General features: G+C 43.5%; 1 protein-coding gene across 1 annotated transcript; it reads left to right on the plus strand.

Moving 5' to 3' along the window:
- Window positions 1–8587: 8587 nt before the first annotated feature.
- On the plus strand, window positions 8588–55185 carry TERF1 (telomeric repeat binding factor 1). The gene is made up of 11 exons (XM_082257290.1): window positions 8588–8989; window positions 15826–15921; window positions 19751–19881; window positions 21746–21832; window positions 24948–25097; window positions 28543–28628; window positions 36217–36294; window positions 39080–39145; window positions 39253–39347; window positions 41507–41592; window positions 54808–55185. Exons 1-11 carry the CDS (start codon window positions 8818–8820, stop codon window positions 54973–54975), a joined length of 1215 nt encoding a protein of 404 aa, XP_082113416.1. The 5' UTR covers window positions 8588–8817; the 3' UTR covers window positions 54976–55185.
- Window positions 55186–72089: the final 16904 nt, after the last annotated feature.

Below are 72089 nucleotides of genomic sequence, written 5' to 3' on the forward strand. Positions count from 1 at the left end.
TTATAGGAAATAATATAGCTATAGGCATAAATGTACAGAAATGAAATAAAACTAAAATAAAAATAAAAAATATATGTATGAAGACCATAAGGAGATATATTCAATTTTAAATGGAAAATATTAATTAGTAAGGAACTAATCTCCCATTCTCAGTTGAAGCCCTATTGGAGGAAACGCGTCAGAAGGGAGGCGTGCCGTCATTACGTCACTCGGAGTCCACGCTGCAGCCGGACACGAGTCGCAATAGAAATCCTCTGTCTTAAACATACGATTATTCCTGCTTGAATCGTCTGCCTAAATGTAAGTGCAATCTTTTTAATAAAACCATATTATCAAAGGTAATGTACTATTAGTCTTCCATATTTTTTATGCACTTTGCCGAATCACCGTGTGAGCCATCCATCCTAAGTTAAAGAGACAGGACGAGTGCCTGTAGTTTCCATCTGCTGATCGAAAGGCTGTTTTTTCCTTATCCATTTGGTAAGAGGCTCACATTGCTTTTAGCACCTGGGGGATTGTGCATGTTTGAAGGTGTTTATATGGATATACACATGTCACCATCACAGGAATTTATTTAAGGCACTTACTTTATTTTCCGCCGGGTAAGGAGGCATTTCCCCAGGTGGAAGGATCATTCCACTACTCATCACTTTATTGACTTGTTACTGGACTTTTCACCATTTTTTGTTTTTTTATCACACAATTTTGAAGGACTATATTCCTATTTTTATATGTGGATTTTTCACACATTTGCATTGTTGATTATCTAATTCAACACCGAGATATTTCATTTTTGATTTCACACATCATCCTAAGAGTTTATTACACCATACTATATATTTTTATGATCATTGCGTCCAGAGAATGTAGTTTGTATGTATTTACTTTTTATGTTTCATATTGAAAAGCGCACCATTCACACTTAAACACCATAGGTACTCGGGTACTCTGATGGGCTACAAAGAGGTACTCAGGCACTATGATGGGCTGCAGAGAGGTATCCGGATACTTTGATGGGCTGGAGAGAGGTACTCAGGTATTCTGATGGGCTGCAGATAGGTACTCTGAAGGGCTGGAGACAGGTACTCGGGTACTCTGATGACAGGTACATGGGTACTCTGAGGGGCTGCAGAGAGATAATTGGGTTCTCTGATGGGCTGGAGACAGGTACTCGGGTACTCTGTTGACAGGTACTCAAAGTACCCAAGTACCTGTCAACAGAGAACCAGAGTACCTGTCACCAGCCCATCAGAGTACCCAAGTACCTGATGGACTGGTGACAGGTACTTTGATGGGCTAGTGACAGGTCCTCTTTATTGGGGGGCAGTCAGTGTGTTTTAGGGTGCACTATAATCGGTAACCAGCTGTAACCACACTATAATTGGTAACCAGCTGAGGAGGAGAACACAGTGACAGCAGCTAGTTACCGTGTTCTCTGTTGACATTCTGTGACCGGCTGTGATTGGACACAGCCGTTCCCGTGGTAAAGAGCCAATTTCATCCCCGATCGCCATGTGATTGGACACACCCAGTCACATTATTTATTTATTTTCAGGTTCTTATATAGCGCTGTCAATTTACGCAGCGCTTTTACATATACATTGTACATTCACAATGTTAGGTCCCTAACTCACATACATACATACACAGTAGAGACATTTTTTCTTTTTTTTTACAGGATCCAATTAACCAACCAGCATGACTTTGGAGTGTGGGAGGAAACCGGAGTACCCGGAGGAAACCCACGCAGGCACAGGGAGAACATGCAAACTCCAGGCAGGTAATGTCGTGGTTGGGATTTGAACCAGCGACCCTCTTGCTGCTAGGTGAAAGTGCTAACCACTACACCACTGTGCCGCCCACATGGTAAAGAGACATTTTTTTAATGGCTCTTTACACCGTTCGGGGATGGGCTGTGTCCCGACGGACACGCCGCACCCTCCGATTGCCGCGATGCGCGCCCCCGGGGTGGGCTGGAGAGCAGTGGGAACGGGGACGCCCACCCGGATCGACAGAGTGTTCCTGCCGGTGTCATTTTACAATGCGCTGGTAGGGAACTGGTTAATTGAGCTGCAGTGTGCCCTAAATGTACCAGAGAGCTTCTGCAATGAGCCTCAGGTGTTTTTTGAAACGTGATTTTTAATGTGTGACAAAACCTGCACCTCCTATCTGCGTTTACTATTAACACTGCCACTACATTTAAGTATTGGTAAGCTGCAATATAATAAATGTCTACTTCTGGGGTCAATACTGCTTAGGGAAATATTGGTGCCACAAACATGATGTGCGTTTTCAACAATATGCTTGGAAATGTGTATTTCTCCGTTAGTTCCCAGAAGGCGAAGGTGTGATGCAGCCTACACTCCACCCCTCCCAATGTTCAGACAAAGAGGGACATTGTGTAGTATGTTGTTAATGCAAATCATAAAGAATACACAGAAAATGATTGATGCAACCCACAGGCAGGGGCGAATCTACCCTAAGGCAAACAAGGCATTTACCTTGGGCGACATTTTTCAGGGTTCTGCTGTCGCCCCCAGGTGTCCGAGCTTTGGCCAAATGATGGCTACAGTGCAGTCATCCAGTACTGGGAGGGGGGCGATTAACGTCCTTCCAGAACCATGCCCACTGCAGTGCGCTCTGTGATCAGGGTAAAAACCAATCACAGTGGCTCTTTACCACGTGATCAGCTGTGTCTAACCGCAGTCGATCAGGAGGTAAACACACTTGCCACAGGCCTTTCCTCAAGCTGGAGGAGAGAGCCAGTAAGCGGCCAGTGTAAAATGAGAACATCTACACTGACAAACTGGGCACTGATCACCAGTGCAGCCCCAACAGTGCCTCCTCATCAGTGCCCTTCTGTGCCGCCTATCAGTACACATCAGTGTAGCTTCAGCAATGCCTCCTCATCAGTGCCCTTCTGTGTCGCCTATCAGAGCACACCAGTGCCCTTCCGTGTCGCTTATCAGTGCACATCAGTGCTTCCTCATCAGTGCACTTCTGTGTCACCTATGAGAGCACATCAGTGCCCTTCCGTGCCGTCTATCAGTGCACATCATGGCAGCTTCATCAGTGCCTTCTCATCAGTGCCCTTCTGTGCCGCCTATCAGTACACATCAGTGTAGCTTAAGCAATGGCTCCTCATCAGTGCCCTTCTGTGTCGCCTATCAGAGCACACCAGTGCCCTTCCGTGTCGCTTATCAGTGCACATCAGTGCTTCCTCATCAGTGCACTTCTGTGTCACCTATGAGAGCACATCAGTGCCCTTCCGTGCCGTCTATCAGTGCACATCATGGCAGCTTCATCAGTGCCTTCTCATCAGTGCCCTTCTGTGCCGCCTATCAGTACACATCAGTGTAGCTTCAGCAATGGCTCCTCATCAGTGCCCTTCTGTGTCGCCTATCAGAGCACACCAGTGCCCTTCCGTGTCGCTTATCAGTGCACATCAGTGCTTCCTCATCAGTGCACTTCTGTGTCACCTATCAGAGCACATCAGTGCCCTTCCATGCCGTCTATCAGTGCACATCATGGCAGCTTCATCAGTACCTTCTCATCAGTGCCCTTCCACGCCACCTATCAGAGCAGCTTTGTCAGTGCCTCATCAGTGAAAAAAGGTATAGTGTGCTCAACACAATCATAAATATTAAACATATGACATCTGAGATGACTCAAATATTATGGTGATCTTTATACAGTGTGAAAAACCATATGTGAAAATTCTTTATGCAAAAACATATAATTTATAACAATCGTGAAAAAAAAATATATATAAATATAAAGTTCTCCAATTGATCCAGATAATCTCAAAAAGCCAAAGACCAAGCTTCCATCAATAGTAGATTTTCAATCTTGCTAATCTTAGACCGATATGTGAGGGTGAAATAGAAGAAATAGGCTCTTACCAGATAACACTAAAAAGTGAGCCTTATTGGTGAATAGGCATTTTCCACACGTGAACAAATGAAATCAAGTGAGGTGACACCTCAGTGGTAGTGCAAACGTCTTACCAGAAGTATGTAGAGGGTAGGCATGAACCACTGTTGTTTATACGGATGCACCAGATAGAAGGTATCCAATGGTCGCTTCAATGCGTGGGCTGAATGTTTCTCCACTCCACCATATCCAACTCACCGATGTGGCTGGCGGTACTGTACTCTAATGTAACTCCCCCATAACAAAAGATATTAACCACTTGCCGACTGCCGTCAGTATATTTACTGCGGCGGTCAGCCTCTCACAAGCAAAGCGACGTAGTACTACGTCGCTAGCCTGTGAGGCTCGGCTCTAGGGGGCGAGCGTGCGCCGCCGGAGGCGCGCTCCCGCCCCTTCACGGACCCCCCCGCGCGTGTGACCGGCGGACCCGATGTCCGCCGGCCACCCCCTAACGTCCGCTGCAGAGGGAGAAAGGCAGGCGGCTAATGTAAACAAAGCTGCCTGTCATTCTCCTTGGTGTAACTGCAGAGATCATACGGTCCTGCTATGCAGGATCGTATATCTCTGTAGTTACACAACAAGCCACGCCCCTTTACAGTTAGAAGCACGCCCCTAAGGACACACTTAACCCCTCCTTCTCCAATAAAGTTAACCCCTTCACAGCCAGTGTCATTTTTACAGTAACAGTGTATAGCACTGATTACTGTAGTAATGTCACTGGTAACCCTAAAAGTGTTAAAAATGTCAGTCAAGGGTCCGATCTGTCCGCCCCAATGTTGCAGTCCCGCAAAAAAATCGCGGATCCCCGCTATTACATGTTAAAAGAAAAAAAACAAAAAAAATGACAAAAATCTTTCCCTTAGGTAGTAAACGCAATAACTTTTGCGCAAACCAATCAAAATACGCTTTTTGCGAATTTTCTTACCAAACATATGTAGCAGAAAACAAATTGGCCTAAAATGTTAAAAAATTTTGATTTTTACTTTTTTTTGGGGGGAATTTCATATAAAAAAATGTGAAAAATATTGTTATTTTTGCAAAATTTACGCTTTTGTTTATAGCGCATGATCAAAAAATCGCACAGGTGATCAAATACCACCAAATGAAAGCTCTGTTTGTGGGAAAAAAAGGACATTAATTTCCTTTAGGTACAGCGTCGCACGACCGCGCAATTGTCCGTTAAAGTCATGCAGTGCCGAATCGCAAAATAGGGCCTGGTCAGGAAGGGGGTAAAATCTTCCGGGGCTTAAGTGGTTAAGTGCCAATAGTGCATTATCCTTTTAAAAAAACTTTATTAAAAAAGAAACACACTTACATGGCAAATGGAATGAACGGGGCATAAACAATGGTTCCAAGTGTACCGAACGTGAGTGCGGAACACGTGGTATGGCGTGACGGCGTGGCTGCTCCCCCAACGCGTTTCTCCTTATCAGGCTTTAGCTGGGACCGGAGCTCCGGTGAATTGGAGGACTTTATATATATATATTTTTTTTTTTTCACGATTGTTATAAATTATATGTTTTTGCATAAAGAATTTTCACATATGGTTTTTCACACTGTATGAAGATCACCATAATATTTGGGTCATCTCAGATGTCATATGTTTAATATTTATGATTGTGTTGAGCACACTATACCTTTTTTCACTTAATTTTCCCCATTTCAGTGCTGCTGCATAATTGTATGGTTAGCGCACCTTATCTTCTTTAACAGTGCCTCATCAGTGCCCTTCTGTGTCGCCTACCAGTGCCTCCTCATCAGTGCCCTTCTGTGTCGCCTATCCGTGCCTCCTCATCAGTGCCCTTCTGTATTGCCTATCCGTGCCTCCTGATCAGTGCCCTTCTGTGTCGCCTATCCGTGCCTCCTCATCAGTGCCCTTCTGTGTCGCCTATCAGTGCCCTTCTGTGTCGCCTATCCATGCCTCCTGATCAGTGCCCTTCTGTGTTGCCTATCAGTGCCTCCTCATCAGTGCCCTTCTGTGTTGCCTATCAGTGCCTCCTCATCAGTGCCCTTCTGTGTCGTCCATCAGTGCCCTTCTGTGCCGCCTATCCGTGCCTCCTCATCAGTGCCCTTCTGTGTCGCCTATCAGTGCCCTTCTGTATCGCCTATCCGTGCCTCCTCATCAGTGCCCTTCTGTGTCACCTATCAGTGCCTCCTCATCAGTGCCCTTCTGTGTTGTCTATCAGTGCCTCCTCATCAGTGCCCTTCTGTGTCGCCCATCAGTGCCCTTCTGTGTCGCCTATCCGTGCCTCCTCATCAGTGCCCTTCTGTGTCGCCTATCCGTGCATCCTCATCAGTGCCCTTCTGTGTTGCCTATCAGTGCCTCTTCATCAGTGCCCTTCTGTGTCGCCCATCAGTGCCGCCTATCCGTGCCTCCTCATCAGTGCCCTTCTGTGTCGCCTATCACTGCCCTTCTGTGAAACCTATCCGTGCCTCCTCATCAGTGCCCTTCTGTGTCACCTATCAGTGCCTCCTCATCAGTGCCCTTCTATGTTGCCTATCCGTGCCTCCTCATCAGTGCCCTTCTGTGTTGCCTATCCGTGCCTCCTCATCAGTGCCCTTCTGTGTCGTCCATCAGTGCCCTTCTGTGCCGCCTATCCGTGCCTCCTCATCAGTGCCCTTCTGTGTCGCCTATCAGTGCCCTTCTGTGTCGCCTATCCGTGCCTCCTCATCAGTGCCCTTCTGTGTCACCTATCAGTGCCTCCTCATCAGTGCCCTTCTGTGTTGTCTATCAGTGCCTCCTCATCAGTGCCCTTCTGTGTCGCCCATCAGTGCCCTTCTGTGTCGCCTATCCGTGCCTCCTCATCAGTGCCCTTCTGTGTCGCCTATCCGTGCATCCTCATCAGTGCCCTTCTGTGTTGCCTATCAGTGCCTCTTCATCAGTGCCCTTCTGTGTCGCCCATCAGTGCCGCCTATCCGTGCCTCCTCATCAGTGCCCTTCTGTGTCGCCTATCACTGCCCTTCTGTGAAACCTATCCGTGCCTCCTCATCAGTGCCCTTCTGTGTCACCTATCAGTGCCTCCTCATCAGTGCCCTTCTATGTTGCCTATCCGTGCCTCCTCATCAGTGCCCTTCTGTGTTGCCTATCCGTGCCTCCTCATCAGTGCCCTTCTGTGTTGCCTATCAGTGCCTCTTCATCAGTGCCCTTCTGTGTCGCCCATCAGTGCCGCCTATCCGTGCCTCCTCATCAGTGCCCTTCTGTGTCGCCTATCACTGCCCTTCTGTGAAACCTATCCGTGCCTCCTCATCAGTGCCCTTCTGTGTCACCTATCAGTGCCTCCTCATCAGTGCCCTTCTATGTTGCCTATCCGTGCCTCCTCATCAGTGCCCTTCTGTGTTGCCTATCCGTGCCTCCTCATCAGTGCCCTTCTGTGTCGTCCATCAGTGCCCTTCTGTGCCGCCTATCCGTGCCTCCTCATCAGTGCCCTTCTGTGTCGCCTATCAGTGCCCTTCTGTGTCGCCTATCCGTGCCTCCTCATCAGTGCCCTTCTGTGTCACCTATCAGTGCCTCCTCATCAGTGCCCTTCTGTGTTGTCTATCAGTGCCTCCTCATCAGTGCCCTTCTGTGTCGCCCATCAGTGCCCTTCTGTGTCGCCTATCCGTGCCTCCTCATCAGTGCCCTTCTGTGTCGCCTATCCGTGCATCCTCATCAGTGCCCTTCTGTGTTGCCTATCAGTGCCTCTTCATCAGTGCCCTTCTGTGTCGCCCATCAGTGCCGCCTATCCGTGCCTCCTCATCAGTGCCCTTCTGTGTCGCCTATCACTGCCCTTCTGTGAAACCTATCCGTGCCTCCTCATCAGTGCCCTTCTGTGTCACCTATCAGTGCCTCCTCATCAGTGCCCTTCTATGTTGCCTATCCGTGCCTCCTCATCAGTGCCCTTCTGTGTTGCCTATCCGTGCCTCCTCATCAGTGCCCTTCTGTGTTGCCTATCAGTGCCTCTTCATCAGTGCCCTTCTGTGTCGCCCATCAGTGCCGCCTATCCGTGCCTCCTCATCAGTGCCCTTCTGTGTCGCCTATCACTGCCCTTCTGTGAAACCTATCCGTGCCTCCTCATCAGTGCCCTTCTGTGTCACCTATCAGTGCCTCCTCATCAGTGCCCTTCTATGTTGCCTATCCGTGCCTCCTCATCAGTGCCCTTCTGTGTTGCCTATCCGTGCCTCCTCATCAGTGCCCTTCTGTGTCGCCTATCAGTGCCCTTCTGTGTCGTTTATCAGCGCAGCCTCATCAGTGCCCTTCTGTGTCACCTATCAGTGCCTCCTTATCAGTGCCCTTCTGTGTCGTCTATCAGCGCAGCCTCATCAGTGCCTATTAGTGTTGCCTCCTCCTCTGCCCTGCTGTCTCAGTCCCATGTCCCGATGACCCCATCCTCTGCCCCAATGACCAGAAATGTGACACTTGGATGAATCATGTCCCAAGGCCTGATGAGGAGGCAGCAGCTGTTCAGTTTGCAGCTTCCGCATCAGACCCTGACAAGAACGACATACCACAACTTCAGTAGCACAAATTTAAATGGAAGGGGGGTGCCCAATTTTAGTTTTACCTAGGGCAGCACAAAACCAAAATACACCACTGCCCACGGGGGCTTTATTTGACCATTACTTCACCTTATGTGAAGACACAATTATTTAGGTCAGGTGTAAGTTTTGTGACAGTGGGTCGTGGTTGTACATGTAGGTTGTGTTATACTCGGTGTGCTGTAGGTGTCGCTGTGCTCGCTGACAGACATTGTGATCACTCCAAACTGATCTCCTCGAGTGGATTTGAATGTTTCTGGCGGGAAAGCGCTCGGGCTCCGCGCATGCGTACTAACATTTTCCTCAACTCTCTTATCAGCACGGAACAGCAGCTCGCCGTTCCCGCCGCTTTACACTTAGATCGGAGACATGGAGCAGAGTGGCTGCACGGAGGAGAATGTTGCGGGGGAGCCTCCTTTTCATGAGGTGGCGGAAGTAGCCACGGGCTGGATATTCGACTACATGTTCTCCTGCTTGTGTCATTACTTCATGGCGGGGGACCGGGAGGAGGAGTTCCAGAGGACATGTAAAGCGATGGAAGGTAGAGTGTAAGCGTCGCTGTATGGAGCTGGAGCCAAAGTGTTTATTTCTTCTTCCGGTCTATGGAGATGAGGGGCGGGGCGTGTTGATCAGTGTAGCGAGGACACGCCCCCTGTCAGCTGAGCTGATTATTTCCAAAAACAAACATGTTCATCCGCGCATGCCCTGTAGTGTGGGGTGTGTGATTGGCTTCTCTGCCTGCATGGAGTGTGCATGTCATGAGTGTGCTTGGATCACATTGAATCATAAGGGCTCCATTCATCTACAATACACAGATCAAGGAAAACACAACACAAGGACACATGGGGGGATTTACTGGAGAGTGCAGAATCTGGTGCCGCTCTGCATAGAAACCAATCAGCTTCCAGGTTTTATTACCACAGTTTAATTGAACAAGCTGAAGTTAGAAGCTGATTGGTTCCTATGCACAGTGCTCCAGGTTTTATAATCTCCCCCATAGACAACTGTTGTTTTTTTTGTTGACACCATAACACGGCTTAACCACTTCTGGACCGGAGGGATCTTAATGACCAGGCCATTTTTTTGCGATTCGGCACTGCGTTGCTGACAATTGCGCGGTTTTGCAAAGCTGTACCCAAATAAAATGTATGTCTTTTTTTCCCCCAAATAGAGCTTTCTTTTGGTGGCATTTGATTACTTGAGCGATTTTTTTTTTTTTTTTTTTTTTTTTTGCGCTATAAAGAAAAAAAGTCTGACAATTCTGAAAAAAATATATTTTTTACTTTCTGCTATATAACATTCCCAATAAAAAAATACATATTTTCATCATTGTAGGCCAATTTGTATTCTGCTACATATTTTTGATAAAAAAAATCCCAGTAAGTGTATTTGGATTGGTTTGTGGAAAAGTTATCGTGTCTACAAACTATAGGAAAGATTGAAGTAATCTTTATTTATTTTATTTTTTTTTACCAGTAATGGCAGCGATTTTTAGCAGGACTGCGACATTGCGGCGGACAGATCGGACCCCTAACTGACATTTTTTACACTTTTGGGGGAACCAGTGACATTACTACAGTAATCAGTGCTAAAAATATGCACTGTTACTGTAATAATGACACTGTCAGGGAAGGGGTTAACACTAGGGTGATCATAGGTTTAAATATGTGCCCCTAGGGAGTGCTTTTTAACTGTGTGGGGGATGGACTTATGGAATGAACACAGGGACTTGTGTTCCTAAATATGAGGAACTCAGAATCCCTGTGTTTATTGCTGACTTAACAGCAGTCTGCCGTATTTACAACGGCAGACCGCCGTTCTGTCTCCATTGGGGGCGACTGCTGGTGCCCAGCGGCAATCGCGGCTGCCAGGCCCGCAGATCAGCTTCCTCTGTGGCGAATGGGCACATGCGCGCCCCCAATCTCGTTCCCTCGAGGTGACGTACAGTCGCGTCATTTCGTGGGACTGAGCCGACCTGCCGCAGTATATGTACTATAAGAGGTTAAAGAGGAGTTCCAGTCTGTAAGAAGAAAAAAAATGAAAAGTCAGAAGCTACAAATACATTAGCTGAAGACCTTTAATATAAGGACACCTACCTGTCTAGGGATCCCGCAATGTCGGCACACCAACATCTGTAGTTGGGGGAACAGAAAGAGAAGCCTTATGGCTTTATAGCCTGTTTCCTACTGAGCATGCGTGAGTCGCACTGCGCTTTCTGGATGGTCCCACCGTCTTCTGGGATCTCTGTGTGTCTCCCAGAAGACAGCGAGGGGAAGGAGGAGAATGTCGGAAATGTCATAGATGTCATAGATCGCCAAACCGCAATCTTATCTGGAAGTGGGTGTCTGTGAAAACCAGGTACCCGCTCCCCTCCAAAAAGTGCCAAATGTGGCAGTGGATGGGGGGGACGGTGCAATGGAGACTTCACCTTTTGGTTGGAGTTCCGCTTTAAAGAGGAGCTCCAGTCTGGGTAAAAAAATGAGAATTCAGCAGCTACACATACTGTAGCTGCAGACCTTTAATATGAGGACACTTCCCTGTCCAGGGATCTCACTCCTAGTCAATTCATCCATTTGCTCTGGGTGCAGGCGCCGGCATCTGTAGTAGGGGAAACAGGAAGTGAAGCCTTGTGGATTTACAGCCTGTTTCCTACTGCACATGCGTGAGTCGCACCTTTCTTAATTGTCCCGCCATCTTCTGGGAACACTGTGTGCCTCCCAGAAGGCAGCAGGGGGAAGGAGGAGGGGCCAAAAATGTTGTATATGGTCGAGTGGTGATCTTACCCAGAAGTGGGAGTGGGTATCTGTCAAAACCAGGTACCCGCTCCCCCAAAAGAAGTGCCAAATGTGGCAGTAGAGGGGTGTGGGGGGGGGGCGAGGGTGCAAACAGGCAGAGCTTCCCCTTTTGGGTAATTAGTCCACTGGCAGAGGTTTGCACATCCACCTCAGAGCTCCATACAGGCAGCCCACAGAAGTTGATGCAGGTGCATCAGCTGCACAGACACGATTACACATTAGTATCTGACATGCGGACAGGTGCACAGATCTGAATGTACAGTGTGTATGTTTGGATCCATGCACCCGTTCCTGACCACGTCCGATATTGATGTGTGATTGTGTCCATCCCCTTCTGTGTCCATCCCCTGCATCCCCTTCTGTGGGCTGCCTGCAAGCAGGTCCGAGGTAGATGCACAACCATCAGCCAGGGCCTCTGCACAGAGGATGGGACTAGTCCCCCGTGTGAATGAGTCCTTATGGTGGGTTGTGAATTGTAAAAATGCACACATCCTGAATTTTAATGCAGTGCACATCATTACATGTTGCAATACGCTATGGTGCATAGAGTTGTTGTTTTGTAACATTTCAATAAAGTTAAAAAAAGTAAACAGTAAAAGGCATTGTAACAACCCACACCAGTGTGCACACGTTTTAGCATGCAGTCTGCTGTGAAGGAGCCCCTAGAGGAATTCATTGCATGTTACAGTGAAGATTTCAGTTCCCCCTTCGTATGCTGCCACCTTACCAAGGTTGTGGCATGGGGACCCTCATCATTGGCTTGCTAGGTTGGGGCACACAGTGTTACTTGTCTTTATGGTACAGGCTGCTGAGCAATGTGGTTTCATTGATTGCTACGATACAGCCAGCTGGGCCAAACAGTGTAATTTGTTGTTATGAGACAGGTGGCTGGGCTGCACAGTGTCATTGGTTGCTAGGATGCAGGCAGTTTTGCAGCTAGGATGCAAGCAGCTGGGCAGGCACAGTGTCATTTGTTGCTAGGATGCAGGCAGTTTTGCAGCAGAGTGTCATTGGTTGCTAGGATGTCATTGGTTGCTTTCTGACCTTCCCTTTACAGGGGACAGGTTGTTTGGATCCTCCCTGGATGAGTTGATCAAAGGCCTTAAGGGTGGGAAGAGTACTCTTCTACCCCAATCCACCAAGGGCAAGGCATCGCATAATAGACAGGGGGGCCTTCATTTACTGCTCATAGGCGTGCCTCAGGGTCGCAGGAGAAAGGAGCTAAGCTATTCAGGTCTTCTGGGGGTTCCAAGAAGACATGGCCAGGTAAGCAGAGAACAGGCCAATCTGGATCTGCGGACAAATCCTTGTCTGCATGAAGGGACGCCCTCACCCATTTCTGGGTGGGGGGACCTCTTCGCTTCTTTCCAAAACCATGGACTTCCTTAATTCAGGACAAATGGGTCCACAAACTGATCCGATCGGGTTACAAGATCGAATTCCAGTCTTGATCGTTGGACAGATTCTTCCCGTCCAATCTACGTCTATCTCCAGACCAGTTAAGGGATCTAAGAGAGGTGGTACAAGATCTGCTGTCGCAAGGGGTGATTGTGCCGGTTCCTTCTCGGGAACGCTTTCAGGGGTTCTATTCAAACCTGTTTACTGTGCCCAGAAAAGAAGGCAAAGTATGTCCAATCCTGGACCTCAAGGCTCTGAACCGCTTTTTGCGGGTACAGAAGTTTTAAATGGAGTCCATTCGCACGGTAGTGGCATTTCTACACCAAGGAGACTTTTTGGCCTCCATAGATAACAGGGACGCATATCTACACATCCCTATTTATGCTGGACACCAGCATTTTCTTCGCTTTGCTGTAGGAGAAGAACGATATCAATTTGTGGCGTTACCCTTTGGTCTCTCCTCCGCCCTTAGGGTCTTCACCAAAGTGTTGGCATTACTGGGACAACGGGGGATTACGGTACTGGAGTACTTGGACGATCTCCTATTAAGAGCAGATTCACATTCAGCCCTGTTGGGTGACTTGACAATTACTGTTCGGACTTTGCAAGAGTTCGGTTGGAGCATCAATTTCCCAAAATCGGCCCTGATACCAACCTCAAGACTGGATTATCCGGACCTGACTCTGGACTCCGTTTTCTGCAAGGGTTTTTCTTCCCCCGGACAAGCTGAAAAAGTTGCAGGGGCGATTTGTTTGCTGTTAGCCAGCAATCTGTTGTCTCTGAGGACTTGCCTTGGGTCTGATGGTGTCAACCTTCGAGGCGGTTCTGTTTGCTCAGTTCCACACGAGAAACTTACAATGGGAGATTTTTGTCAACTGGAACAAAAATCCAAAGACCTTGGACACTTTGATTCGGTTGAGTCACAAAACAAGGACTGCCCTATTATTATGGTGGCTTCACTCGTTAGCACTACGCCAGGGCAAGGCTTTTCTTCCACTGTATTGTATTGTCCAGTTCGGATTCAATTGGACAACGCCATGGCCGTGGCTTACATCAATCATCATCAAGGGGGCACCAAGAGTGTCTTGGCAGCCCGGGAGGTGGCTGAGATTCTGGAATTGGCAGAAAAGTTTGTTCCAGTCTTTTCTGTGGTACATAGGCCAGGTGTGGAAAACTGGCAGGCGGATTACCTGAGTCATCAGGTGCTGGATCAGGGGCATGGTCCCTGCCCCCCAAGGTGTTTCACCTCCTGTGTGTCCAGTGGGGGACACCAGATGTGGACCTGTTTGCTTCTCGACTCAACAAGAAGGTTCAGAGGTTTGTAGCCAGATCTTGAGGTCCTCTGACCAACTCCACAGAGGCACTGGTGGCTCCTTGGGGGTCAGTATCGGCTGATTTATGCAATCCCTCCGCTGAAACTCCTGCTGAGGACAGAGGTCTTTCTGATTCTGTGATACCTACACTGTTGAAGGCCAGGAAGTCTACTTCCAGGAAGATTTATCATCGTATGTGGAAATCGTACATCTCATGGTGTGAATCACTGAAGGTGCATCCTTGGTGGCTAGTATTTTGACCTTTCTTCAAAAAGGGGTTGAACAGCGGTTAGCTTTGGGTACTATCGATGGCAAGTGTCGGCCATGGCTGTGTTTTTCCAACATCCTTTAGCTACCCATGTCTTGATTCGCACTTTTATACAAGGGGTTTGCCATTTGGCTCCTCCGAGGCGATCCCCCCCCCCACCTCCGTGGGACCTTAATTTGGTTTTATCTGTTCTTCAAAATTCTCCTTTTGAGAACATTAGGGAGATTTCTCTGTTTACACTGTCACAGAAGGTAGCCTTTTTGGTGGCTATTACTTCTGCCCGCAGAGTATCTGAATTGGCGGCACCTTCCTGCCGTTCACCATCTCTGGTGGTCCACAGAGATAAAGTGGTACTTCAACCTCATGAGTCATTCCTTCCTAAGGTGGTTTCTGATTTTCATCTGAATGAAGACATTGTGCTGCCTTCAGTCTGTCCTAAGCCCAAGCATCCCAAGGAAATTGCTTTGCATTCTTTGGATGTGGTTCGGGCAATTAGAGTTTTACCTGGCGGCTACTGAATCTTTCAGGAAATCAGATTCTCTTTGTCCTCACTGAAGGACCTCAAAAAGAATTGACTGCGTCTGCTGCGACCATATCCAGATGGATCAGGCAGACGGTGGTTCAGGCTTATTCGATAAAGGGTCAGGTTCCTCCTTTCCCTGTGAAGGAGCATTCTACTAGGGTGCTGAGTGCCTCTTGGGCTTTCCGCCCTCAGGCATCAGTGATGCAAATTTGCAAGGTGGCAAGTTGGTCACCAGTGCACTCGTTTACAATATTCTACAAGGTGGATGTGTTGGCATCCTCGGGAGCCTCGTTTGGCCGCAAGGTGTTGCAGGCTGCTGTTTAAAGAGAAACCATTCTCTTTAAAGGTGTATGTTATTTTTAGGTGAGCTCCAGTTGTTCCTGGTTGAGCTCCATGTTACTTGGTTGGCTAAGTTTAGCTTTTGGGGAATTAAGTTCTTTCTTTGCATTGTTTTTCCCACCCCTCATGCAAATACTGCTTTGGGACGTCCCGATGGTCAAGAAGATAAGGAGCTGCTTCTGTCAATGAACGATAGAGCAAACTGGATTTTTGTCTTACCATAAAATCCTTTTCTCTGAAGTTCATTGACAGGCGCAGCAGCCGCCCCTCTAATTATGAGTGGCATGTTTTTTTTCTTCTAAACACTGCTTGCAACAAAACCGAGGGCTATAGCAGAGTGTGTGGGTGTATGCCTGCAGGGACTGCCCCATAAGCGTGATAAAGATTTTTTACTGCCTAGTGTCCTACTCCTGTAGGGGGCAGCATAACCCAATGGTCAAGAAGATATGGAGTCTGTCAATGAACTTTAGAGAAAAGGATTTTACGTTAAGGAAACCCACAAAAAAATGATAATCATGTAAAAATCTAGTTTTATTTTTTATTTTTATGACCGTTGTTTGATAAACAGCACTTAAGCAAACTTGATGTCATCCTGTGAGGGTTTATCTTAACATCTGCCCAGCCCATTTGATTTCAATAGATAGCAGACATGGGAGAATTTCATGCAGGTATACATGGAGACTAGTAAAATATTTGGGTTTACAATTTGCTGTATATCATCTGATATCTCTTCTTTTGCAGTACTTCTGGAAGCCATGCCTACACTGGATTCAGAGAAAATGAAAGCTGTATCAATTGCACAGTTCCTTACCCGTGTTCAGCAAGGAAAACAGCTGGGTAGTTTGTTTTTTTCAGTAAAATGTATTTAAAGCTTACGTTTAGTAAATAAATAAAAACCAATACAAGGGACATGACTTACTATCATTGCAATGTGTCACCTTTCTACCCCTCTTCATTTCATTCTATAACAGTGAGTTCACACTTGTGCGATGCGGGAAGGCTGCGAATTCACAGCGTGTTCCCGCTTCGCATCCGCACAAGAGGCAGTTCACACTGACATATGCGATACGCAGGGGGTGTCAATTAAATGTTAACGACATCCCCAGTTTGATCGCATATCGCAGTGCGATCTGACAGATCGCACAAGTGTGAACCACAGTGCGATCCCATCCTGATGCGGCTGAAAAAAAGGGTCCTGTGCGTCTTTTGTGCGGGTACAGTGCGAATTTCAGCCATACAAAGTGTATGGCTGAATTCGCATCCGCACAGGAGATCGCATGTAATGAAGGAGCAGTGCGCTCCGAATTACATGCCATCAGCGCACCCTCAGTAGTGTGAACCGGCACTAAATGAAAAAATATCTATGAATGGAGGATGGACGGGTGAATAGTTACATAGTTAGGTTGAAAAAAGACACAAGTCCATCTGGCTCAACCAGGCCTTTCTTTAAAGCAATCTAGTGAGCTAGCCAGAACCACCTCTGGAGGGAGTCTATTCCACATTTTCACAGCTCTTACAGTGAAGAAACCTTTCCATATTTGGAGACGAAACCTCTTTTTCTCTAGACGTAAAGAGTGTCTCCTTGTCCTCTGTGTTGACCTTAAAGTGAATAACTCAACACTAAGTTCACTAATGAAAGATCTGCCTCATCCATTCAGTGCTTCTTAAACAGTAGTTTTATATTTGATAAGAGCAGTGTTTCTTCTTGCTACTCTAGGACTGGGCATGTGATTATGTTAAAAGCAGAACCACTACTTATTGCAGTACATGTAGTGATCCACAGCTGGGAATCTCACATAATGGTTAGAATTTTAGCTGAGAGACTGTGGAAGCTGTGTGCAAAAAGGCAAACAGTGGCAAAGCCTATTCTCCATCATTGCCTAAGCGTTTCCTGTAGCTGATCTTTTCCCTATTACTGACTTAATGTTCCTTTTTTTTCGCAATATGAGGTTGGTTTACTAAAGAAAAATAGGCTTGATACCTTATAAGGGAAGCTGCGTTTTGTAAGGGAAATGCTTTTTTATTTAACCACATTTACTTAGATTTGGGGCAAATTTCTTTGCAAAGTGAACATTCTTTTGCCTGTGGTTAATCAACCTCTGTGTGGAGGTACCCCTTGAAGACTGGTCATGTGATGACTGGAGGGGGAATATTGAAGTAGCAGTAGAGATCACCACAGTGAGTAAAGCATTAAGATTCTTGCAATCCAGGTCCTCGTGTACAGCTTTTGGGTGAGAAAAGAGAACCAGGGCTTTTTTTATGGATAATAGGTGCAGTTACTCCCCTCTTCTAAATCTCACCCCTTGTCTATGTCCCCTACCCACCTCTGAGCACTGTACCTTGATTCCATAAGATCCCCTCCCAGCAACAATAGACCCTCCCTCAACAATAAGAACCCTCCGTAGCGACAACTGATCCCCCAGCAGCCAGGATTAATAGATCCCCCAGCATTCCTTGCCATTGCATAGGTTTAGTGCTGGAGGTACTGGAACTGTGCTCTCTCAAGTTGAAAATAGGCCCTGAGGAGAACAGTGAACAGCACAGTAATGGTGTCTCTCTTTAAATCCTCTGAGACTAACAATTCACATTTTCTAGACTGCTCATTTGATTGTTTAATTAAAGCTGGATGCATTCCTGAAAAAAGAACTGGCTTTTTACATTTATAGGTGATATCGCCAGTGATTGTAGATCCAGGCAATATCCAATTGACTTAGGGCAGTGGTTCCAAATCTCCCAGAGGGTTATGTGCCAGAACGTTCAGGTGTACTTAAAAACATGTGGCATCAGTTGTGTACGTGTGCCCATATGTCATTGGTCACTAAGAGGTTAATTTACTATAACCGGAGAGTGCAAAATCTGGTGCAGCTCTGCATAGAAACCAATAAGCTTCCAGGTTTCTTTGTCAAAGCTTAAATTGAATACGCTGAAGTTAGAAGCTGATTGGCTACCATGCACAGCTACACCAGATTTCGCACACTCTAGTATTAGTAATACAACTCCTTAGTGACACTTATCAGTTGCAGTGCAGACCCTGGCACCCTCTTACTGCATAGTTTTCAGCCACCAGTTGCAGTCAGCACAATGCCACGCACCCTGCAGGTGTCCACCTCCAACTATGTGAATTAGCAATTAATAATATATCTGACTTCGCTACACGAGTTACAAGTAGTTTAAATACAATAAAGTTTTCACCATTATAACTGCTTTTTGTACATTTGTTCTATTCTTGATAAATCCTAGCATTGTCATACATTATATGTAACACTTATCTGATATATTAAGCGCCAAACAAATGTGCAGAAATAGTTACATTGGCAAAATCTGTATACACTTATTCTAGGTTGAGAACTGCTGTTCTAACAGGTGCCCATCCACTACTTTCATGCCACAGCATCCATGCCACCTTCACCCACCCTCCCTCTTTCCCTTATTTCTCTCTCTCTCTCTTTTTCCCTTCCTATTTTCACAAAGTAGCTATTGTTGAGTCTGTACCCTATAACTCCCAAAAATGCCTGGCATCTGGGTGGCACCAGCTTGAAATGCCATGCAACTAGCCAACCCTTTCAGAGAATCTTCACCACATGTATTACTTTCTCCTGACCCCTGCACTCTGTGATTTGTACACTCATGATCCAGAGCAGAGTAGACTTAGGTTTAATTTAACCATAACCCTTTTAAGGCATAGTTCATCTTTACTAAAAATTCACCTATGCAGATAAGGGACGTCTAGAAAAAAAAAAAAAAAAAACAAGCTGTGCAGATTTGACCAAAGTTGAATAATGGCTTTGCTATAGGTTTAGGCCATTTATGTATGCCATGATGCCTGACTGTAAAACATGGAGGATATTGCTAAGAGAAGTCTACCAGTACTTCACTATCAAAGCAGTGAGCTCTTTCTCCGATTCAAACCTCCTCACATGCTCTTTCTTTCCTATGATGCAGTCGCTCTAAGCTTAGCATTTGAGAACTCACTCCTGCGATAGGAGAGGGGAACAGTAACAACTAAGCGTCTCCTAATGATGTCCTAGAAGTTTTCCAGTCAGGCTTCAAGTAAATGGCCTATACTTAAAGCAAAAGCGTTATTCAACTTTGGTCAAAGATGCACAGCTTGTTTTTATCTACCGAGGCCCAGCAAATGTTTTTGGTAAAGGTGAATAAGCACATTAATCCTCCCAGCTATGCAATATGGCCACAACCACCATCAATATGCGTCACTAGGAGTTTTACCCCTACTCTGCCCTCACTTCTACCCCCCACTGTGGGGTATCATTTATGTAAATGTGTTGTCAAAGGATCCCCAAGTGAAAAAATGTTGGCAGGGAGGGATTTTTAATTGGGCCATGCTTTGTAAGTTATGGGGGGGGGGGTCCTTCCTCTGGGTCAAATGGGGGTATAGAATTCTTTATATGGGGGTTTTCAAGATATACAGATGTTAGGCTTCAAAACAAGTCTAATGCCAGGAGGGGGGCTGCTATTTCTCAAGGCAAAATGTTGACTTTTTTAATTGTTCTACTTATGAAGAAAGTCTATAAATATTCCCTACAAAATGATTTCAAATCTTCACATTTTGAGGATAGGTCCACTTTAATGAACAATGTTGTCAGATAGCTTCTTAATGCTTGTAAAATTATACTTTCGCCTATTAAAACTACCTGTTCCATTCCAGATTGCCAGTTTGAAGCAGAGGAGAAGCTTACACCTTTGGAGACAGCTGCAACGTTGTTCTATCAGTTTGAGGAAGAAGAAGAATCTCTCAAGATTTTTCAAGAAGAAATAAAAACTTTACTGAAAGTTCAGGTGACTATTGTTGTTTTATACAGTGTGCTAAACATGGAATAGTTTCATTATTCTGCAGGTGCCTTGCCTAATTATTTAAAGAGACACTGTTACCTGATTCTTTTCTAATTTATGAACCGGATTAATAGATTCATCCTATTCTGCCTTGCTGCATTATACTTCTATCACAGCCCCCATTGATTAGCAACTACTGAGATAAAAGGACGGTGACATTAAATATGAGATTCTAATTACCATCTACTGTACAATATATTTAGCACCCTCCTAGTTGCTAGTTGTTAGATACATTTATTCTGCTTCTCTGTAGGCCTGAGGAGCAGGGTTCATTGTGTTAGGAGGCTGTGCAGTGCGTCACAGGCTGTGGCTCATTGGATGTTTCCAGAACATAGTGGGGGGGGGGGGGGGCAAAGGCTGCAGCCTGAATATTAATGGAACTTCCACTAATCCCTAGGAAGGTGGGTCCAGAAGATGGGGAAGCAACCCATAAATAGTCTAAAGCATAGCAGTCTGAAAGTCCAGGGTCCAGCCATATGGAGGGACCCCTGTGATGAGGGCTCTGCCCCTGGGGCAGAGTGGAGAACATAAAAGAGAAGAGCTAGAGGAAATCTCCAGGAAATGTCCCAGCTTAGGTCTAAGCTAAGCCTATCTGCAGACTCACAGCCAAGCCAGAAGCAGCCTGTCCAGTGAAAGCAAAAACAGCAGCTATTATGGATCCTGGGAGTTTCCTAAGGGACCGAGTGATTAACAAACCAGCCAGCAACATTAAGGGAGAGAGAGGACAGTGGAGTGCAATACTTCATGGGTCTGGGACAAAGGTAGCTCAAGTGGAGTGCAAGACAGCCAGGAGCACACTAATTCTCCAACCTTGGGACTAGAGCAGCCAATTGCTGGGCAGTACAGCCAGGGGCTGTGTCTTTAATACAACTTTTTTGGAACGGTTATTCCTTTTTGTTTTGCACTACTAATCCCACAGCTGTACAATACAGCTCGCATCCTGAATTAGAGCAGGCAGAGAATTAGCAGGTCCTCAACTGTACATAGTTCTACAGTGTTTCTTCATTTTGGGGTATCCCATGCAACCCCCATTCCCCATCCAAGTTGTAAAATAAACCCCAAAAACCAAAACCCCTTATTGAGCCATCTTGAAGCATGTGAAAATACTGTTTGCCTGGGTGTGGGTGCTGTAAAGAAAAAGGCCTAAAATCTAGCGGCTTCTTTTGAAGGTAGCGCTACATATGCATAGAAGTAGGGTTTTTAAAATATTAATGCTCAATAAATGTTATTTGTGCTCATTTGCAATCCAAATACGTTGAAAGATGGTAATTTTCAGGCTTATCTACTTCGATTGTTACAACTGAGCATTTTCTGAATTCAGAGAAGACAAGGAAGACCTTCCAAACAATACAGGGTCACTAAATCCTAGAAGCCATATTAATGTATTGTAGGCTGTGTAAATGGTGCAAAAAATAGGACAGAATTGAGTAATCTATAACAGCTGCTGTAATACTAGATTGCCTTTTATTGTTGAAGCTGCACTGCTAAAGTCTGATTGATACAAAATGCAGCTCTTTTATACATTGGTAATTCTTTGAAGCCACTGATTTGAAGAGATGATCTTGTAGTATTTATTTTACATTAACTGTTTACTAGGATAAAACAATGCAAAGCGTGCAAAAGATACACAAAGCTAATTTGCTTTAAATTTCTTTTTAAAGTGTTACAAGTTCATAGATTGTTGCTATAACAAATCTAGCTCTAGATTTAAAAATAAGTAGCTGACTGAATATTTGAAATTGCTTAAGATTTTGTCTTTTAAATGCCACATTTTAAGCTTAAATGTACACTTTCAACACCTTTTTTGCAGGCTGTGGCAGTTTGCATGGAGAAAGGAAAGTTTAGGATGGCCTCAGAAGTACTCGACCGACAATTTGACGAATCAGAGGGCAGTAAGGTAACCTTATATGGGAAACCTTTGTTTTATGAAAACTCTTCTATGGAAGGAGGACTAATGCTTGCGTCACATCAACGGATGCAGCTTTTTAATCCTCTCAATAGCACATCACATATTTATAAATTCCAGCAATGTGGATGTTTTTAGTAAAGCTAAGGAAAAAGTTTGGTTCCAAATGTAAGTAGGCCATCTAGTGGCACAGGAGCTAAATGCAGTGACTATTCATAGGTTCCCCTTAGCATCTAGTTGTCTCTGTCAAATGGATTCTAAAAAGTCATTGTATACAGTACTGTAGATTTGCATAGTTCTTACAAACAAACCCCTGTGGAAGAAAAGTGTATGATTTGTTTGTTTTTACATTTTACAAAATAAAACCATATATATTAGGCTATAACACTTTGATAGGATGATTACTTACAAATCAGTTTGTTAGAACTGCACAATAGCCGTAAATGAGGACCAAAATTTTAAGCGACTCTATTTTTACATTAGGGATAGACCGATATATATGGTTTTTCAGGGCCGATACCGATATTTTGGTCGCAACATATCGGTATCGGCCGATATGGGCCAATATTTTGTACATTTAAAGTTTTGAAAAATAAAGACAATTTTTGACACTAATCTGGTACTGAACATGTTAATTTTTGTTTAATGCTTAATGGCTGGCTTGCTGGCACCCTGTGCATTTAGCATTTAGCTCCTGTGCCACTAGATGGCCTACTTACATTTGGAACCAAACTTTTTCCTTAGCTTTACTAAAAACATCCACATTGCTGGAATTTATGGCTGGCTGGAACCCTGTGGTGGGTGGCTGGCTGGCACAGGGGCTGTGGCTAGCTGGTACAGGGCCTGTGGCTGGCTTGCTGGTACAGTGCCTGTGGGTGGCTGGCTGGCTTGCTAGTACAGTGCCTGTGGCTGGCTGGTACAGGGCCTGTGGATGTGGGTGGCTGGCTGGCACCGGGCTGCTGTGGGTGGGTGGGTGTATGGCTGTGATGCACTCCCGCGAGACTAGTCCTGACTCCAGACGAGGCTGTCCAAGGTGAGGGAGGCGGCATAAGAAGGCAGAATGACGTCACAAAAATATCGGCAATATCGGCCAGTTCCGGGGGCCGATACCGATATATCGGGGAAAGTGCCACCGATATATCGGCCTTGTCGATAATCGGCCTATCCCTATTTTACATTGTACAAAAAAATTGCTATATATATATAAGAATTTGAAAGATTAAGATAAATTATTGTCCTAACAAATATCTATATTCTATAGTTTGGAATTACAGAATTTGTATGATCTCAGAATAAAGTCTACAAAAAATGTGGTCTCGCAGCAAAACAAAGCCTTGTTTGTCACAAAATTAAAGTGGGTATAGAAAAGAATCACACCCCTTTTTAAAATGATCACATTTTGTTGCCTTGCAGCCTGATAAGAAGACAGACACAGTTTTTTTTTTATCCAGCTATATTTACTAGTGAAACTTATAACATCCAAGTGAAAGATATAACACCAACATGTCAGGAAAAAAAAAACAGAATCACTGAGTTGGAAAAAGAATCAGCCCTTTATGTCAGTATTTTGCTGGACCACATTTTGCTACAACAACAAAATTGAATTATTTGACCTTAACACCAAACGATATGTCTGGCAGAAATCCAATACAGCTCACCATACAAATATCACAATTCCTACAGTAAATCGTGGAGGTGGTAATATCCTGTTATGGGGTGTTTTTCTCCAGCAGGGACTGGAGCACTTCTCAGGATAGGAGGAAAGTGGATGGGGAAAAATACAGTCGAATTATTGAGGAGAAATCTGCTGCCCCCTGCCAGAAAGTTGTCAATGAGAAGAAGATTTACCTTCCAACATGACAATGGCCCAAAGCACACAGCAAAAAAAAAAGACAGCACAGTGGTTGAAGGAGAAAAAGGCAAATGTCTTGCACGGCTTAGTCAGAGCCCAGACTTAAACCCTATTTGAAATCTGTGGAATGACTTGAAGACTGCAGTCCACAAACGGTCACCATCAAATTTAACTGAAGTTAAGGACTTCTGCAAAGAAAATTGGGCAAATACTGAAAAATCTAGATGTATAAAGTTAGTAGAGACATATCCCAACAGACTAAAGGCTGTAACTAAAGCAAAAGGGGGTCCAAGAAAATACTGACATAAGGAGATGATCCTTTTTCTAACTCAGTGATTCTGTTTTTGAATTTTTTTAATGATATGTTGGTGTTCTAGCTTTCACTTGGATGTTATAAGTTGCACTAGTAAATACAGCTAGATAAAACAAAAACAGTGCCTGTCTTCATTTCAGGCTGCTAAGCAACAAAATGTGATTATTTTAAAGGGGGGAGGAGGGGGATGATTATTTTCTATACCCACTGTATGCATCATTTGTTTCATAAGTGATAACAAATTGTTGAATTATTAGACCCATAATTCAAATGTTAAAATGGCTCTGGAGCTTAAATGGGTGGCTTTCCACCTTACAGACCCCATACTTGATTTGAGTGTAGTGTCTCAGTAAGCCTAGTTTACACTTGCGGTTTGGGGGAGCAGTAAAACAAGTGGTTGAGCTGCATTTTTACCACCGCCACCCCAAGCTGCATAGGCAGCCATATAGGGGGTATAGACATGCCGCAGCTGTTCATACCCTGTCCCCCCCCCCCCCCCCCGTGCTGTTACAATAAGCAGACTGTACCACTCGGCGAACACAACCCATTTGAGTAAATGGGGCTGTGTTGCAACTGTCTGCAATGCTTTGCATGGGTTGCGGTGTGGGCTTTCAGGAGTTAAATCATGTAGTAAGGTGGCCTCCCCACCTGCAAACCCTACCTGAAAAGTAATCCACTGCAGGTTGCTACCACATGTGTAAACGAGTCCTAAAATAGTTCTGTTTCACTGCCCCGGAACAGGTATTTAGGGCTTGCTTCAGAGAATTACTGCTTTCCTATTACATGAGTTGTGCTTTTGTGAGTCTCTTGGAGGAAAATGATATCAGCAAATTGCTAAGTATTGTGAAGTTAGAAACATTACAACTTATTGTGTCTTTCTTCTTCCGAATGCACTGTTTCACATATTGCAAACCACTTTAATCATCTCTTTTATGCTTCAGTATCTAAGAATGAAGTTAGATATGGTCATTGGGAAGAAAGATCCATACCATGAATTCCTTGAGAACTTTACATACAGCAAAATGTTGATAAGGATCAAATCCTACATCAGCCTTTTGTTGGCCAGGAGGCCTCCAGTGTTCTTAATACAGGTATGTGTGCGGGATGTCAGTAATGCTGTATTAAAATTGATTTAAACCCAAACTGGATGATCTGTAGCTTGCTAAAGCACTGTGCAACATTGATAATGGATATGTTTTATTTCTTCTTAAAAACTGCTCCCATTTTTCTTTGTTTACATCTCAGTAATGCTGATCTTTTCCGGCCTCTCTGAGCCACTTCCTGTCTACATGCACCCCCTCCAGTGTCAGCTGCATATCAATGCTGTACACTAGTGATAAGCTTAGTTGTCTAAAATGTGTATAATCCACGCTATGGATAAACACCAATGTGTAATAAAGTGCTAAGTGTGCATAGAGCTGCTGCCCCCCTTTAGACTTCTACCAAGGTTGTGCCTGTTGTGAAACATATGTAAAAATTGGGTTTGGCGCTGCTCTGTGTGCAATGTACAACTAGTGTAGTGTACCATAAACCAAAAAACTGAAAATATATAAAAGAATATTGTGCAACATATGCAGAAATGATGTGCAAAAGATTACAATTACAGTCCATAAATTGATACCCCGGCTGCAAAGGGAGAGATGTCTGGTTATTGAAGTACCAGGAGGGGGGCACGAATGGAGACCAGCAAGGAGAGATGGAGAATTTGGACAAACTAATATGGTACTGCATAAGATTTATGGACTGTTCACTTTGAACACTGATCACCTTGTATTAGCCCACGGTGAAATTGGATATTCACATCACTTGGGCACCTTTATTTAGCAATTATTAATAATTGTAATTTTTTGCACAGGATTTCTGCAGATGTTGCCCAATATTCTTTTATATATTTTCAGTTTTTTTGGTTTATGATACACTATACTAGTTGTACATTTCACACAGAGCAGCGCCAGAACCCAATTTTTACATATGTTTCATAAGCTCAGTTGTGTTCAGACTAGAATCAGAAACCATGTATGCGAGCCAACAAGGAAGCTGTGACTTGTACGGGTCAATCATCTGTGGCCAGGCATTCCCCATTCAGCAGCTGTATACAAGGGGCGTGTATACGCCATTGATGGTGAAAATAATGGATGCATGTAGAATGCGTTTTACACAGGTGTGCTCATAATCTTCATGGGTCCCAGCACTGTGGTATAGGCCAAAATTTAATATAGCAGGTTAACATTTTCACCTAAAATTTTTAAGTAGGATGGTTTTGCACATTTTACTCCACAGGCCATTTTTTTTATAACTTAGATTTAGTTTTTTTGTTTTTTTTTTGTGCCAATTCAAGAGCTAGGTTGTTATTTAAATGCCATCCATTTTGTTTGCCAAAGTATCTCAACCCAAGGCCATACCTTTTGCAAACAAAATAAATGGCTACATTTAAATTACAGCCTAGTTGGCAGAAAATTGTACTGTTATGACCAGGGCTTGACAACTTTGCTTGGAATCTAGGAGCCAGCTAAAAAAGTTAGGCGCCAGGTTTTTTTTTCCGCGCATGCTGAACCACCTGCCATACACACGGGCCGAATGGCAGCCAGTTTTTATTAAACCGGCTGATGTTGCCTGGCATTTGGCCCGTGTGTACTTGGCTTGATGGTGTGATGGACAGTAGCTCACTAGGGAAGGACATTGCAGCAAGGTTGGGACGAGAGGAGATCAAGTGCCACCTTAGGCCCCTTTCATACGGGCACCTCCGCTAAGCGGAATCCGTTTGCTCAGCAGGGATTTCTCCGCTAATCCCAGCTGAGCAGGCAGATTACAGCTCCTGTCCGCTCCGCTTTGCAGAGCGAACACTAACACAGTCCTGCTCTCCTCTATGGGGTAGTCAGATGAAAATGGCCTGCCTGCCCATTTCCATCCGATCCCATCTGATTTGATCCGCCGGATGGATGGAAAATAGGACCATCATCCGTCTGTTTTTGGCAGACAGGATCAGATGGTGGCAGTTGTCAGCTGACATCCGCCACTCCATAGAGGAGACTGAAGGGTCCGATCAGGTCAGGTGAAAAACTGACAGGTGGACCTGATCTGACAGCCTGTGTGAAAGGGCCCTTCGGCTGTGTGGCATGACAGGGAGAGAATGAAAAATAATAAATAAATTAATTTTCATCAAAAAAATAAAAACTGTTTCCATCTTTGTGAGGTTGTAAATGGCACTAAGGCCAACCAGCTGCCCCACGCTCCCTGTCCACTCACCGGTAAGGACGGGGTGCCAGATCAACACCTTCAACCTCTTCTCTTTGGAAAGAGATGGGCGGGCAGCGAGGGCAGGCAAGCAAAACCCTCAGCGCCGCTAGTAACTACTTGTTGCATCCCCGGCCATCACAAGAGGGCACCAGTTCCCCAATGTAAGCGTCTCGCTCCAGCAGGCCTCGAAGCCACGGCCTCAATTACCGGCCAGGGCGGCATCTTAGTCCGCACACCTGCGGGCTCGGGCCACATGGCAGATATCCCAACCTCCAAAAACTAATTTCAGGGAGGTGGCAATCTGCGCCCCCCTCCCCCTCAATTTAACATTACTAGAGGATGATCAAATGAAATGCAATCAGTATAAAGAGGTTTACTTCTTCTAAGAGATTTTAAAGAACACTCTAACCACCATGACCACTTCAGTGATTTGAAGTGGTCATGGTGGTAGGAGTCAGAAACACTGCACATGCTGGGATATTTACAGTCATGTGCTGGAGGCTAGTTGCACCCCTAGCACATGTGACGTACTGCTGGCTGGTACTGCTGGCTGGTACTGCTGGCTGGTACTGCTGACTGGTACTGCTGACTGGTACTGCTGACTGGTACTGCTGACTGGTACTGCTGGCGAGTACTGCTGGTGAGTTCTGCTGGTGGGAAATGCTGGCTCCTATGAGAGACCTCAATGAAGTGTGAGGAGCGGCGCTGGAGGAAGCATGCAGAGCTAATGCTTCTGTATCTCTCCTCTCACAGGCGGAGTGCATTTTATATCTGACAGCTGACAGCCACAAGCCGGGATATCGCACAGCACTTGTGTGTGTCAGGGAACTGTAGCCCGCATGCAGGAGACTCTCGCACCTTGCTGGAGATTTGGGATGTCTGCCATGCGGAGAAGACACTTGCCGCAGTGTAGCCCAGGCGCAAGGCCGCTAATTCTAGTCGCCAATGTGACATGGCGCCTGGGATTTGTCGAGCCCTGGTTAGGACTATTCATTTGTATAAACTTTCAACACTCAAATGTTGTGGTCATCCCCATTATTAACTGCATTCTGGCTCAAAATCAAAATTAAAAAATACAGCCTTGCTTTTGGATTGGAAAAAACAAAATTACTAAAAGTTAAAGCAGTTGAAAATCTAGACCATATGTTCTACTGGTCATGTATTTTTCCTTGATTTTCCTACTTTCCATTGTTTACAAAGTAGTGTATTACATCTATTATAATCAGACAGGGAAATTTCTTATAAGACCATAATTAATAGTTATGTTTTTAAGTATTGCTCTTATCTTTTCTTTTTAAGGCAGCCACAAAAGTGGTAGAAGCCAAAGTAAAAGGCAAGTATGATACCAGGACTGATGAAATTCAGGAGCATACCACTTCTCAAAGGTATTCTTAGTTTGTTCATATATTTTATGTATACACTTACATATTATCATGTTTGCTAAAGAAGTAAGCAATCAAAGTGTGATAACTCTTGGCCAGCAGGGCTGCATTCTGTGATCTGATTTTAGATACTAAGCCTTAGTTGGTGTAAACAACTGAAACTTTCTGTGTATGTGTCGGACAGTGCTGTCTTCCCCTCTTCTCTACCTCCTACTGAGGCTTGACTTCAGATCAACACTGATGCTGCTACTGTGTTTGTGACCATTCTCACCTATTCAGGTCACCATATATCTAGTAGTAGTTACTTTCAACTGCATTTGTTCTGTAAGTTTGAAGGCATTTCATTGCTTACCCAAACTTATCCTAGCTTCTTCAGTTCTAATGAATATTGGGAACATTTGTTGTCACACAGACCATTCAGTAACTTGAATCCAACCATCTTGGAATGTGCCAGGGCAGATGTCAGTAGGTTTGAAAGTTTGTAAAATCACCCTGTTTTAATCGCATAACCTATTCAGATGGTGTCCTAAAATTTGGGACAGGTGTTAGGGCCTATGTCAACACGCTATGGGCTTGTCTCGATTTCAAAGTTTGAGATGCTTCTGACATTATTTAGAATTTTTCAAGAGGTGCATTTAACCTGTAGTTGACTTCCATTTGACCTGCATCAAGCGGATTCTCAATGTCCATAGCCCTGTATAGGAATGCAATGGCATGTATAGGAATGAATTCAACCAAAACCCATCAACACTTGCCTTTAGAGTTTGCATGGCTGAAGGTGTAAAAGATTGTTAAACTGCTGAGGTAGAGATATGTTGGTTGCCCCCCCCAAAACACACACACAAACACACACCGGGGTTGGTTGTTCCAGTTTGATATAGAAAGCCTCTAACAGCTCTCTCGCAAACCACATGTCTTCTCTGTTTAAAATGTGCACCTCATATCACCTGAAATCCTGACCTGCATCCTTTTTGTGTTCCTCCTCAATATCAAATTACTTCTCTTGAGTCTTTCGGATGTACAAGCTTTTGTCCCGGTGTATTTCTGGGTTTGAAGTGACTGAGTTACTCGTGTGGCTATAAATGCAGGGGTGTGTTTCTGAGACTTATTAGAGCTGAGGAAGCTGCAAAACATCTTCATTATAACAGAATTTTCAAGTACCATTTTATCTCTAAATACAAAAGTTACTGATATTTTTTTACTTGACTACTTATATAAAATATGTGGTGTTGTCATGTTCTTCTCAAGCTTTTGAACCACTGCATCCGTTATTGCTAAATACTTATAAAGCTATCCTTAAAATTGTTCTCACTCTTCTCCTCCTCCTTCTATCTATCCTGCCTTTAAATAAAGATCTGTGAACTTACCTATTTTCAAATCGCTCTGGTCCGGTCATGTGATAATGCAGCTGTGTGTAAGGGGACACCTGACACTAGCTGTGAAATCCAGGAAAATTGATGTCACCCATAGGCTCCCATGGCCTAGCCATTTTCAGCACTCCCTCCTCTTCCCTGCAGCAGCAGCAGCTCACTGACACAGGGGAGCTAAAGCTGTGGGATAATGTGGCCAGACCAGAGCTGACTAAAAAAAGTATGTACACACATCCTTTTTTATACAGGTTAGGCAGGATAGTTAGGAGAGGGGAGGGAACATTTTTAAGAATGTTAGCCTTTCTTGAACTTTAATATAATTCACCTTGTTAAATATTTACTGTCATTTTAATGCAGTGAAATTCACAATGACTTGAATGGTAGTCTCAATGGCAGAGAGTTATGGTCACTTCACCTTTTGTGATGTAGGCGAGCACTAACTTCATAGTTTTTAACTCTTGATAGATGCATAAGTTAATCTTGTCACACACATTACCGTTTTGATTGTACAATCTCTTACATTTGCCAGCAGCAGTTTGAGGGCTTACCTTATTTGAAAAAATTGTTTAGCTAGGCAATTTGCACTACAAGTGCTAAAGTGTATGTACTGCATAGCCAAAGTTGTCCTGAAGATGCAGGAGGAAGTGAGAAGAGTTCTCCCCAAGGTGGGGGGAGTGACAGTTGGCTGGCATTAGAAATTACAGATCCCTGTTCAGCCTACCTAACAGGTAACCCCCCCCCCCCCCATCACTCTCATCAGGGGTGGGAGATTTGTTGTTGGGGGCGTATTTGCACGCACCTGTCATTCCACCTGTGTTACACACACACACACACACACGAATTACAAAAGTAATTTTTTTTTTATTTCACACTTTTAAAATATTTTTACATATTAATTTTTACTTCTTTTCTACATGATTTTTTTACAATTTTTTTTTTTTTTTTTTACAACATTGTTGAGGTGGGGGGGGGGGGGGTTGGATGGAATATCCGAAGTCTAAACAGACCCCTGACATCTCACCCTTTGAGACAGAGAAAGTAATTGAGGACACAGATACTCAGTTCCTTTCTCTGTAGCCTCAGCTATACTGAAGATAAATGAAAGGGAGAGGCTACAGTGTAGTAAACTGTTTACTATTGTCAGTTATCAAAGGAAACCAGAGCGATTGGTACCAATCGCTCACCGTGTCCAATTCAGAAAAGGAAGGGGCCGGTAAATTACATAGGGGGAACCAAGCACACAGGGGAATCAGATGTGGGCAGCACAGGGAGAAGGATGGGTGAGGCAGAATGGGGGGACAATTGCAGAATGATGCACTATGTCTGTGTCTCTCCCTCCAGTAGCTGAAAGCTGGTGGGAGGGACAGGGGGGGAAAAGCGGCTTTCAGCTGCTGGAGGGAGAGACACAGCCACAGTGCATTGTTTTCGAATTGCGGCTGCAGGCCCCCCTGTATGCCTGGGCCCCCTACTGGAGGCTTGGTGGTATGCACCATCAGCAGCGCTGGTTTTCACCCAAATATTTGTTCCCATTGGAAGCTTTATCGTTACCTCTTGCACTCATGACAACTCTAAAATGTAAGATTTCCACTTACTTTCTGTCTATCTGTAAAAATGGGCACTAGACCATATAAAACAGTGAACCTCCCGAGCAGGGACACATACCAGAATAAAAATTTTCTCGTCCATTAAGGGACACAGGAATCAATCTACTATTGGGTTGTACTGCTGTCTACAGGAGAATTTGACACTGGCAAAAAAAAAATCTGTAGGCCAGCCCAGGGTGACTCCTCCTCTTCCCAGCCTGCCTTGATTTTTGCTAGTGTCCTAGGTTGATGAACAGCTTTTCTTCAGTTCTTCGAAATTACTAACCCATTCTTCCTACATTGCTGTTTGAGCTGGTTTCGACAAAGCAGCATTCCATATCAGCTTTTTCAAAACCTATCTTTTAGTGACATACCTGAACTCTGGTATATTGGAATAGCCTGGAAGTGACCCTCGGGCACAGTGTTCTGCATCAGACACTTTCCAGTTCTGATAACACGTTGGCTGCAGAGTTCTTTTCAGGTCCAGAGCTGCTTTGCATTGCCCTTGTGCTGTATCTTTCAGTAGGCTGATTGAGCATAGCACCGATGGCTATCTTGCTATGTGCACCACTGAGCACCTTTCAAATTACAACTTTCTTACAGTTTTACCATGGAAGCAGTCAATGCTGAGAGAATGAGCACTGACAACATCCTCTAAGTGGAATGTTGCACTTACACGCTTCAAGTTCTCTTTCCTGCAGTTTAGCACCAAGAAAGCATGGCCCTGCTGCTGCTGCTTTGCAAAAGAGCCATTCAGAACTCCATCTTCCAGTCTGTGCCTACTGCCCATCTACAGTTGCCTTCAGACCCTATTTGGCTACCAGCTGCTTGGGATTTGTGAGAACCTGATGCCTTGCCCCTTACCATGAGCTAGTTGCGTCACTGCCACATGGTCACAACATGTATGTATCTCAATTCAGAGGGGGCTGTCCCACTACAATAGCCCAGCTTACGCTCGGAACAATTCAAGGGAGGTTTTACTGATGTATGGAATCAAATGCTACCCTATGGTTATAGGGTTTACCTCCTGGAGTCCCCCTTAGCGTGTTCATGTGAGTCACCTGCCCTGGCATCAGGAGCCTCTTCTGTAGTCACACAAGATTTTGTGGCCAAATTCATCCAGTTTATAGATGTTGACTGGAGAGGGTCTAAGCACACACCTGCGCATTTCCCTGTGGAGTCCATCTTCCCAAAGCTAGGGGAGGCCAGGGGGCTTGGGCTATTAGTCACAGTGACCATCACTGACTCAGATTCTGGATCCCCAAAATCTCTCCTGCGATTACCTCAGACATACAAGAGACCGATTCAGCACTTATTGATGCTGGTGTGTACAGCTCTGTATCTGGAGGATCAACCTGCTGTCTCCAGCCTTGGGTCTTTTAGGGCTCCTGAAGTGGGCTGGGACCCAACCTGTACATTTGTTTGATATATGCCCCTTTGGAAGGAAATTCAGAGAAAAACAGAATTCCATACCCACCATAGATCTGCCAGTGACACACAATAACAGGAAAACTGCTAAGTCAGTAGAGGGTGTTCTTACTGTTGAGGATTCTTCTGACCCAACAGCTAGAATCGTGCCTTAACACCAAGTGTTCCTGTATTCTTCTTGCACTGATCCCCTTCAGGGCAAACTCCTATTGGCTAATTCTTCCCAACTGGTAGCTTGTGGACACAGAAGAGAGATTTACAACTTGTAGCTTCTGGACATAGAAGAGGTTTGTGCACCCTGGTCTCAGACCCTGTATTGCAGGGGAAAGACATTGAAGAAGTACCTGTGTCACCCTCTGCGGTCTGTGTGCAAAATAAACTAGTCAGCTACAGGTATGTGATAAAAACAGGTAATGCCTTATTGCTTTGTGGGAACTGTCCATCTGGGGTTAGGACTCTCTTCCTTGTCTGATGCTCAGACTTGTGCAGAATGCCCTTCTGGTGCTTTTCCCTGTTTTGGATCCACTCAGGCGAATATTCTTTGCTGTGCTCACAAGACTCTTGTCCCTTGTTCCATAGAAGTCCTTCCTTATTGGATCCCGGAAGTCAGGAACATTCTTAGCCCCGTGACTCTGAAGTCAAAGATAAGCAGGAATATTTTCCAGCAGGATCCATCTTGGGGCTTGCCTGAGAGGTGCCTTTTGCCTACTGGTGAGAGTATCTAGCTTGATCCTCAGCTCCCTCAGGATCCCTGCAATCTATCTCACCAGGTTATGATGAACTTTCTAACTTCCCTCTCCTGCCTTTTCTTGTTTGGGTGCTGCCAATGTACTTTATCCCTTTAAACATTCTGACTTTGTTGGATTCAATCCTCGGTTCTCTAGGCAGACTGATGCCTGTGCAGGTTGTTGTTGTTTTTAGTCAGGGTTCTTCCTTGGCAAACCTCACATGGGCAAGGCAGTTGTCTGCTTCAACAACCTCTCTAGGCACAGAGTTCCTTGTTTCTTAAAGGGGGACTTCACCTACCTTTTTAATTTTTCCACAAATGCACCTTTACAAATGTTTAGTAATGGAAATCAACAAGTAGCTGATGATAGAGAATTGCAGGCTTTTTATTCTTTGTATTCCTTATTTTTCTTTTCCTGCGCATTCTTGTGGCCATTTTTGACTAAGGGCAGATCAATCCATTGCCCTTTACTTCCTGGAATTCTCGGTCTGCCTCCTGGAACATGTGCCCGTGCACGTTATCTGAAGTGAAAGGCACTGGTGATGTAGCTCTCCAGAATGCATCTGTGGGGCCAGAGCTACATCAACAGTGCCTCACACAACCATGAAGTTTAAAAACAATAATTGTAAGGAAAAGAAAATAAAGAAGGTAAGATGTTTTCATATCAGCAAAATTAGAAATATCCACTTTTATAATGTCGTAAGGTGAGTAAAAGGCTTAGAGCCTTCCTACTGGTTGGACTTTATTTTAGAAGAAGGTGGCTCCTGGCCTGTTTGTTTATTTACCCCTTAGTTGGCCTGCTTTTGGGCGTCCTAACAGATGACTTCCTGTGCCCTCAAAGGGCAAAATAGAAATAGAGATTTCCCAAGTCATCCTCCAGGACGGTCATATGAGAGATAGGCTCCTCCTCCTACAGGAAACTCAAGCACAGATATGTCTAAAATGGCCGCCCACCGGCTGCCCCTCAGTTCTTGTGTTTCCTGTCCTGCAGGCATGAGCTGAAGATGACATTCATCCCCTGTTTGTTATTTTACTACGCTGTCCAAGGCAGGCGTCCCTGGACACCCCCTTCCTCGACCTGTATCCTGCTGGTGAAGGCACCAACGTCAGTTTTTTTGGGGGTGAGGAAGGTGGGATTCCCAGGGGTGAGACCTGTAGTTCAGGACTCCCCCTCTCTTAGCCTTGATTCCCAGTTTGCCTGGTCTTGCACCAGGTTGTGTTTTGATGGCAGCAGGGGGAGGGCTTGTACCTTCTAAAGGCATGTTTTATTTCACTTACCTCTGCTGAGACCAGTCTAGGTAAATGAAGAGCCTAGCGGGGTTTTTTTTTCTTCCAGCCAGCCGGAGGTCCTGGTGAGGCTGCCCGCCACCCCTTTCGTTAAGGCTCGCACGCCGGGCCCCCAGAGGCTGGGGGTTTCCGTATATGTAGCACGCCAACCAGCCATGCCGTGGCACGGTGAAAGTGACGCTCTGAAGATAGCTCCGCGGCTGGAAGTAGGGCGGCGGCCATCTTGAGTCAGGGAATGAGCGGGAGATAGCGGTTCGGCGACTCTCCGTCTATCCCCTCCCCCCAATACTGTAAAATCCTCTCTTTGTCCATTGAGGGACACATGTTAATGATAATGTGGTTGGTCCTGTTTGCTATAAACTGAGGCATGCAAGTAGCAAGAGGGGTTATCCTTGGTTTGGTTTGCAGATTTTTACTTTGTTTGCCGTGTCCATTTCTTCTGTAGGCAACTGTATAACCCAATAGTAGATAACTACCTATGTCCCACAATGAACTCCAAGAAAACAAGTGAATCAAAAATCCTGTTTTTGCCTTTATTTGTTAGTCCAGAAGTGTCAACACGCCATGCTTCAAAACTTGTGACTTGTGTTTTGAGAATTATCATGGGAACATGATGTGTCAAACTATGAACTTTATGCCACAGATTAAACAACTGTATATGGTTTTGTGTATTTTTATGACTGTGATTTATTTATTTTTTTATTTGTTTTGTAAATTACTGGTTGTTATTCACACATGATATTTCACAGTTAAGACTTTAAAGAGATAGCGGAACACATTTATTTGATTCATATGTTTTGCATTGTTGGTGTTCAAACAATAGTGAGTGCTGGTGTCTTACATTTACTTTTATACTAAGCACTTTTGAGATTGTAATGAGTGTTAGACGGAAACTACACTTAGAATTAGAACCTCTGTATGCCCTATTGAGCTGGACCATTATGCTCTGTGCATCATTGCCACATGTGCATTACGGAAGAGGCTCCATGCACGATGTATGACTTTTTATTCTGAAAGTGTGGTTACTCCTTATAGAAGGCAACATTTGTCACATTACTTTGTCTCCAGGAAAATAAATTGGGGAAACAAATTTTAATCTAGAAACAAACCATCTAGAATTTAATTGTATCCTACGTGTTTCATGTATTCTTCTAACATTAAGCTTTAAGTGTATAAATATAATTATAATTTTATAGTGTGGAGATGAGAGACAAAGATTCTTCCAGTGAATGTGAATACATGCATCAACAGAAGGACAGTGCTGATTTACAAGAGTAAGTTTGTTCTTTTTTCTTTTATGCCTATTTGATATGTTGAGAGAGAAACAGACGGTATCTTAGGTACCTTAGGAGTTCCTTAAAAGCAAAGCTGTCACTTTTATTAGGCCTCATGCACACCTCAGCTCAATGAAGCTCCTCCTACAGGCGTTTTAGCTGTTTTGAGCTTTTACTTTTCACTGCCTGGTAACTCCCCTCCATGTTAGCCTATGTGTCTATAATGTGCACATTATAGACATTTTCAGGAGTTTACACCAATACAGTGCCCTAAAAAGTGTTCATACCCCTTGAAACTTTCCAAATTTTGTCATGATACAAAAAAAATGTAAATGTATTTTCTTGGGATTTTATGTGATAGACCAACACAAATGGGCACATAATTGTAAAATGGAAGGAAGATGATAAATGGGTTTTAAAATGTTTTCCTAATATCTGAAAAGTGTGACGTGCATTTGTATTCAGCCCCCTTTTACTCTGATACCCCTAACTAAAATCTAGTGGAACCAATTGCCTTCAGAAGTCACCTAATTAGTAAATGTCTGTGTTAATTGAATCTCAGTATAAATACAGCTGTTCTGTGAAGCCCTTGATTTGTTAGAGATCTTTAGTGAACATACAGCATCATGAAGGCCAAGGAACACACCTGGCAGGTCAGGGATAACGTTGTGGAGAAGTTTAAAGCAGGGTTAGGTTATAAAAAAAATATCCCAAGCTTTGAACATCACATGGAGCACTGTTCAATCCGTCTGAAAATGTAAAGAATATGGCACAACTGCATACCAGTTGGAACACCGCAAACGTGTGGAAGAAGGTGCTCTGGTCAGATGAGACCAAAATTGAATCTTTTTTGGCCTAAAAGCAAAACGCTACGTGTGGCGGACAAACTGATACTACACATCACCCTTTTCTTCAGCAGGGACAGAGAAGCTGGTCAGAGTTGATGGGAAGATGGATGGAGCAAAATAAAGGGCAATTTTAGAAAAAAAAAAACTGTTAGAGTCTGCAAAAGACTTGAGTGTGGGGCGGAGGTTCACCTTCCAGCAGGATAACAACCCTTAACATTCAGCCAGGGCTACAGTGGATTAGTTTAGATCAAAGCATATTAATTTGTTAGAATGGGCCAGTCAAAGTCCAGACCTAAATCCAATTGAGAATCTGTGGCAAGACTTGAAAATCGCTGTTCACAGATGCTCTCCATCCATTCTGACAGAGCTTGAGCTATTTTGCAAATAAGAATGGGCAAAAATTTCACTCCCTAGATGTGCAAAGCTGGTAGAGACATCCCAAAAAGACTTGCAGCTGCAATTGCCGCAAAAGGTAGTTCTACAAAGTATTGATTTAGGGGAGCTCAATACAAATGCATGCCACACTTTTCAGATATTTATTTGTAGCAAAATGTTGAAAACCATTTATCATTTTCCTTCCGCTTTACAATTCTGTGCCACTTTGTGTTGGTCTATCACATAAATAATATTTACATTTTTGGCTGTAACATTACAAAATGTGGAATATTTTAAGGGGTATGAATACTTTTTCAAGGCACTGTATGAGTTTACAGACAATAAACTCAAAGGAAATATTTGGAGATCCGTTTAGGAGATATTCTGGTGAGCTGCAGCCAATGATTTCACCGGCGCACAACGACATACCCATGCCATTCCTTCAGAGCTGTGTGCCATGCCCCAGACTCCCGGGCGCATGCATGGGAGTGACGTCATTGCAGATCTGCCATTCAAGCTGCGGCAGCCCGAGAACCCAGAAGGAAGACCGGGTGAAGATGGAAGCCTCTGCAGCGGTGTCAGTGCTGGAGGGTTTCATTTCAAGGCAAGTCTCTCAGAATGTACTAGTATGTGGTACATACTAGCAAACTATCACATTATGATATTGCCTTGCAGGAGGAAGATTTTATTTATTTTTTCTTCTGTTACTAGAGTTTATTAAATGTAAAATACAAAGTACAGCGCCAACAAACACAATTGCTGGGAATTTCAGTCTGATGGAAAGTCCAACAAATGCAGGTGATAAAAATCCAAGATGGAAGATTAAGGTCCAACACCAGAGAAGATCAATATAGCTGGAAAAATGAACTCCGCGTGCACCGGATAGAAGGGGTGTCTGCTTACCGGAACCTCATGACCCCCGGTTAGGGTGGGTCAAATGAGCGTGTAGTGAAGATATCAATGGGGTCCTCTGGGATAAAGGAACCAGTCCAGTGGAATCACTCCACAACAGGCAGGTCTCCAATACTCAGACAACACAGTGCAGCAGGTGACAACTTTGATAGACCATATCGTAGTGAGGAGACATTGGTGGAAGTGGTAGAAGAGGAGGTATATGGTCTATCAAAGTTGTCACCTGCTGCACTGTGTTGTCTGAGTATTGGAGACCTGCCTGTTTTGGAGTGATTCCACTGGACTGGTTCCTTTATTTTCAGTCCATCAGACTGAAATTTACAACAATTGTGTTTATTTATGTTGGCACTGTACTTAGTATTTTACATTTTTTTATCTGAATTTATGTACTGGCAGCCTTCGTCATTTTATAATTTATTGTATCCTGGATGTGACCAAGTGCGGCTAGTTTATTTAATAATACTAGAGTTTATTACCACTTTAAAATTTGGAATTTTCTTTTACTTTCACTTTTGTTATTAACGCTTACCAGGTCAAATAGAGAGGGTGGATCTCCCTAACTGAGACTAAAGAAAAAAAGTTTTTTATCTTTAGGTACTCTTTATGTACTAACATTTTGTAAATAGGTTTACTTTTTCCTTTTTAATTAGTTATGAAGTAGAGGCTGATAAACCAATGGAAGAAGAGTTGCAGACAGCAGATAAATCAACGGAGAGGTAAGAAACACATATACTTGTTTTTCTTTGGGGGGGGGGGGGGGGGGGTAGCGCTGCTGCCAATGTATTCCAGTACATATGTAACTTTTAGCTTTGATTTGTTACAGGCCTCAACGACAATTATTTTCCTTAGGACTACGTACACCATGGCATCCAGATAAACCAGTCCTTACCAGGCGGATTTTGCAAAAGCCCAATATAAGTAAGTAAAGGTCATCATACAAGTTTAAAGTGAACCTGTACATTTTAAACTTTTAAAGGTAAAAGAACAAACAGCAGAAGGTGCGTGTTCCATTTTTAGGGTTCATGGACACAGACATTTATAGGCATTATACAACATTGTAAATTTCCTGCACCTGGGGAGTGGCAAGTGCCGCGTACCGCGTACAGCCTACCATAAAAGTGAATGGCTTTACAAGGCTGTACACTTGTATACGCTAATGTCATTCACCAAATCATATGCTGTTTCTCCAATAAAAGAAGGAAACGGTTTCTTTTTTAATTGAGGCTGTGCAGGCCACTTTAAACTTAGATAATTCCACTGTTCTTTCATCCTCTAGTCTACAGTGTCTGGGCTTGGTTCTCATAAACCTAAGGCAGGCCATACACAGTTAGAATTTCAGCCGAGATTCGAACCGTGCATGGGCAGGCTGAATGTACTAAGTTGATAGATCAATCAATGTGGGTACAACCAGCATGCAGGGTTTTACCTGTGATTAAAAGTGATCACTGTCTTCTCTGCTACCATTCTGACTTTGAGTAATATCTTGTTCCTCTTTGAGATCGTTGATCACAAGGATAGCAAAGGGGCCTCTTCAGCTTGCCCTCCAGGGTCGGTTTTTGACTTTTCCATTAAGGGCACTGCACTGCCTAAGGAGGGTGAGTGGGGGGGATGGGTAAGAGAGAGGCTGAAGGTGAGGAGCCTTCTGCTTCCACAGAATCAGGCTTAGAGGATTCATTCTCTACTGAGATTTCCTAAATGAAATTGGTATGGTGTGTTCCTGCCTTGTCTTAGAGCAACCTGGGTCAGACCACCACTAAGATCACTAGCTTGATCTTCCTGAAACTGCCCAAACTGCTTAATACCTTCCCTGCCCACTCACTTATACAGCCTGTGTTATATAGTGACTAACCTCATCCTGAAAAGACTTTCACACACCCCCAAAAGAATCGGCTCAGCAATATCTTTTTGAAAAGGAGGCCTAAAAAATGGTTTGTCTCTTTTGTGGACACAGCCATCTCTTACCTTACCAGTCCATGTTGAACATAGTCCTGTTATAATGACCCAGAGGACAAGAGGCTAGAAGCCCTCTTTAAGGCCTTGTTTGCTCTCGCTGGTCCCGCCATGCAACCTGCTGTTGCATCCATAGCAATCTGCTAGACGCTAGTTGTCAGAATTAAATGCATGGCCCTTGACCCTGGATCCATTATACAGGATGTTTCTGTCCATCACATTCTTTAACTTGCCTGTGGCCTTATGCTTCTGCACCTCATCAGTGCTGTTTATTATGTGCATGCACCACTACCAGTCTGTTGCCCTTCCCTTTGGCCAATTCACAGCAGTCCAAGCCTTTACCAAGGTGCTCGTGCTGGTCTTCATTCCCTTTTCATCTGCTAAATATATCATTAAATGTGTTTTTGTTAAACTGGGTAAACAAATACCTGTTGATCCTGCCAGAAATTGTGTGAGCTGACAAATATCTGTGCTCTTTACCTATGCTGTACTATTATCAGTTGTTCCCAGATGTTTCTGTGGACTCCAAATCCTCACCCCAATCTATAGTGAACAGAGGAGGAGGTGTTCCACAGCCCCACTCTAGGGTGACAACACTGATTCTCTCTAGATAGAGGGGGGCTGAAAAATGGAACACGCACTGTCACCACATCTTAAGACTGGTAGGCTGCAAAATATTACATTGAGCCCCGGTTCACACTTGTGCGTGTGCGGGGTTCGCATGTAATGTCGGAGCGCACTGCTCCTTCATTACATGTGATCGGCTGTGCGGTGCGAGTTTAGCCATACACTTTGTATGGCTAAATTCGCACCCGCAGCAAACTCGCACAGGACCCTTTTTGGCAGCCGCATCAGGATCGGATCGCACAGCGGTTCACACTTGTGCGATCCGATCCTGTGCGAACTGCAAGATCGCACTGCGATATGCGATCAAACTGGGGGTGTCGTTAAGATTACATTGACACCCCCTGCGTATCGCATATGGCAGTGTGAACTGCCGGGGGTGCGTGTGCGATGCGGGAACAGGCTGCGGACTCGCAGCCTTCCCGCATCGCATAAGTGTGAACCGGACCTTATATTTTTGGGTTTGGATGCACTTTAATGTTCGAATATGTTTATGTACACAGAAAAAGAAAATATTGACAATCAAGAAAACATATTGTCCACAAGGCATGAAAAAACTTCTGCTTCTGGGACAAACAGGAAAAAACAGGTAATCTTTACAAGTGGTATTTTTTTTTTCATATATATCCGGTAAGACACTTGATTGCATGAATTACATTGTAGTAGTTTTGTTTTTTGGGGGGGTTTTCTTTGTTTCGTTTTTTTTTTCAAAATGTTAAAACCTTCTAAATTGTGGTATGAATTACCTTGGGAAATTATCTTTGCTTTCTGCATGTTCCATTGTGTGGTATCCTGGCAACTGTATCCCAAATTGAATTTGTTCATTTGTGAACTCCCCTGTTCTGAAGTTCTACAAGTGAAAGAGACTCAAGACTGTAATAGCAGTTAATGGACTAGAAGTCAGTGAAGACTGTAAGGTTGTCTCATAAGGATTATGAATGCCATTGAGCACAGCACCATAAACACCTGCCTATTCACAGCTTTTATGTGCTCAGCTTGATATAAAGTAATACTCACTCATAGCACTTCTTGGTGTGATTTGATCAAGCTGTGCATCTTGTCAGTCACATAGGCTGTACACTAGGTGGCGCCATTACATTATAACATTCTTTATCCTTATGTTTCATTGCTGTTTTGTGCTCCTATTGTTTTAAGACGTACACACCTTGTAAATATTTCTTGTTTTTTCAAACTCAACAGCTACAGAAAGCTAACACTGCACATTCCTACAATCATATGCAAACCTTCCCTCACAATTCATGACCAGGCCATTTTTTGGGATACAGCACTGTGTTACTTTAACTGACAATTGCGCGGTCGTGCAAAACTGTACCCAAATACAATTTGTCATTTTCTTTCCCCCACAAAATAGAGCTTTCTTTCCATGGTATTTGATCACCACTGCATTTTTTATTTTTTGCGCTAGAAGCTTGAAAAAAAATAAAAGATTTTTTTTTTTACTTTCTGCTATAAAACGCATCCAATCATATCCCAATAAGTGTATGTTTATTGGTTAACGTGAACGTGATAGCATCTACAAACTATGGAGTTTGTTTTTTTTTTTATATACTAGTAATGGCGGTGATCAGCAACCCTTTAGCAGGAGTACGATATTGCGGCAGACTATCAGACACTTTTAACACTTTACGGGAACCAGTGACCCTAATACAATGATCAGTGCTAAAAATGTGCACTGTCACTGTACTAATGACATTGGCTGGGAAGGGGTTAAGCATTTAGTCTGATCAAAGGGTTAACTGTGTGCATAGCCAGTGTTTTTGCACAGTGTGCTGCTTTCACTAGGGGAAGAGATGGATTCTTGTCCCTGCTTTGAAGTAAGACCGGATCGTTCCCCCCCCCCGTCAGAACTGAGAGGTGTGCCTTGTTTACATAGGCATAACTCCGTTCTCTGTATATTGCCGATGATGCGCGGGTGCTGGAAGACATCAAGTGCCTGGCACCGCAAATTAGCTTCTGCTGTGAATTATCAGAGCCTGCGCGCCCCCTGCAGGCCAAAGTGCAGAATCACGTCTATATACAGGATTCTGCACAGGAGAGCTGCCCTGTAGTAGTAAAGCTGCTATGGGGTGGACGTTAAGTGGTTAAGATCCTAGAACTCATTTTGTGGAGTTTACTGTTGGCTAAATCTTTATGGCTGTCTGTCCTTCTTTTTAGTCTTTCTTTTTTTTTGGCAGACTTAAATCTTGTCCTGTGGAAGAGCAGGCCAGAGTGTTTCATTGCTTTACTCTCCCTCCTCCTTACCCAGGGTTTTGTTTTCTCTGGTTCCAGCAGCCAAATAGAGCAGTGCAGTAGCAAGCAAAAGGTGTATACATGCTGCTAAGAAAATGAAAATTTAACAACCCTTTTGCAGTGCATGGAGAAAAAAAACTTTAAGCAAAGTTGTAATGTACCCTGAAACACATTAGCAATATGCGAATATATTTCAAATGTCACCTTGAATTTCACGTTCAACTCTTTTATACAGTATATTACCCTTCGTATTTTATTTTGTCTTTCTCTCCTTCTTCATCTCCAATTACTTTTGTTCTTAAAGGAATAGTATGGAAAAATACCCAGTATCCCAATTCCTTTATAATTGGATGACACTGAAAAAGAACCTTTCAGCAGTGGTCAAAAATGTTTCATATTCAAAACATTCCAGCTCCCATTACTACCTTTTCCTACTTGTAAAATGCCTCCATTCACAATTCTTCTCTCAGTATCTGACCAAAGCTGAGGATCTGGGGATTGCTCTGCAGATATGACAATGTCTAGCTTGACACCTCTATGGAGACCCTGGCCTATGCCAAAAATACTACATTCCATATACATAGTTCCATACATCAAGTAAATACAATAACACTTCTGTGCTAAATGTCACCAGTCCTTTTATGGAAGCTCTCTCTAGATTCCAGGCATCTCTGCATGTAACCAAGGTCATAGTCTTCTAAAATCCACTTGGCCTTGCTGCCTACCTCAGGCTGGGGGATCCTTAAGCACTGTGCATGAAAAACAAAGAAGGTGGGGGGGGGGGGGGGTGCACCCTTTATTTAGGAATAAAAAGTCAGGTACTCAAACAGCAATGTTCATTTTGACATCAGATTTCGATTTAGTTTTAGTCATAGTCTTTTGACTAAAATGTCATTTTAGTTTTAGTTGTATTTGAGTCACCTGAATTGTTTTTTAGTCATATTTTAGTAGACTAAAATCTCCAGAACATTTTAATTGTTTAAAATCAAATGTGTTTCGGTAAATTGTAATGCATTATTTTTATATATTTTTTTTTTTTAAATCATTTTTATTGTGTTTTTAAGGTTAGAAAACAGTACAAATGTCAAAATTACAATAGCAAGAATAATAATGTTCAACTGAGAACAAATAGGGGCACAGTAAGTGTAAAAAGGGAAAAATATACATCTTGTGCTTTGAGTAACATGTTTGTAATGTATTATTTAAGCATTTCTGTAGAATTTCCAAACTCTCACCTTATACTTCTGGAGTAAAATCTAATAACATGGTATTTATGGTATTACGATTTGAACATGCACTACAGACACAGATTTAGCTGTTGTCATATACAGTATGGCATCTTTATAATTGAAGCCAAGTTTCATAAGCAACCAGAAATATTGCTTATTGGCAAACGGAAGTATAACTTTAAAATATAAAAACAAAAAAAAACAAAAAAGTTCACTATTTGCTGTATTGCCATTACACATATTACCTGAATATATTACCAACAATAATTATTAAGAAAAAAAAGAAAAGCACTTTTTTTCTTTTCTTTCAGCAGCTTTGTAGATGCCCCCTACTTATTTTTATGTAATACATGTTTGACCATTTGCCCTCCAGAAGATTTACCCCCCTTCATGACCAGGCCATTTTTGCTTTTTGGCACTGCCTTACTTTAACTGACAATCGCACAGTCATGCAACACTACACAAATTATATTTATATAATTTTCCCCAAAATAAAGCTTTCTTTTGGTGGTATTTGATCAGCACTGGGTTTTTTATATGAGCGCTATAAACTAAAAATTTTGAAACAAAAAAAAATTTTTTTTTGCTTTCTGCTATAAAACATTTCCAAGAAAAATTTTCAAATCAAATTTATTCATGAATTTAGGCAATATGCATATATTGATTGACTTGAATGTTATAGAGTCTACAAACTATAGCATAAATACTTGAATTTTGGAATTTTTTTTATTTTTTAAATACTAGTAATGGTGGTGATCAGCGACTTTAGCAGGACTGTGATAGTATGGTGGGCAGGCTGACACTTTGTGGGAACCAGTGACACTAATACAGTGATCAGTGCTGAAAATATGTAATGTTACTGTTATAATGACACTGACTGGGAAAGGGTTAACAGCTAGGGCAATCAAAGGGTTAAAAATGTGCCTAAAAGTGCTTGGTGTGTTTACTGTGAAGTGTTTTTACTAAGGGAAAAACCTACACATCTCCGCTGACAGGACAGAGCGCTGTGTTATTTAATGTACATTGACAAAGCTCTGTCCTGTCTTCCTCCTCCCCGATCAACGAGTGCTGATGGTCAATCATTTGCAGGCACTCACTGATCGGCTTATGCTGTGACTAATCACAACACAGCCGGTGCAGGTCCCCTACCCGGAAGTGCTGGATCACATACTAGATATGTGATCCAGCACAGGAGAGCTGCTTTGCCGCCATGCTCCTACATGAAGCAACCAGCAAGAGGTTACATTTTAAATGTGCTATTATCATAGGCTAGCGATGGAATTGTGTTTCCGATTTAGAAAATAAAAGGTGCTTAAGTGCTGGGAAATCTGTGCAAAATCATGCTGACACTGTGTTATGAAAACCGGTGAATATCCTCTCCCCCAGGATGTTCCACTTACCAGACAAAATGGTAACCGGAAATGACGTCACAGCAAGCGTATGACCGGAAATTGCATCAACGCGTTTCGCCCTCCTCCAGGGCGTTATCACAGACGTATAATGCTTTTCTCTTATCAAATGTGAGTGACCCATTTTATGCTCTTCTGAATAAGCGTTTATCATATCAGTATTACACTATTGTGAGCCTTTCCTTCCCTATATGGTCCCTATATCCTGCTGAGTATACTTATTGGAGGTCCATTTGCAGCTCTGACCAGTCTAGATATTGCCTGGATTCCTTACTGGACTAAGCTTGTGTGACCCTTACACAGTATTGACTAGGGGTCCATTTTGTCCGGTAAGTGGAACATCCTGGGGGAGAGGATATTCACCGGTTTTCACAACACAGTGTCAGCATGATTTTGCACAGATTTCCCAGCACTTAAGCACCTTTTATGAACTATCCTTCACTGGCTACTTGCTGAAGCACTTTGGGACTTATATGCTATGTTTTGAAGGACTTTTTTTCATAACTATATTGATTCTTATTTATTGATATTAACTGCACAGGGTGTATTGAACATTTGTCTCATATTTTTATATATTTATGAATTGTTGGTGATTTATTTTACACTGCTTTTATGCCAATCACAACCATTTTGCGCTGTTTTTTTGCACTGACACTTTGAAGAATCTATATTGATTTTTGCACAGCAGCAGTTTGAGTTGTTTCACGTACCACCATAGCGCAGCATTAATTTACTTTACTTTATTTTCCGATTTAGAAAAGCCCAGCAGAGGGCACCAAAAAGATAGTGTAAATGGGTGTAAGCCTGCGTCTCTCAGCCAATACAGCTTGGCGATAGTCAGGGGGCTGGGGCTTTAACAGACAGGCAGAGCTCCAAGGAAAACGAAAGTTCAGGTGGGTATCAGCCCCCCCTCACATTTTTGTTCCGTTTTCGTTCACTGACGAAAATTGGGTTTGATTTTCCTCATAGTTTTTGTCAATTGACGTAACTCAATTTTATTTTAGTTTAGTTTTCGTCACTGACAAGCTGCAGCTGATGAAAATATTTTCATCAACAAAATAACTCTGCAATACAGAGCATCAAGCCCATCACAAATTTCCAACAGATCAACCAGAACTGGTAGTGCACCTCCAGATGGACCGAGAGGATGTCCTAGAGTTTTGCAGATGCTAACACGTTTTGAGAGTGCCCCTGCTTCATCAGTGCCCCTGCTTGATCAGAACTAAGCTGAACATGTGTAAGATGTAGAGATGGGCTGAACATCCCCCAGTTCGGTTCACACCAGAACTCCCGAACAGAGAAAAAGTTCTGACTCGAACAGCGAACCCTATTAACCACTTGCCTACTGTGCACTTAAACACCCTTCCCATCCAGGCCAATTTTCAGCTTTCAGCGCTCGCACACTTTGAATGATAATTGCGCGGTCATGCTACACTGTACCCATATGACATTTTTATCATTTTTTTCACACAAATAGAGCTTTCTTTTGGTGGTATGTAATCACCTCTGGGTTTTTTATTTTTTACAAAAAAAAAAAAGAAAAAAGACAGAAATTTTTGAAAAAAAAAAAAGTTTTTCTTATATTCTGCGAGTAAATTTTGAAAATAAATTTTTCTCCCTCACTGATGTGCGCTGATGAGGCGGCACTGATGGGCACTGATAGGCTGCACTGATGGGCACTGATGAGGTGGCACTTATGGGCACTGATGAGGTGGCACTGATATGCCGCACTGATGAGCACTGATAGGCGGCACTGATAGGCGGCACTGATGAGCACTGATAGGCGGCACTGAGAGGTGGCACTGAGAAGTGGCACTGCTGGGCACTGAGAGGCGGCACTGACGGGCAGCACTGATGGGCACTGATAGGTGGCACTGATGGGCACTGGCGGATGGCACTGATGGACACTGACGGGTGGCACTGATGAGCACTGATGGGCGGCACTGATGGGCAGCACCATCAGTGCCCACACTCAGTGCCCATAGTGCTGCCAGCCAGTGCTCATCAGTGCCTAGATGAGCAGGCACTGATGGGCACTGACTGGCAGCACTATGGGCACTGATGGCGGGCACTGTGGGCACTGATGGGGGGCAATGTGTGTGGTTTTTTTACCTTTAGTAATCAGGGCACTGATGATCAGTGCCCTGATTACATTTCTCTGTGTCCCCAGCGGCTGTCGGCTCCCCCTCCTTCCTCACACTGCAGTGTCTGTGTGAGGAAGGAGCGCCGGCGATGAGAGATGATCTCATATGTTTACATATGAGATCATCTCTCATTGGACGGCTTGATCACATGGTGAATGGCCGCTGTGATTGGCCATTCACCACGATCTGTGATCGGCCGTGTCCAAGGGACACGGCCGACACAGATTCTCCCCGATGCACGCTCGCGGGAGCGCGCGGGGAGAGTCTTTCTGGGAGGCCGTTTAAAAAATGAAAATTCTTAAGTCCGCGCTGCAGCCGTATATAGGCTGTAGCGCGGATGGGAGGGAGTTAAAGTCTATGGGAGCTGAACATGAAAAATTAAAAGTCCCCAGTTTGAAGGCTTATATGCAAGTAATTGCCCATAAAAAGGGTATGTAGGTCTAGGTACTGCCCTGGGGGACATGTATCAATGCAAAAACATTTTTAAAAAAAGATTGTTTTTACAGGAGCAGTGATTTTGATGCTTAAAGTGCAACAATAAAAAGGAAAAATTCCTTTAAATATAGTACCTGGGGCGTCCCCTTAATCTGCCTGTAAAGTGGCACATCTGTAGCATGTATAGAACATGACATTTCTAAAGAAAAAATAAATAAATAAAATTACATTATATTGTCGGCAATAAAAAAATGTTTAAAAAAAACGGCATGGGGTCCCCCGTCAGTCCATGCCAGGCCCTTTTCAGAGCACGCAGGAAAAGGGGGGGGGACAAGCAAATGCACCCCCCGAACCATACCAGGCTACATGCCCTCCACATGGGGGGATGGGTGCTTTTTGGCAAGGGTCTCATCACCACAACCCTGGGCTGTTGGCAGGGGAGGTCTGTGGGCAGGGGGCTTATTGGATTCTGGAAGTTCCCTTTAACAAGCGGGCCCCCAGATCCTGCCCCCCCCCCATGGAAGACTGCGGGGTACATAGCTCCCCTACCTATTCACCAAAAAAGTGTCAAAAAGTAATAAAAACACAGAGACAGTTTTTGACAATTCCTTTACAAAAAAATAAAAACTGTGTCCTCTGATGAAAATCCATCATCAATTATGATTGCCGTTTGACAGTCCTTATAAAGGTAAGGGGCGGGGCCACCTGGCAATGACACCTGGTGGCACCGTTCCCTTGTGATGTCACTGACCCAGCACGCACTGGTCCATGAAATCACAAGGAGGAGGCACCCCTATGTGAAGTCGCAAGGTGGCTCAGCCCCCTTACCTATAAAAGAACTGCCAAACGTCAAGCCAGGCATTCGGCGGTTTTCCTTTGTTGATAGCGGAGCAATTTTTTTCTTTTTGGGGTCCAGCAGTGGTGGCGGTGTCGTGATTGATGATAGATCTACATCGGGGGACACTGTTTCTTAAAAGGGATTGTTAAAATTATTATTTTTTTTTTTTTTTACTTTTTGACACTTTTCTTGGTGAATGGTTAGGGGTACTATGCACCCCATACTCCTTCATATTGGGGAGGGATGGGATCTGGGGGGGGGGGGGGCCATGCCGTGTTGTGTTTTTGTTTTTGTTTTTTTCACTTTTTTTTATTGCTGGCACTTTGCTTTTTTCTTTATTCAGCGGTCAGCGGGGAAGTCCATTGACAGCTCAGGACTCATCGGTTGTTAGGGATGCTGCGGTTGGCTTCCCAGCTTGCTCCCTAACAATAAGCTATTTACTGTGCCCTAATTGGGCAAAGTTTTGCCCAATCAGGGCTTAGAATTCACTGTGCAGCTTGCAGGGCGTTTGGCGGAGCGAACACTCACTGAATGCCCTGTAAATTTGGGTGTTTGCTGAAATGGCAACCAGGCGCTTTTTGGGCGCAACGCTTGCTCATCCCAAACCCTTCCCTCAACTCTAGTAAGATGATTAGACCTGCTGGTAGAAATTAAAAATAAAGGATGAAATAAGGCACGACTGGGTTTTCATTTTCAAAGTTTTGTTTAACTATGGACCCCACTCTTTTTGTTGCTGAATGATGTTTCATAGACTTTATCATCACCACATGCACTCACTCTATCCCAAAAAAAAAAAAAGCCATCAATTTATTTTAATCCAAACCAAAACTTTTTACCAGTATGCAGCAAATCTGAGCCCTTCCATATGCTTTCAGAATCTCCTGACACTTGTATGATGTATATTTGTACACAAGAAACATTGAATTCACACCCATACTGCCAGCCAAAAGATCAGATTTGTGCATGCCACCCATGAAGATACTACAAAGACACTTTGTAATTTCTAGTGGCTATGGAACTGATGTCATCCACATTCTATCAAAATGCTCACAGTGACTTCCTCCTGAAAAAGTCATTGTCAATTGTTTTACAGAACCATTTGGAAATGTTATTGTACATATCATTCTGCCTAACTGTGCTTTACACTTATGGATATGAATTGTAAATTGTCTAATGAGCCTGTTGGCTTGATACAAATATTTATATGAATTATTCTCTTTTGCTGTTGTGTATGAGCTTGACCCTTTCTCAATGCAAATGATCTAAATTTCCTCATTTCAGCATAATAAAGCTGTTCATGTATAGGAATAATGGTTCAAACATTCATGACATTCTATATAGGTCCAAGAATTTTGGATCGTGTAAGTAAAAGAGGCCACTTCCATCTGTGACTAGTTTTCTAATGGCATGATAAATGGTATATTAGAAAAGAATAGCGCGCAAATGCAAAAGAAATTACTACCAAATCTGAAGAGAGTCCATAAATAAAAATGGGGGTTTGGTCCCACCATATGGCCATATCGTGCTCAAGCCCACTACTGCGTCAAAGTACCCCATTATCAGTGGGTCCTACACTATCCATGAAAAAGAGATGAATCCAGCCCTTCTAACCCTTGGAGACAACACTCCTTGCTGGGAAGAATGTGCAAATGCACTACAGGGGACTCCTCCTATATCCATTTGATGGTGGACACTGATTGAGTACAGGTGTATGTGGGGGGTGGGGAGGGCTGCTCAACCTCGATAGTCTGGTCAGACCGAATACATAATAAACAGGCAAAAAATTTGGGGGAGCATACCCATGTATTTCCAAAGCTGCTGCAGCTATGAACCAAAAGACATGTATATTAAAAAAGAATAGCGCGCAAATGCAAAAGAAATTACTACCAAATCTGAAGAGAGTCCATAAATAAAAATGGGGGTTTGGTCCCACCATATGGCCATATCGTGCTCAAGCCCACTACTGCGTCAAAGTACCCCATTATCAGTGGGTCCTACACTATCCATGAAAAAGAGATGAATCCAGCCCTTCTAACCCTTGGAGACAACACTCCTTGCTGGGAAGAATGTGCAAATGCACTACAGGGGACTCCTCCTATATCCATTTGATGGTGGACACTGATTGAGTACAGGTGTATGTGGGGGGTGGGGAGGGCTGCTCAACCTCGATAGTCTGGTCAGACCGAATACATAATAATAAATATAAAATAAAGTTTATTATGTATTCGGTCTGACCAGACTATCGAGGTTGAGCAGCCCTCCCCACCCCCCACATACACCTGTACTCAATCAGTGTCCACCATCAAATGGATATAGGAGGAGTCCCCTGTAGTGCATTTGCACATTCTTCCCAGCAAGGAATGTTGTCTCCAAGGGTTAGAAGGGCTGGATTCATCTCTTTTTCATGGATAGTGTAGGACCCACTGATAATGGGGTACTTTGACGCAGTAGTGGGCTTGAGCACGATATGGCCATATGGTGGGACCAAACCCCCATTTTTATTTATGGACTCTCTTCAGATTTGGTAGTAATTTCTTTTGCATTTGCGCGCTATTCTTTTTTAATATACATGTCTTTTGGTTCATAGCTGCAGCAGCTTTGGAAATACATGGGTATGCTCCCCCAAATTTTTTGCCTGTTTATTATGATAAATGGTAGTTACTGTTTAATTTTCTGTTTTCTAAAACCTTAGTGTTAATATTTTCTCTTCCATCGGAGTCTGTATTTTTCCAAAGGCCAAAGGTGCCCATAGACTGAAGAATGTACAGACCCAATACAGCTGCCCTCAGGGAACTTTGTACACTGGCTCATATATTAACAGTGGTAGGAAGAGGGCAACACAGGCAGAAGAATCTGTTGTCAGGAGGGACCTATAATGTCTGGAATATTTTTCCTAACTGACACCTGTCCAGTTTCAAGACAGCGAGCACCTTTTTATTTCATACTAGACATTAAGCCCGTTAAATTAACGGGCGCTAGAACGTATGTATGTATATATATATATATATATATATATGTATATATATATATGTATGTGTGTGTATGTGTATGTATGTATATATATATATATATATATATATATATATATAAAATGGAAGTGTCTCTGCATCCGTCCCTGTGTCTGTGGAAATGTGCTACTGCGCATGTGCCGCACGAACAGCCGTTGGGACGCAGAGAGACTTCGGGCGGCCGGCGCTGGGTGGGCGTGTTAGACAGGAGCGGATCCCTGCCCACTTCACTTCCTCCTCAGAAGAGCGCGGCTCCGGAGGAAGAGGCCTGACGGATGATGTCTCTAAGGCATTATCCGACATGACAGAGGCATCATCCAACAGGCCTCTTTCTCCGGAGCCGCGGGGGGGGAGCCAGCATGCACACAGTGAAAGAAGCAACAACAACAGCAGCAGAAGGTACATCATAGCGAGCAGTCTCTCCGATCTGTCCCGGCTCCTCCGATCACTTCCCCGCCATAAGTTCCAGCAAGTCACCGGAGTCCACCAAACTTCCCACACACCTGCAGTAAATCCACACTGACAGCCCCGGGATCTCACCGATCACACACCGCACTCCCAGCGCTGCACTCTGCTACGATACATGCCGACCTCATGAATATTTATAGAGGGACCGGACAGGCCCGCCCCCCCCCCCCCCCGACCAATCCGATTATCCCCCCTGGAGGGAGGCGGCAGTTGAAAATGTGGTGTGTGTGTATATATAAATGTATGTATAAATACATAAATATATATAATATATATATATATATATATATATATATACACACATGTGTGTGTGTGTGTATATGTGTATATATATATATATATATATATATATATATATATATATATATATATGTATGTATGTGTGTGTGGGTGTGTATATATATATATGTATATATATATATATATATATATATATATATATATATATATATATGCACACACACACCACATATAAATATATATATATATATATATATATATATATACACGTATTTATACATACATTTATATATACACACCACATTTTCAACTGCCGCCTCCCTCCAGGGGGGATAATCGGATCGGTCGGGGGGCGGGCCTGTCCGGTCCCTCTATAAATATTCATGAGGCCGGCTTTATTGAAGACATCACACATTATTTAAAATTTATTAATATCACATATTCTTTACTCTTAATTGATGATATCCCATATTATTTACTCTTTATTGATGACATAACACAGTGCTGACTCTGCACTGATGACATGACACCTCCCTCCAGTGATCGGAGTGTCTGGAGGGCGCCATGCTCTCTCTCTGAGGTGATGCTGAGCCGGGAGAATTCTGTGATGGATCTCCATGACAACCAGCAAACCTCGCCGCGCAGGGGGGAGCCAATGGTGCCTTTTAAAAGCGTGACGTCACTGTTCAGGCTCCTCCTCCCCGTCACCTCCCACCTCGCAGAGACGGAAGCCGGCGGGGTCCGGGCAGGTCCGGGTGCTGCTGGCGGAGGAGAGATGCGCGACTCCAAGGTGAACGTGGCCGTCCGGATCCGGCCTGTGAACCGGAGAGATGAGCCCGGGAGCGAGGGGAGAGAAGGGTCACCCCCCCCCCCCCCATCAACTGGTAGGGGATGCCCCCGCCAATACAGAGGCGGATGTTGAAAGGTGGGCGGGGATCCGCTCGTACACACGCCCAGCGCCGGCCGGTGTTCTCTGCGTCCCAATCCCAACGGCTATCCGTGGTGAACATGCGCAGTAGCGCATTTCCACGGACACAGGAACGGACGCAGAGACACAGGGCTTTTATTAATATAGATAAATAAGACCATAACTTGACTGGACAACTGTCATCCCATGTCTCCATTTAGCTTGAGTGAAATTAAAAGGACATGTTGGTACCAAAGTGGAGGATTCCTAACAGCTGTTGAGAACAGGACTGGATAAGCATATCGATCTGAATAACAAGCCAAAACTTACTGCAATGCGTATTGTCCCTCTTCAGAGCAGGATCCATGCTTGTCCTTAAAACCAGAGGCCTTAGCTTAAGCAGGGTAAAGTGACAGTCTCCTTATAGGCAACCCTCAACCCTCTTATAATCACTTCCCCAGGCAACTCTGCTAATCTGAGTGTCAGAGTTTACACAGGGATGATGATGTTGTAGTCCTCCTCGTATGACCCTGTTTGATACTAACAATTGGAAATCTCTTTAATCTTGGAAATTGTACGAAGGTAGTTTAACCATATCTTTAAATTGCTTCTAACTAAACTGTCCAATAAAAAAAGGATTGATGATAGATTTGGTCTTTTCTAAGCTGTCCTTTACTTTCACAGAAAATATCAGTGGGGTCTAATGCTGCATATTTCCCTTTGGAACTCATCAGAACTCTAAAAAAAACAATCAAGTGTTGATAAAAATGATTGTTTAATATAGATTTCTTAAATATACAATTGACGCTTGCAGATTAAATGTAATCTAGCTGTTAACTGTGTTTGTTTTCCTTGAATTTTTTTTTCTCTCTGTAGCCCTGGACATGGAAAGAAGATGATCTCTTGAAAAAGGGAGTGAAAAAATATGGTGTGGGAAACTGGCATAAAATACTTGCTAGGTATGAATTCAACAACCGCACAGGAGTTATGCTAAAGGATCGGTGGCGAACAATGAAGAAGCTGAACATGGTCGATGAAGTATGATACTGGTCAACAACTAAACATTATTCCAGTGAAATGCAGGGAGCACACAAAATTTAGGGCAGACATATAAACTGTTGTCATACTGGCAGGAACAACAGAATCCACACTCGCTTCATATGTTTGCTTTGGCAGAGAAAAGCTTTCGCACCAGTCTGATCATTCCGAATGAGGAGGGTCTTGACTTGTGATGCATGGGCTGAGAAGAGAGGCACCAATGTATAGAGGGTAATATACCATGACATGCATATACTGTATGTTGGGGAGTCTGAATTAGAAGTGTGCTCCATAAGGGACATCATTGGAAAAATCTGTTCCTTTTTTGTTTTTCAAATGCTAAATTGTGGCCCGGGTTAACTCTGTATCCCAATATAATGACCAGTGAAAAGATGTACCTTGGCAATTTTTTAACTATTTTTAAATTAGGGTGTATGGGCAGGCAGATATGGGAAAGCTTTGAACATCTTCGCATGTAGTGATGTGTAAACATTTGGCTTCCTTCTTAGCAGTGCTGTATAGTATTTACCCAAGGCACATAATAGACATTTTTATTTCCTCCGAAATTGGTCAGCAGTGTCTGTGTTGTTTCCATAAACATCCAATAAATTTACAGGATAGTCCTTATTAGCCAACTATTATCTCATGTTTATCTCTGGCAGAATTTGTGTGTATTCACAAAGTGCATAAATGCATTTGCAACAGTGCTATAGGTAATCTAAAAATGTGCTGCTAGGTGCAGCAATCGCACTTTGGTTATTGCATCATTCAGTGTTCCACGGGTTGCAGGAAAGAAAATCATCAGTATTGATAGGTGGATTCCTCCTACGGAGCCATTGTGTTCTCCCAGCACAGGGGAGCGCAGGGAGACGGCCCTGTCGGAAGAACACACATTGATTATTGCTATTGGCTTTAGCTGCTGACAATAATCGTATGAAAAATCTAACATGCTGGTTGTACCCACGTCAATCTATGGATCGACTTTGGTACAACCAGCCTGTCCAGATTTGGTATGAATCAGTTTTGAACCCTCTAGGGCCGGCTTTAGTCTCACAATGTAAGTCTACCTTTCTACTGTGGCTGATTGAGTGCCCACCACTCTGTGTAGGACAGAGGTAATTTCAAAAGCTGTTGATCAGGTAGTGGGCGAGGAAGTTACAGATAGCCACCAGAACAAAAATCCACAAATCTGGAAATGTAATGTATTACTTGAAGCCATGGTGCTGTGAACTTGTAAGAATGTGAAATAGTAACATAATAGCATGCAATATGAACATATGTGCTCTCTGAAAATACATGATTTTTCTGTGTGAATAAACATGTTTAATATCAATTGGATGCCTGCATGGATTTGAATTACTAGTTGTCACCAAAATACATTAAAAATGATGTACTTTGTGTATATTTTTTGCTGACCTTTTCAAACATCTGGCCTTATTCAGGAGAATTAAAACAAAGGCTCTGCTTATGATTGTGAAGTGAGGTATACTGAGCCAGGCATTACATATTTCTTGACAAAAATTGATGAAGTAAATCATCATTAGTTAAACGCCTATATTGTGATAAAAATGTGAAAAAAAGTTCATATTGATGTGCATAGAAATAAAGCAGTGATATGTTCAATTTTGAATCAGCTGCTATGCAGTCATGCAATTCTTCAGTGAAAAAAGACCATCACCACCAAACGTAAATCCTTCACCAAAAACAGGTGGATTTTTTTACCAAAAAGACGTGACCATCAAGGTCATCCGCGCTTAATGTATAACCCGACCAGAGCCTCTGGAATGGGAAGTAGAACAGTATGGTTACGAAAGGTATTCAAACCCCACGTTCGCCTCCACTAGCTATGATTTGATGTGAAAGAAACAACAATCCAGAGGCTTGCAGCAAGCGATCACCCACACTACAGACACATTCAGCCCTTGGCATTGAAGATCTGACGAGTGGATGAGTGAAAAGTTTAAACAATCCAAAGGATTTGCCAGGTGCAGCTATATCCGTGTGATGTGGAGCCCCCACCGGTGATCCCGTACAATAGGGATCTGCAGCGTTCAGATGAATGGATGATCAGGACATAGCTGTCTATGCAACTGCTGCATCGCCTGCTCTCTGCACCGGACCAGTCACCATATCCAGCAAACCAAGAACTGTACAGACCCAGCACAAGAGTAGGGATAGCCTGTTATGTTTACTATTCAGTGTTCGATCATGCTGGCAGCAACCTCTGGTGTACAGTGTACACACTGGCCTTGCTGGTGGGATGCCCTACAGGTCCAGAACAGTCATTCCCCTGAAGGTCCTGAAGGGTGTTCCGGCCTTGATGTGTGAAGTTTGGGCCTAATATGGCCCTGCAGCATGGACGCATGGACTGGTGAGTGCCTCTGTGTACTGAGAAGTTGTGGCAGTACCCCTTTGCCATTTTAACTTCTGTTCCAATACATATATTCTGGCCCTGCACTGACTTCACAGAATCGTGCCTGAATCTGTGCCATCCTAATTCCAACCAATGCTGTTTTTACTGATATTTACTCATCTGGGCAGTGCAAAGTACAGGGCTATTGTCTTTTTGTGGGGTGCTGCCACACAAGTGTTCTGGCCTAGGCCGACACTCCTCTCAGCTGAGTTACTGCTTTCCTGCAGGGTATACAGGACTGGATATCTTTCAGCAAGCCATTGATTCGTGCAGACAGAGAGATGGGGAAGAAGGACAATGGCATGGGCTTCCAAATCCTATTGTCAGGTACAGAGAGCCCTCTGCTAAGTTTGCTTTGCAGTGGTTCCTCTCAGGAGGAATCTCAGGGTTCAATCTGTCTCACACGGTCGGCTTTCTGGTGGATGTGGTTCTCACTAACCTTAAATTACCACAACCAGAATCTTCTTCTCCTAAATTCACTGGGTTAAGGTCCTGGCAGGAGACCAAGTCCTTCCCAGTGCACCCTCACTTAAAAGAAGTGATGTATGCTGATTGTAAAGGTGTTTTCACCACCAAAATGGTTTGCTCACCAGTATCCTATGGAGAAAAAAAAATGGGGCTCTCTGGCTGTTGACCCAGCTATTTCCTATTTAAGAAGTTGAAGGTCCCAGTGGATGAGGTTCCAGTCTCTAAAGATGCCACAGATAGCCGGTTAAAGGCCCTCTTTTTTTACTCTTTTTGAGGCATCCTTCTCTTTAGTGGGAGCAGCTCTGCAGCCTGTGGTGAGAGTTTGACAAGCTCTGGTGCCCAGGACATAGCTCCCTGGCCCTTTGCGTGCAGCCCGCAAGCTGTTGGGCACCAGTTAAGCGCAAAGTGGCAGCGGGTGACAGTATTTTCATGTCGTGTTTGATTTGCATTTAAGGTGGTGTCTATTACGGCTGTGCATCCTCACTTACCTCACGATTCGATGCGATTACGATTATTAGGGTCGCGATTCGATACGATTCGATTCCGCGATGCATCACGATTACTGCCCTATGCCCAGCCCACTGCCCAATGGTTTTCAAAACTTTATCAAAAAAAACAAACAATCAAGCAGTCACAAATAAAAGAATCCTTTTTATTTTCATTTGCTTCAAAGGACACTTTCCTGGACCCTGTCATGGCCTGCAAGCCCTGCATACTTTAGTGCACTTGCACTGCAAACATATAGGAAGGTCTGAAAATGCAAACAGCATAGCAGAGACAGACAACAACACTAGTATTTTACTAGAAGTAACAGTAAAATTAGTAAAAAACTGTAGTAGTGCAGTTTACTGCTTCATAAAAGAAAAAATAATATAAGCCAGGCCTACCACCATTTAAAGTACAACTAAAGGCAAAACTTTTTGGATTTTGGATAAAGTTTGGCCTATAGTTGTACTTTAAGGCAAGCCAAGATAGAAGAAGCCAGCCAGCCAGCCAAGCTAATATTCTTGTGAAAATGGTCATCATAAATTCCCACAAAACATTATATATAAATCCTTTTATGTGAATATGCATTGCAATAAATTCCAAGTGTGCCATAACCTGTCCTCTACAAAACAGAGCACTTCCTGACTAGTAGCAAACATCAAGGGTGAACCTGGCAATAGTGCACTGCTGCATAACTTCCATGTTCACCGTGATGCTTGTTTCCCTCTGCAACTGCCAGTCAACTCAAGTGAGTTGATGGATTGGCTGCTAGAGGGGAGTTACAAATATAAGCTTTAAGCTTATCAATTCACTTATGTCACTTTTATGTCACTTACTTTACAGAAAACGTTACCTGTCCTGCAGACAGTCTCTGTCTCTACCACGATTAAACCCAACTGAAGCCAAGCCAAAGCCACCATTAGAGGAAGGAAAACCCTTGACAGAGTAAATCATCAACTAAAGCTTAAACCTTGAGTAAATCTTCATGGGATCACAAAAAAACACACAACACGATTGTCTGCATCAGAATCATGAGAACTGAAGAAAGGTTTGGCATTGCCACACTGGTACAACTCAAGGCATATAGGTTAGGTCAGGTTTGTGTGTATTTGTGATCCAGTAAAGATTTAATCAAGGTTTTACGCTTCAATGTATGATTGATTTAATCTTTCAAGGATGTCCTTTCCTGTACCGTGGCTGCCTGGCTTGCCTTCAGTTGTCTAGATACACTTTTACCTTTAGTATTTGTTTGGTTGAGGGAACCCCCTACACTTGCTATTGCTACAGAGTACAACAGACCACCAGACAGACATGCGTTGCAATAAATTCCAGGTGTGTTCCATAACCTGTCCTCTACAAAACAGAGCACTTCCTGACTAGTAGCAAATATCAAAGGTGAACCTGGCAATAGTGCACTGCTGCATGACTTCCATGTTCACCGTGATGTTTGTTTCCCCCTGCAACTGCCAGTCAACTCAAGTGAAGTGAGTTGATGGCTGCTAGAGGGGAGTTATACAAATATAAGCTTAAGCTTAAATAATTATCAATTCACTTATGTGAATGGACCATTTTTGAAAACAAGCCATTCTCCATCTCTCCAGTGCCAGAAAAGCTGTAAAAAATATAAAATGTTCCAGGTTCACTGCGATTGTGTTTGCCCCTGCCATTGCCAGTCAACTAAACACAGTGTGTGTGTGTGTGTGTGTGTGTGTGTGTGTGTCGTGACTCGTGACAACTCAAAAGCTTATACGCAGCCTCAGCATCAACACTCCACACACATACACACACACTGTGTGTGTGTGTGTGTGTGTTGAGTTAATGCTAGAGCTGCGTTATAAGCTCTTGAGTTGTCACGACAGTCAGTCAGTCAGTCACGTTACAGAAAGAAAACTTTACCTGCACTGCACTGAGCAGCACTCTACCATGTCGATTACATCTGTAACTGAAGCCAAGCTAGCCAACAAGCCACCATTAAAGGAAGGAAAATCCTTGAGAGAATAAATTGTAAACTGAAGCTTAACCTTGAGGAAATCCTATGGGGGTCACATTCACAAACTCACAAATATAGTATATTACACAAGACTCCACAATTGGTGTTTGTGATCCAATAAGATAAGATTTACTCGAGGTTAAGCTTCAAATGTACAAGTTATTTCTCTCAATGATTTTCCTTCCTATAATGCTGCACCGTGGCTGGCTTGGTGTCAGTCAGTTGTCTTGTCTAGAAGAAAATACACTTTAATATTATTTATTTGGTTGAGGGTTAAATGAACCCCTGCCTAGTACTTGCCTAGACACTTTTAGTGTGAAGCAACGGAACGGATTATGGATTGGAAATGGACACATTGGACAGGACAATCTTCAAAAACAAACCATCAGTGCTATAAAGCTATAAAACAAGACTGGTGATGTGACCGACTGGTGACTGGCGGCAGACTGAATTAGTAATTACTAATTCATTAAAAACATGAATTAGTAATTATTTCAGTGCTTAGCATTTGGGAACATGTAGGTTTTTCTGTAAGAACACTAGATGATCCACATGCTCAGGTTTAAGACTGCTTCTTTTCGCTGTTATAACATCTCCTGCAGTAGAGAAAACCCGCTCTGCAGATACACTTGTACCTGGGATACACAAGTAGTGCTTTGACAGCTGAGAGAGGAGGGGGAATATGACCTCATGCTCACGCCACCATTTTAAAGGGTCCTCAGTGAGAGGCAGAGGTGGGGCTTTACAATATTTTTCCATTTCGTCTTCTGCCTTGGCATAGGGGGTCTTAGGTTCTATTGCACCATCAGTGAAAGACTGCCCCAGCAAAGTCATGAGCAGCGATGTTGTGGCCTTTTTTTTGGGAGGAGAATGGCTGTCCTCAATGGGTGTTGTTTCTTCTTCCACAGTTGCTTTTTCCCTAGGCACTTCATCCACATTTGTCCTTCTATTAGATGTAATCTGTGTGTTTGAACAAAAGATAATAGTATAAGAAGAGCTGAACTGACTAAGAGTGTGATTCATTGATGAGGTGTGGGAAACTGCACGGTAATCCATACCATACAGTTCCACTTCCCACACCTCATCAGTGAATCAGGGCATGTTATTACACAACACAATGTAGCTGAGCTTCTAGCTGTCTGGCAGGAAACATGATGAAATTCTAATTACCTCCAAAGATGCAGCCTCCTCAGTCACTCCTCTGTATATCTCCGATCTCTCCTCCTCTGTGAGAATAAAAGGCAGTCCTTTAAAGCGAGGATCCAGAGCAGAGGCTGTATGAAGGATCTTCTTCTCTGCCTCACTGCTGTACCTCTTCAGGAGATCTGTTTTGATGGCATTCTTGATCTCATGGGTCATGGCTGTGTCTCCCATGGTGTCTGTCATGCTCTGGAGCAGTTGTGCATTTAGAGGGGCAATGAGAGACACTGTTGGGTTGCGCTCTTCTGACATCAGCAAGGTTGCATCCTTCACTTCGCTTTAATGCACTCACAGCATCCTCTGCATTTGACACATCTGTTTCATTGAGAGGGCAGAGATCAGACTCTCCTTTTCTGACTTCTGGAGACAGCAAGGTGGCACAAACTGCAGGTTGTTGTTCTAAGAACCTCTCGACCATGTCATATGCGCTGTTACATCTTGTTGGCACATCAGTTATTAGCTTATGATTCTTCAGGCCCAGACATTTCTGTTTCTCTTTTAGACAGTGGCTTGCTCTAGTGCTGCGATGGAAGAATGTGGATATTCGTCGCACTCTGGCGAGAAGCCTGGAGAGCGTGGCCCCTTTCAGTGCCCGCTGACATGCAAGATTGAGTGTATGGGCAAAACATTTAACATGAGGAAATTTACCAACTTGAGCTGCAACTATCATGTTCGCCGCGTTGTCGGTCACAAGCACTACAGATTTATCAGACAGCTGCCATTCTTCCACAACATGAGACAGTAGCTCTGCCAGATGAGCACCTGTGTGAGACTCATAAATGGCTCTTGTTTGCAACACATGTGACAAGACCTGCCAGTCCTTAGTAACGTAATGTGCTGTTATTGTAACATAGGACTCCGTTGTGACTGACGTCCATGAATCACACGTTATTGCGACTCGACTGGCTTGGTTCATTGACGCAAGTACCTGAGCTTTGGTGTCGTGGTAGAGTGCAGGTATAACGTTTTCTGTAAAGTGCCTGCGTGATGGGATCTTATAACGTGGCTCTAGCATGGCATGGCATCAATTCTTGGCTGATCTGGGTCTAGCAGTCTTTCCTTGGCAGTGGTGGCACTGCTGGTGGCGACAGGTGTTACTAACTCAGAGTGAAAACGGCTAACATGGTTTCTCAAGTTCGTAGTATTCCCTAGGTATTTAATTTTTGTGTGACAGGCTTTACATACGGCGTGTGTCTTGTCCAACTCACGCTTCCCTGTGTGTTCGTAAAATCCGAAATGTGCCCAGATGTTTGCTCTTAAAACGCTAGGTGCATTTTTTATCTCTCGATCTTTTTCTCCTTCTGCCATATTTACCACCATACTACCACGTATGTGACGGAGACGGATGACGTAATTTGCCAAACTCTGTCAGTGTTTAAAAAAAAAATAAAAAAAAAAAACTTGTAAACTAAGCCGCAACAAGTCAACCAAGCAACATCTTTCATAAAATATGACTGTCTGTCTGTCTGTCAGACTCCCTTGCATGCACTGAGCCAAAACCCCCGGGGCCCCCCCTTACCCCACAGCTGCCTGTGACATTGACAGAGACCCCCCTCCCCCCACAGCTGAGCTGACTGCAGCCTGACACACTGACAGAGACCTGGGTGGATGTCCCACACCTTCCCCAATCCCCCACAGCACTGACAAACACTGAGAATGAGTAAGTCCCCCCCTTGCCCAGACCCCCACACTGACAAAGACCTGGAAGTCCCACACCTTCCCTAATCCCCCACAGCACTGACAAACACTGCGAGTGAGTCCCCCCCCTTGCCCAGACCCCCACACTGACAGAGACCTGGATGTCCCCCACACCTTCCCCAATCCCCCACAGCACTGACAAACACTGAGTGAGTCCCCCCCTTGCCCAGACCCCCATAGCTGACTGACACTGACAGAGACCCCCAGGCCCCCACTGACACTGACCCCCCTGGCTGCCAGACTGCCACAGCAGAACAGTACCCCCGGGCCCCGACCGACCGTCCCCTGTCCCAGGCCCCCCCATCACAGACATCCCCCAGAGATACAGACGAGAGAGAGACCCCCATGAATGATTACACAATTATTTGTTTGGACATACCTGCTGTGTGACTGTGTGGGTTGTTGTGCACTGCATTGCAGAGGAGGACAGGTGATGTGCTGCTCTCTGGGCTCTGTGGCGGGCAGCTGGCGTCACTGGCAGTGGCGTGGCGGCTGGGCCTCCAGGGCCTGTCGGCTACGGTGAGGTGAGGTGAGGCTGGCGGCGCTGGCTGGCTGTGATGGGGACGCACTTGGGGCTCCTCGCTCCTGTGTGTGGACTCACTGGACTGGCTTCTGGCTTGGATGGCTGGCTGGCTGGCTGGGACGCCGATACACGCGGGGGATGTCTTGCTGCGCCTCGGCCCGGGTCAAAGAGACGGAAGGGGAGGGGCGGAGTCTTTTTATTAAGCTCCCGCCACTAACCCACCAATCAGCTGCCGATCTTGCGATCTTGTGATTTTTTTTTTTCCCTTGCGCGATAGGGCGTGGCCGCGGCTGATGACGTCATTTCGTATAATCGATTATGCCGGCAGCCCGCATCGATGCAGAATCGCGAAGGATCGAATCGCGATGCATCGGTCTTTCGATTATATTCCCCAGCCCTAGTGTCTATCCTTTACCCCAATGGTATACCTCTTTCTTGACTTCATGTATAGCTACAACATACGTTTGGTACAGGGGTATAACCATATTTTGTACTAATATGGTAATTATTGTGCTTGATTTTGATATGTTACCATTATTTATTTTTTAATCAATATAGACTTTCTAACAGCTTTTCTGTCTAACTGCTAGTTTATTATACTTCTACTATTTGTTAATAGTAACCTTGATGACCTTATGCATATCTGTACCATTCTACACCCCCCACACAAATAAAAGGTGCATCTGGAGACTTATTTTGGTATCTCCTAAAAATAATGAAGCACATTTAGGCCAGCACCCTACTGCTTAGGTCGGTTTCACACCGCTGCGCTGTGGTATGGCTGCAGTGCAGGTGGGCTTGCAGTTTTTGTGCGGTTAACTCAATTCCCATAGACTTTCTATTAGGTCACACATTTTTGGCACATTTTCTGAACGCCCATAAAAAGTCCAGCATGTATAGTATAGAAAATAATAGATAATCCAAAACTATGGGTTTGTAGCTTAACTGCATGAAGACTGTAGGTACACCTGCTCTGTGGCCCTAATCTTTCAGTGACAGCAGGTCTACAGTAGCTTGGGGTATCAGCAGTGCCACCATGACACACATTAGGTATAGTCTTTTATTCCTGCACATTGGGGGGGAACATGGATCCTTAGATGATGATGATGATGATGTATATTTCAAGGTTTTGGGCTTTATCAGGTTCACATACAAGGATGTAGGTACTGGAAAGTCGCTGGACATCTAGCTTCTGCAGCAGACCTTTCTTACATGCTTATATTATATATAGAGTTTTTTTTTCCCCACCATAGCTCAGTCCTTGTCAATCTGCTAAAATCTGCTTCCACCCCCTTGTAAATCCTATTCTATCTACCCTGTAAAAGGAAGATGTTGATATTTACCTATTCTGAGAACGATTCAGTCCGGTCACATGATCCACTGGAGGGACAGCAATAAAACGGATGTCCCATAGTGAGTATATGGGTGACATCAGCGCCCAGGCTCTGTAGATGTCATCAGAGATTTCTCCTCTTCACTGAAACCGGTCACTGGAGAGATCATGTGACCGAACAGAATCAATCTCAGTATAGGTAAGTATACACATACTCCCTGCAAAGGGTAGATAGAATAGGATTTAGAAGGCAGATGGGATCAGGCTTAAGCTAATGCTGGCCATACACTATACAAAAAATTGTTCGAACTCCTTTTCAAAAAATAAACAGTAGTGTATGGCCACCATATGTTAGGAATAACTATGTACTTTAAGAATAGGGTTAAGATTAGATTAAGAAATAAATGTTAAGAGGGTTAAGTGTTAGGAATTAAGTTGTAGGGATAGGTTTAAAGCCAATAAACAAAATCCTTTTTACTGACCTCGTCCTCTTTCCACTCTGTAAATGTAGCATGCGATGTTAAAGAACAAGTTTACTTTATGTTAAGTGTTTACGTTTTTTAGGAAGAGGTTGAAAGTGAAATGTTTTAATTTTAAAGGTTAGGTTAAGTTGGGTGATGGGTCTACTTTTTTCACATTTTATTTGTCGCTAAGGCTGTGCATACATTATACTATTTTCTTGTACAATTTTCTTTTAGATTTACCAAAATCGCATATGCGGTCAAACCTAAACACTTTCAATTTGTTTGCAATTAGGCAGACCCTTTCCCTACATAGTTGAAGGTAAATCGAAAGGAAATTGAATAGGAAAGCTGTATAATGTATGGCCAGTCTAAAACCCCATAATGAGAATTGTTTTTTTTTTTTACTACCACTTTAAAGGTTCGCTGAAGCGAACCCATTTCTAAAGCCTAAATGTTGCCGTTTATAATTCTTAAAGGTTTAATATCACTTTCATTGCTTCTACAGTGTTTCCACACACTTTAATTTTTAATTCCTCTTCCTGGCTCATACATTGCTGCTGCTGCTGCTACTACTACTACTACAAGCAGGCAGGAGGTAGTGTTGCCACTTGCAATGGAGGAAAGATGGAAAGGGAGTAAGGTGAGTATGAGGGGCTTGAGGGTGGGAGGGTAGCTTTGCAGAGATACAGAAACGTTGTCCTAGATGGGTATCTCCTAACCACTTCAATACCAGACATTTGTATCCCCTTCCTTCCCAGGCCAATTTACAGCTTTTAGCATTTTCACACTTTGTTGTACTTTGGCACAATTTCTTTGAAAATGAATTTTTTTTTTTTTAAAAAGTGGCGCTTTTTCACATTTTTCTTTAAATACTGTTACCAGAGCAATACAGTGTCATCATATGACTGGTGACACCATGTAAAAAAATGTAATTTTTTTTTAAATTTATTTTAACACTTTCTTTTCACAATTTTTTTACATATTGTGACCAGAGCAAGTACAGTGTTTCCATAGTGCCCAGACTGGCCATAGGGCACTCCGGGTGTTTGCCCGGTGGGCCGGAACCGCATGTCTTAAGAAGAGCTGGCTGTGACATGCAGGGCCTGCCACGGGTTCCGACATGCAGGGGCGGCTGCAGGTGTTCAGCATATGCTGGAAGGTGGTGGGAGGAGCGAAAAGTCTCTTCATTCCCCGCCCACCAAGCCGTTCCATGGCAACCTAGGCTGCCACTGAACCGAAAAAGTCCAGGTTTGGGCATGCGCTCCGCAGCCGCCAGGCACCTGGCAAACAGGACACCAGGAAAGGAGGAGGGAAGGAGAAGCCAAGGCTGAGGCTTTCTGTAGCACCACCTTCAGTATATGGCCGCAACACCTTGCGGGTCCCACAGGGAAAGCAGTGCGGCTGGTGTACTCCCACCTCCTTTCCCGCCAGTGAATAGGTCGGATCAGATGCTCCAGGCCAGAGAGCGCTCCTTTTGCTAAAGGTAATCATGCTCTTTTTTTTTTCCTCAGTAACTGCAGTCTGATTAATCAGTGTGCACCTGCTGTATCGGGGCACTCCTCTTCCTCAGCAGCCATGTGCCTGGCTCAAGTTAAAGGGGAGACCATTCTACCCAGAAAAGTTGACTGTAGATGAAATATTTCACAGGGCTTTGGAAGCATTACTTAAAGCAATACTCCTTTATAACTGGCTCTGTGAGTAATGCTTTATAACTGGCTCTGTGAGTAATGCTTTATAACTGGCTCTGTGAGTAAAGCTTTATAACTGGCTTTGCAGTACTAACAAAGCCAGTTGTAAAGCATTACTCACAGAGCCAGTTATAAAGCACTACAGAGCCAGGTATTAAAGAGTTTTGCTTAATAACTGGCTCTGTGAGTAAAGCCTAGTGCACACAGGCCGACTGTCGGCTGACATGTACGGCAGCTGGTCCAACAGAAGCCAGTCATTCGGCCTGGCTTCTGTCGAAGGCTCGTGACCAAAAAGGTCTGCCGACTGTTTGAGGGCACTGACCAGAATGTTCTGGTGGGGGGGGGGGGCATCCCCCTGTCAGAATATAAAAGCTCAGCAGGGGAGATCACTGTACTAACATCAGATTGTTAGTACAGCGGCTCTAACCTGAGCTGTCGGTTTAGTGGTGTGTGCAAGGCTTAATGCTTTACAACTGGCATTTCAGTAGTCACAAAGTCCGTTATTAAGCAGTGTTCACAAAACCAGTTACTAAGCAATACTCTCAAAGCCAGTTATAAAGGAGTTTTGCTTAAATGGCAGAGGCAGGAATCTGCTGATTCCTTCTGCTGTTTTTGACACCTGTGAGTGGCTAGCTGTGTTGCCTTTTGTGTGTTCTGAAGGTGCAGGAATTGGGATGGTCTGAGGTGTGAAGGTGCAGAAATTGGGGTGGTCTGAGGTGTAAAGGTGCAGGAATTACGATGATCAGGTGTGAAGGTGAAGGAATTTGGCTGATCTAAGGTGTGAAGAGGTGTGAATTACGATGATCTAAGGTGTGAAGGTGCAAAGCTCAGTTGATTTCTTACTATAATTCAAGTGGTTTACAACATCTACTTTATATAGAGATTCCTTCTCGTGTGAAGTTGACATTTTTTTTTTTTAAATGTATCTGGCACGCTCGATTTCTTTGAAAACATTTTTTAGCACACTATGCCCAAAAGGTTGCCCCTGCACTAGAGCAGCCCTCATCTTGTGCTGCTCCTTTTTTTTTTCAGGACTCTACCATTAAAACCGGAGTTAAAGTAAGAAGAAAAAAAAGCATCACATGGCAGCCCTGATCTAATTTGGCCCCAATTTGTCAGATTAAACTTAAAAAAGGTACCATAATCAAATCCACACATCCTGGAACCCCACATCTCGTTCCCCCCCCTCCCCCGCGCTACTCAGTTTGAAATGCCTTGGCCTATTTTTTTGTCCCACTCTGGCCTGGTGACACGCTACTACTCTAGGGAAGTAAACAGGATTTTTTTTTAACACTATGCTTATAACAGGAATGATCACTGTACTAAGCAATCATTTTTATGAATGGCATCCATTCATTCATAGCCATTTATTGTGTACTATTGTGATAGTTATGATTGGCCACAGCTATCACATGGTACAGTGATAAATAACAGAAAGCATCACAATAATATACAATTAATGGTTATGAATGAAAGCCATTCATTATGTACAGCTGTCCTTATATCACTGTAATTTATCACATAAGGCACCGGGGCCGGCCCAGTGTAATGATCGGTCTTCCACTGTGCACATGAGCATATGAATTTGTGCTTGAAATATGTTTGATTATTTACTGCCAGATGCTGAGCATAAATGCATTCTACTGGCCACAATATTCATTCATTCTGTCTATTAGAATACATTTACGCATGTAAATTATGTTCATTAACTCCTCTCAAATTACACCGTTGGTGCTTTTTTTTTTTACTTCTTGTAAATGTTTGCTTCAAATATGCCTGTAAATGCCGATATGTGTATGACCACATAGGCTAACATAAAGGTGTTTTTACAGGCATAAAAAAAAAAAAAAACCCGAATGCAGCATTTTTTAAGCCTTGTGTGCATGAGCCCTAAGACCCGGTTCACACTAATCCACTAATGGTCGCCTGACAAGTAGCTTCCAATGCTGTGCAATGGAACCATTCTAATCAGAGCGACTCAAGTCGCTCCGACTTAGAAAAAGGTTCCTGCACTATTTTTTGGCAAAGTCGGAGCGACTTGCATTGACTTCTTTTATGAGAAGTCGTTGCAAGCCACGCTGAAGTCGCGCTGCACGGGTGACTTCATTAGTCGCCCGAAGTCGGGGCGACTTTGAGTCGGATTAGTGTGAACCGACTCTAAGTCTTTAATAAATTCTGCATCTTTGTCCATTAATGTTCCCCTCCTTTTGCCATTATACATATATACATTTCAAAGTGTACACAAGATGGGACTCAGCATACAGGCTTGCTTTCTTTTATTACTGAAAAATAACACGAAATATGCAGATAGCTCACTTGAATTTATGAACTGTTAGAAAAGTGTCATTCAGTGTATTTTCATTGCTTTCATATGTTTATAAATCAAATGGTTTACAAACAAGATTTAGAGTGGAACATTTCATTCATCATGTAAATCTTTATGTTTGCAGGTGAGATAGAGGAACCACTGTGAGCTCAGGATAAAATTCTTATCAGTTTGCAATAGATGTGAGTAGGAGTCTTAAATGTAAATGTTTCACATTTTTGGTGATCAGCAACATAAAAAATTTCTCCTGCTTTTCATCAAAAACATCCTTCACACTTTTTTATACATGTCATTTCCACATAATGGAAAATATGCATCGATCTATTCACAGAATTCCAGCTTCAACTCTATGAATCTACACAAAGTGTAATATTTTACCAGTCAAAATGAATTCCAGCTTTCAATGAGTAAACCAGCATTAGAAATTATTTACTCAAGTGAGGTTTAAACGTTTGTCTTAAGCCTAATATATACGATATGAAAATTATACAAAAAAATACTACTTTCGAAGCGATTGTAGGATAATCTGATTGTTAATACACAGTTTTCGTCCAAAATTATCCGAAGGGACAAACATGAAAATGTTGCTCGTACAATACCAGATCGTACGATTTTCGTTTTAATCAGTACAGTTTTCATCTGAAAATATAATACAAATCCATTACATCACTTCCGAATTTATATTCTGTCGAGAACTTTTGTTCTTTGGTAACTTATTCGTCTGTGATATGGAGACTAGCATGCAAAAAAAAAAAAAATATGGACGATCATTGATCCGATAATCTCATTGTGTGTACTAGGCTTTACACCCGAGTAAGAGGGCCAACAACTATAGACCATCCTTAACACGATGCAAATGCTAAGTAGAATCGAGTATAGCTACATGGTAGGGTATATGGAATTATTCAGTAAGTCCATAAATCCATAGTTAGAGGACCCCATTGTTTATTTAAAAGAAAATAATAATGGTGTTTTTATTTTTAATATTTACAGGTTAATAATATTTGTAGTTATTCATATTAAATATCCATTTAACAAATATTTATTAAAGGGTACCAATATGACATATAGAGGGAGATTTATTTGAGCACTCCGAATCTAGTGCAGCTGTGCATGGTAGCCAATCCGCTTGGAACTTCAGCTTGTTCAATTAGGATTTGACAATAAAACCTTGAAGCTGATTGGTTTCTATGCAGAGCTGCATCCCTTTTTGTACTCTTAATTTTTGGTAAATCCCCATAGTTTGAATAGCATGCTGGGCTTTCATAGTTACATATTTTCTCTGGTTGAGAAAAGACACAAACAAGTCCATCTAAATCAACCAATAAAAGGGGGGAATCATACAATCCCATATACACAATACTTTACCCACAGTTGATCCAGAGGAAGGCAAAAAAAACCCCAGCAAAGTATGATTCAATTTGCTCCTGCAGGGGAAAAAATTCCTGATTCCCCCGAGAGGCAATCAGATATTTCCTGGATCAACTTTTCCTATAAATGTTAGTATCCATCCAGTTATATTATGTGTATCTAGGAAGGAATCCAGGTCTTTTTTAAAGCAATCTACTGAGCTGGCCAGATAAGGAAGCTATGCAATGTCTGAACTTTTTTTGGCACCTTGACCACTTTAAGCTCAACTCCAGTTTAAACATTTGGCAATGTTTAAAGTGGAAAAGGGTTAAAAATCTCTCAAATTCTTGTTGTTATCTGTGTCCCCATTGGCATGAATTCGCCATATGTCCCACTCTGGTTATGCCACGTGACAGACACAGGATGTGAAGTGAAACTGTTCTTTTTATAGCCTGGTCCTCCTATCCCAGCACAGGTAGCTCTGTCAGAGGGTTGAACGCAAAAATCTGTCCAGATTCTCCCATCCTCACATTCTTAGTGGACGAGGGAATCCTTTCCGCTGTATCTTTGTATTCTGACAACAAGGAGCCTTCCCTGTCATCAAAATACACTGATCAGCACTGAAGGCTACATCCTGCAGCCCTGATTGAGTGGAGTAATTCTGACAGGGCGGTTGTATAGAAGTCAATCAGAAGATTAACTTTTGTACAACCACAGTGACCATACATGGTCCCTGCTGAACCAGCCAAATTTCGATCCATGTATGACTGGCTTAATACCCTATAACGTCTGCTATTGACCCAGTAAGTGAGGTAGAATCTCTCCAATGGAGACCCAGACAGCACTAAACCGTTAACCTAGTTTCTAACCTCTGCTCTATCCAAAGCTTAAAAAAAATAGCTAAAATTCCACTGTTAATAAAGCTTAAGAGCACAGATGGTACCACACTCTGAAAGGAACATTGAAAAAGGTTGCAAAATAATTACTTTATGTATTTCTATTTGTAACTAATAAGAACAATCAAACTTATTTCCTTTATTTTCTCATTTTGAACTAGAAAAATTCCCAGCTGAATGCTCAATAATTACTATGGGCATTCATAAATGATCACTTTCATTTATGAGAGCCTTTATATATCCTGAAGATAGTGGCACAACTTCACTTAAACTTTCACACCAGAA

The sequence above is a fragment of the Pelophylax lessonae genome, assembly GCF_965119305.1.
Source record: "Pelophylax lessonae genome assembly, chromosome: 5".
Classification (NCBI taxonomy): Eukaryota; Metazoa; Chordata; class Amphibia; order Anura; family Ranidae; genus Pelophylax; species Pelophylax lessonae.

Bases quoted from the DNA above. Each gene is read 5' to 3' on its own strand.
- TERF1 (XM_082257290.1), top strand. From the start codon at position 8,818: ATGGAGCAGAGTGGCTGCACGGAGGAGAATGTTGCGGGGGAGCCTCCT. The intron at 39,348-41,506 runs GTAAGTAAAGGT...TTATGTACACAG, and splicing joins TTTGCAAAAGCCCAATATAA to AAAAAGAAAATATTGACAAT. The intron at 41,593-54,807 runs GTAATCTTTACA...TTCTCTCTGTAG, and splicing joins GGACAAACAGGAAAAAACAG to CCCTGGACATGGAAAGAAGA.